Below are 72089 nucleotides of genomic sequence, written 5' to 3' on the forward strand. Positions count from 1 at the left end.
AGCACAGAATCTGTCTTCATGTCATAGCAGAGAATCAGGCTTCACGTCACCCACCACTGGAACAGGCCACTGTCACACATTTAGGCCCCGGCACCCAAGCAGAGGAGAGAGGTCCCGTAACAGAGAATCTGGCCTTATGTCAGCACAGAATCTGTCTTCATGTCATAGCAGAGAATCAGGCTTCACGTCACCCACCACTGGAACAGGCCACTGTCACACATTTAGGCCCCGGCACCCAGGCAGAGGAGAGAGGTCCCGTAACAGAGAATCTGGCCTCATGTCAGCACAGAATCTGTCTTCATGTCATAGCAGAGAATCAGGCTTCACGTCACCCACCACTGGAACAGGCCAATGTCACACATTTAGGCCCAGGCACCCAGACAGAGGAGAGAGGTCCCGTAACAGAGAATCTGGCCTTATGTCAGCACAGAATCAGTCTTCATGTCATAGCAGAGAATCAGGCTTCACGTCACCCACCACTGGAACAGGCCACTGTCACACATTTAGGCCCCGGCACCCAGGCAGAGGAGAGAGGTCCCGTAACAGAGAATCTGGCCTTATGTCAGCGCAGAATCAGTCTTCATGTCATAGCAGAGAATAAGGCTTCACGTCACCCACCACTGGTACAGGCCACTGTCACATATTTAGGCCCAGGCACCCAGGCAGAGGAGAGAGGTCCCGTAACAGAGAATCTGGCCTTATGTCAGCACAGAATCTGTCTTCATGTCATAGCAGAGAATCAGGCTTCACGTCACCCACCACTGGAACAGGCCACTGTCACACATTTAGGCCCCGGCACCCAGGCAGATGAGAGAGGTCCCGTAACAGAGAATCTGGCCTTATGTCAGCACCGAATCTGTCTTCATGTCATAGCAGAGAATCAGGCTTCACGTCACCCACCACTGGAACAGGCCAATGTCACACATTTAGGCCCAGGCACCCAGACAGAGGAGAGAGGTCCCGTAACAGAGAATCTGGCCTTATGTCAGCACAGAATCAGTCTTCATGTCATAGCAGAGAATCAGGCTTAACGTCACCCACCACTGGAACAGGCCACTGTCACACATTTAGGCCCCGGCACCCAGGCAGAGGAGAGAGGTCCCGTAACAGAGAATCTGGCCTTATGTCAGCGCAGAATCAGTCTTCATGTCATAGCAGAGAATAAGGCTTCACGTCACCCACCACTGGTACAGGCCACTGTCACATATTTAGGCCCAGGCACCCAGGCAGAGGAGAGAGGTCCCGTAACAGAGAATCTGGCCTTATGTCAGCACAGAATCAGTCTTCTTGTCATAGCAGAGAATCAGGCTTCACGTCACCCACCACTGGAACAGGCCACTGTCACACATTTAGGCCCAGGCAGAGGAGAGAGGTCCCGTAACAGAGAATCTGGCCTTATGTCAGCACAGAATCTGTCTTCATGTCATAGCAGAGAATCAGGCTTCACGTCACCCACCACTGGAACAGGCCACTGTCACACATTTAGGCCCCGGCACCCAGGCAGAGGAGAGAGGTCCCGTAACAGAGAATCTGGCCTTATGTCAGCACAGAATCTGTCTTCATGTCATAGCAGAGAATCAGGCTTCACGTCACCCACCACTGGAACAGGCCACTGTCACACATTTAGGCCCCGGCACCCAGCAGAGGAGAGAGGTCCCGTAACAGAGAATCTGGCCTTATGTCAGCACAGAATCTGTCTTCATGTCATAGCAGAGAATCAGGCTTCACGTCACCCACCACTGGAACAGGCCACTGTCACACATTTAGGCCCCGGCACCCAGGCAGAGGAGAGAGGTCCCGTAACAGAGAATCTGGCCTTATGTCAGCACAGAATCTGTCTTCATGTCATAGCAGAGAATCAGGCTTCACGTCACCCACCACTGGAACAGGCCACTGTCACACATTTAGGCCCAGGCACCCAGACAGAGGAGAGAGGTCCCGTAACAGAGAATCTGGCCTTATGTCAGCACAGAATCTGTCTTCATGTCATAGCAGAGAATCAGGCTTCACGTCACCCACCACTGGAACAGGCCACTGTCACACATTTAGGCCCCGGCACCCAAGCAGAGGAGAGAGGTCCCGTAACAGAGAATCTGGCCTTATGTCAGCGCAGAATCAGTCTTCATGTCATAGCAGAGAATCCGGCTTCACGTCACCCACCACTGGAACAGGCCACTGTCACATATTTAGGCCAAGGCACCCAGGCAGAGGAGAGAGGTAGCGTAACAGAGAATCTGGCCTTATGTCAGCACAGAATCAGTCTTCATGTCATAGCAGAGAATCAGGCTTCACGTCACCCACCACTGGAACAGGCCACTGTCACACATTTAGGCCCCGGCACCCAGACAGAGGAGAGGTTCATTCAACTTTGGGTTGCCCCGCAATATAATGGTAAAATGAAAATAAAAATAGGATTGAATGAGGAAGTGCCCTGGAGTAGAATAATATATTGTTAAGGGGAGGTAGTTAATATCTAATCTGCACAAGGGATGGACAGGTCCTGTGGGATCCATGCCTGGTTCATTTTTATGAACGTCAGCTTGTCCACATTGGCTGTAGACAGGCGGCTGCGTTTGTCTGTAATGACGCCCCCTGCCGTGCTGAATACACGTTCAGACAAAACGCTGGCCGCCGGGCAGGCCAGCACCTCCAAGGCATAAAAGGCTAGCTCTGGCCACGTGGATAATTTGGAGACCCAGAAGTTGAATGGGGCCGAACCATCAGTCAGTACGTGGAGGGGTGTGCAAAGGTACTGTTCCACCATGTTAGTGAAATGTTGCCTCCTGCTAACACGTTTCGTATCAGGTGGTGGTGCAGTTAGCTGTGGCGTGGTGACAAAACTTTTCCACATCTCTGCCATGCTAACCCTGCCCTCAGAGGAGCTAACCGTGACACAGCTGCGTTGGCGATCTTTTGCTCCTCCTCTGCCTTCGCCTTGGGCTTCCACTGGTTCCCCTGTGACATTTGGGAATGCTCTCAGTAGCGCGTCTACCAACGTGCACTTGTATTCGCGCATCTTCCTATCACGCTCCAGTGTAGGAAGTAAGGTGGGCACATTGTCTTTGTACCGGGGATCCAGCAGGGTGGCAACTCAGTAGTCCGCACACGTTAAAATGTGGTCAACTCTGCTGTCGTTGCGCAGGCACTGCAGCATGTAGTCGCTCATGTGTGCCAGGCTGCCCAGAGGTAAGGACAAGCTGTCCTCTGTGGGAGGCGTATCGTCATCGTCCTGTGTTTCCCCCCAGCCACGCACCAGTGATGGGCCCGAGCTGCTTTGGGTGCCACCCCGCTGTGAACATGCTTCATCCTCATCCTCCTCCTCCTCCACCTCCTCCTCATCCTCGTCGTCCTCCAGTAGTTGGCCCTGTCTGGCCACATTTGTACCTGGCCTCTGGTGTTGCAAAAAAACTCCCTCTGAGTCACTTCGAAGAGACTGGCCTGAAAGTGCTAAAAATGACCCCTCTTCCTCCTCTTCCTCCTGGGCCACTTCCTCTTCCATTATCGCCCTAAGTGTTTTCTCAAGGAGAAAAGTCTGTCCAGCATATGCAAGGTGGAGTTCCACCTGGTGGGTACGTCGCATATGAGGCGGTGAGCGGGAAGGCCGAAGTTACGCTGTAGCGCAGACAGGTGAGCAGCGGCAGGGTGTGAACGCCGGAAGCGCGAACAGACGGCCCGCACTTTATGCAGCAGCTCTGACATGTCGGGGTAGTTGCGAATGAACTTCTGCACCACCAAATTCAGCACATGCACCAGGCAAGGGATGTGCGTCAAACCGGCTAGTCCCAGAGCTGCAACGAGATTTCGCCCATTATCGCACACCACCAGGCCGGGCTTGAGGCTCACCGGCAGCAACCACTCGTCGGTCTGTTGTTCTATACCCCGCCACAACTCCTGTGCGGTGTGGGGCCTGTCCCCCAAACATATGAGTTTCAGAATGGCCTGCTGTCGTTTACCCCGGGCTGTGCTGAAGTTGGTGGTGAAGGTGTGTGGCTGACTGGATGAGCAGGTGGAAGAAGAGGAGGAGGAAGCTGAGTAGGAGGAGGAGGAGACAGGAGGCAAAGAATGTTGCCCTGCGATCCTTGGCGGCGGAAGGACGTGCGCCAAACAGCTCTCCGCCTGGGGCCCAGCCGCCACTACATTTACCCAGTGTGCAGTTAGGGAGATATAGCGTCCCTGGCCGTGCTTACTGGTCCACATATCTGTGGTTAGGTGGACCTTGCCACAGATGGCGTTGCGCAGTGCACACTTGATTTTATCGGACACTTGTTTGTGCAGGGAAGGCACGGCTCTCTTGGAGAAGTAGTGCCGGCTGGGAACAACATACTGTGGGACAGCAAGTGACATGAGCTGTTTGAAGCTGTGTGTGTCCACCAGCCTAAATGACAGCATTTCATAGGCCAGTAGTTTAGAAATGCTGGCATTCAGGGCCAGGGATCGATGGTGGCTAGGTGGGAATTTACGCTTTCTCTCAAATGTTTGTGAGATGGAGAGCTGAACGCTGCCGTGTGACATGGTTGAGATGCTTGGTGACGCAGGTGGTGGTGTTGGTGGTACATCCCATGTTTGCTGGGCGGCAGGTGCCAACGTTCCTCCAGAGGCAGAGGAAGAGGCCGAGGCGGCGGCAGCAGCAGAAGAAGAGGCCGAGGCGGCGGCAGCAGCAGAAGAGGCCGAGGCGGCAGCAGCAGAAGAGGTAGCAGGGGGAGCCTGAGTGACTTCCTTGTTTTTAAGGTGTTTACTCCACTGCAGTTCATGCTTTGCATGCTGGTGCCTGGTCATGCAGGTTGTGCTAAGGTTCAGAACGTTAATGCCTCGCTTCAGGCTCTGATGGCACAGCGTGCAAACCACTCGGGTCTTGTCGTCAGCACATTGTTTGAAAAAGTGCCATGCCAGGGAACTCCTTGAAGCTGTCTTTGGGGTGCTCGGTCCCAGATGGCGGCGGTCAGTAGCAGGCGGAGTCTCTTGGCGGCGGGTGTTCTGATTTTGCCCACTGCTCCCTCTTTTTCTACGCTGTTGGCTCGATCTCACCACTGCCTCTTCCTCCGAACTCTGAAAGTCAGTGGCACGACCTTCATTCCATGTGGGGTCTAGGACCTGATCGTCCCCTGCATCGTCTTCCACCCAGTCTTGACCCCTGACCTCCTGTTCAGTCTGCACACTGCAGAAAGACGCAGCAGTTGGCACCTGTGTTTCGTCATCATCAGAGACGTGCTGAGGTGGTATTCCCATGTCCTCATCATCAGGAAAAATAAGTGGTTGTGCGTTAGTGCATTCTATCTCTTCCACCCCTGGGGAAGGGCTAGGTGGATGCCCCTGGGAAACCCTGGCAGCAGAGTCTTCAAACAGCATAAGAGACTGCTGCATAACTTGAGGCTCAGACAGTTTCCCTGATATGCATGGGGGTGATGTGACAGACTGATGGGCTTGGTTTTCAGGCGCCATCTGTGCGCTTTCTGCAGAAGACTGGGTGGGAGATAATGTGAACGTGCTGGATCCACTGTCGGCCACCCAATTGACTAATGCCTGTACCTGCTCAGGCCTTACCATCCTTAGAACGGCATTGGGCCCCACAAAATATCGCTGTAAATACTGCTGGCTACTGGGACCTGAGGTAGTTGGTTTACTAGGACGTGTGGCTGTGGCACAACGGCCACGTCCTCTCCCAGCACCAGAGGGTTCACTAACACCACCACGACCATGTCCACGTCCGCGTCCGCGTCCCTTATTAGATGTTTTCCTCATTGTTCCCGTTCACCACAATTTTGAGAATGGCAAATTTGGGAATAGTTTTTCAACCCAGAACAAAAAGTGTGCTTTTACGGTCACTACAAATAACTTGACCAGCTAAAACAGTACAGATTTGGTTGAATAGAAATGTGAGGCCTGTTTTTTTTAGCGCTGTGTGACAGGTAAAGGTTTAATCACAGAATCAGACTTCTATCTGCACGGTAGCGTGTGTCTTAGGTTTTTCTGAATGACACTATCAGCACCTTCAATGTAAGATTTCCTTTTTGGGATAGATTTCAAGTAGGTCTCATATAGCAGAAACTAGTTATTTTGAAAATGGCAAATTTGGGAATAGTTTTTCAACCCAGAACAAAAAATGTGCTTTTACGGTCACTACAAATAACTTGACCAGCTAAAACAGTACAGATTTGGTTGAAAAGAAATGTCAAGTCTATTTTTTAGGCGCTGGGTGACAGGCTCAACTTGCCCCTGATGTAGTATATGGCCAAAAAATAACCACACTATTGATGGTTAAATGCACTTGGGTGACACAGGCTCAGCCTGCACCAGATGTAGTATATGGCCAAAAAATAACCAGACAGTTGATGGTTAAATGCACTTCGGTGACACAGGCTCAGCCTGCAGCTGATGTAGGATATAGCACAAAATAACCACACTATTTATGGTTAAATACACTTGGTGATAGCTTGTGCTGGCGCACCACAAGTCACAAAATGGCCACCGATCACCCCAGAAAAAAGTGATCTAAAAACGCTCTGGGCAGCCTCAAAAAAGTGAGCAAGTCGATATTAGCACTTCAATGATCCACAGCTGCAGATCGATCACAGAATGAAGTCTTTTGGAGGAGTTAATCTGCCTAATCTCGCCCTAACGTCGCAGCTGCAACCTCTCCCTATGCTTGAATCAGCAGAGTGACGTGCAGCGCTACGTGACCCAAGCTTATATAGAGGCTGGGTCACATGCTGCACTGGCCAATCACAGCCATGCCAATAGTAGGCAAGGCTGTGATGGCCTCTTGGGGCAAGTAGTATGATGCTTGTTGATTGGCTGCTTTGCAGCCTTTCAAAAAGCGCCAAGAAAGCGCCGAACACCGAACCCGAACCCAGACTTTTACGAAAATGTTCGGGTTCGGGTCCGTGTCACGGACACCCCAAAACTCGGTACGAAACCGAACTATACAGTTCGGGTTCGCTCATCCCTATCCACAAGGCATTGTTGCCCACAGGACTGCCGCATACTGGATGTTTTTCCCTTTTCACACCATTCTTTGTAAACCCTAGAAATGGTTGTGCGTGAAAATCCCAGTAACTGAGTAGATTTTGAAATACTCAGACCGACCCGTCTGGCACCAACAACCATGGCACGCTCAAAATTGCTTAAATCACCTTTCTTTCGCATTCTGACATTCAGTTTGGAGTTCAGGAGATTGTCTTGACCAGGACCACACCCCTAAATGCATTGAAGCAACTGCCTTGTGATTTGTTGACTAGATAATTGCATTAATGAGAAATAGAACAGGTGTTCCTAATAATTGTTTAGGTGAGTGTATATATATATATATATATATATATATATAGAGCAGTGTATTAATGTGAGACATACAAGGTATAATACCGTAGATGCATTGTTTATAGAAATATGTGGTCAGTTATGCATTATGGTCACTGTGTGTGTGAGGTACATGAGGTAGCGGTCACTGTAACTGTCAGAAGTATTATACATAAATGAGCAATCAGTAAAAACAAGCCATGTGTGTGGGGGGGGGGGGGGGGGGAAAAGACAAGAAGTGGAGGATCTCCTCTTACTACTCCATTCCAGTCTGTATGGGGGTTAAAGGACCTGTCATGTCATCATAGGTCCAAGCAGATGCACCTTTCAAACCTAGGAACTACTACACCATTTTTGTTTCAGTTCCTTTGCTAGATCCTGTAGGACCTGTGATGTTAAAGATGATCTCGCTGCCTTCCAAGGACTCCAGCCTTTAAGTGTAGAAATGGATGGTAACAGCTATTTTCCTGCAGCCCCAACACAGAACTCAAACAAAAAAGAAGATCTCCACCACGGATATTCCTTCTGCGGATTAAAAGGTTTCGGGGCACATAGTTAAGCTCCACCAGTGTACGTATAAATTTTTTCTTTTATTATACTCACAAGGGGAATAAAATAACAGGCATTGAATACAAATGTCTGCAAATGTCTGCAACAACGCCCGACCCGGGTTTCGCCAAACAGGCTTCGTCAGTGGGCGAATACTCCACCCTTCCTTGGGCGTCTTCTTATACAGATAATAAAACAAGAGAAAAAAACAGAAGGCACACCTCTCCCTCCTTGCCTCTAGATCAATTTCAAATGACTCTTCTCCACATATTTTTACTTATAAAAGATTTCTCATATGTACTAAAATCTACAATATATAGTATAATATAAAATATAAATATCCCATATAAAGCCTTGTTTAATTGAATATAAAGGGAGAAAGTAGTGTTTTATGTACTGTGCGGTTTTAAGTATACAAAAAAACTTTCTCTGGTTCAGAAAGGTTAGTGGGAAAACTGTGTCTCTATATATGATATATGGTGAAAGGTACTGGATGAAACAAATGGAAGGATTTTAGAGGTCCATTACGGATTGCGATATATGAAGGATATGTGAAGTTTTATGTGGGATATTTATATTCTATATTTTATATTATACTATATATTGTAGATTTTAGTACATATGAGAAATCATTTATAAGTAAAAATATGTGGAGAAGAGTCGTTTGAAATGAAACTAGAGGCAAGGAGGGAGGGGTGTGCCGTCAGTTTTTTTCTCTTGTTTTTTATCTGTATAAGAAGACGTCCAAGGAAGGGTGGAGTATTCGCCCCTGCCGAAGCTTGTTTGACAAAACCCAGGTTGGGCAGTGTTATTTTTTTCCCCTTGTGAGAGTAATAAAAGAAAAAAAAATTATGCGTACACTGGTGGAGCTTCACTATGTGCCCCAAAACCTTTTAATCCGCAGAAGGAATATCCGTGGTGATCTTTTTTGTTGGAGTTCTGTGTTGGGGCTTCAGGAAAAGAGCTGTTACCATCCGTTTCCACACTTAAAGGCTGGAGTCCGTGGAAAGCAGCGTGATCACCTTTTAAATGGATTGTGATCACTTTGCACGGTTGATCTACATACACAGTGGTGACTTTTATACAAATTATTTATTTTAGTTTGTATATATTTCTATTTACTTATGTTGAAGATGATGTCATCACAGGTCCTGGCAGATGTACTGTTCTTACCTGGCAGATGTACTGTTCTTTTATTCCCCTAAAGTGAGGAAAATTGGCTTCTACCTCACAGGGTTTTTTTTTTGCCTTCCTCTGGATCAACCTGCAGGATGACAGGTCGAACTGGATGGACAAATGTCTTTTTTCGGCCTTATGTACTAGGTTGCTTATGTTACCTGGGAACTACACTTTACACTGTGCAGTTCCCTTACAGGACCTGTGATGACATCATCAAAGGTCCTTTAGCTTTTGAAAGATAGACAGGAGCAACTAGGGGGTGGGGCCTCTCCTCCACTGCGGGACCCTCTTCCTCACGGGCCTCATAGCAGCTGCGTGGTCTGCCTATATGGTTGGTATGCCACTGCATCTCAGCATTCCTCATGGTATACAGTATGTTTCCACATTATTATAGACTTTTCACGATGCATTGAATAAAGAAAATGAAGATGATTCACCCCTGGTTCGTGAGTATGAAATTAATTTCTCACTTGAAAATACATGATACATTGTAAGTAGGGATGAGCGAACCCGAACTGTATAGTTCGGGTTCGTACCGAATTTTGGGGTGTCCGTGACACGGACCAGAACCCGAACATTTTCGTAAAAGTCTGGGTTCGGGTTCGGTGTTCGGCGCTTTCTTGGCGCTTTTTGAAAGGCTGCAAAGCAGCCAATCAACAAGCGTCATACTACTTGCCCCAAGAGGCCATCACAGCTATGCCTACTATTGGCATGGCTGTGATTGGCCAGTGCAGCATGTGACCCAGCCTCTATATAAGCTTGGGTCACGTAGCGCTGCACGTCACTCTGCTGTTACAAGTGTAGGGAGAGGTTGCAGCTGCGACGTTAGGGCGAGATTAGGCAGTTATTAACTCCTCTAAAAGACTTCCTTCAGTGATCGATCTACAGCTCTGGATCATTGAACTGCTTCTATTCAATTGCTCAGTGTTTTTAGGCTGCCCAGAGCGTTTTTCAGTCACTTTTTTCTGGGGTGATCGGCGGCCATTTTGTGGCGTGCGGTGCGCCAGCACAAGCTACCACCAAGTGCATTTAACCATCAATAGTGTGGTTATTTTTTGCTATATCCAACATCAGGGTCAAGCTTTCATCAAGTGCATTTAACCATCAATAGTGTGGTTATTTTTTGGCCATATACTACATCAGGTGCAGGCTGAGCCTGTGTCACCCAAGTGCATTTAACATAGTAACATAGTAACATAGTACATAAGGCCGAAAAAAGACATTTGTCCATCCAGTTCGGCCTGTCATCCTACAAGTTGATCCAGAGGAAGGCAAAAAAAAACCCTGTGAGGTAGAAGCCAATTTTCCTCACTTTAGGGGAATAAAAATTCCTTCCCGACTCCAATCAGGCAATCAGAATAACTCCCTGGATCAACGACCCCTCTCTAGTAGCTATAGCCTGTAATATTATTACACTCCAGAAATACATCCAGGCCCCTCTTGAATTCCTTTATTGTACTCACCATCACCACCTCCTCAGGCAGAGAGTTCCATAGTCTCACTGCTCTTACCGTAAAGAACCCTTTTCTATGTTTGTGTACAAACCTTCTTTCCTCCAAACGCAGAGGATGTCCCCTCGTCACAGTCACAGTCCTGGGGATAAATAGATGATGGGATAGATCTCTGTACTGCCCCCTGATATATTTATACATAGTAATTAGATCTCCCCTCAGTCGTCTTTTTTCTAACGTGAATAACCCTAATTTTGATAATCTTTCAGGGTACTGTAGTTGCCCCATTCCAGTTATTACTTTAGTTGCCCTCCTCTGGACCCTCTCCAGCTCTGCTATGTCTGCCTTGTTTACAGGAGCCCAGAACTGTACACAGTACTCCATGTGTGGTCTGACCAGTGATTTGTAAAGTAGTAGGAATATGTTCTCATCACGGGCATCTATGCCCCTTTTGATGCAACCCATTATCTTGTTGGCCTTGGCAGCAGCTGCCTGACACTGTTTTTTGCAGCTTAGTTTGCTGTTTATTAAAATTCCTAGATCCTTTTCCATGTCAGTGTTACCGAGTGTTTTACCATTTAGTATGTACGGGTGACTTGCATTATTCCTTCCCATGTGCATAACTTTACATTTGTCAGTGTTAAACCTCATCTGCCACTTATCTGCCCAAGCCTCCAATCTATCCAGATCCCTCTGTAGTAGTATACTGTCCTCTTCAGTGTTAATTACTTTACACAGTTTAGTGTCATCTGCGAAAATTGATATTTTACTATGCAAGCCTTCTACAAGATCATTAATAAATATATTGAAGAGAATAGGGCCCAATACTGACCCCTGAGGTACTCCACTAGTGACAGTGACCCAATCTGAGTATGTACCGTTAATAACCACCCTCTGTTTTCTATCATTGAGCCAGTTACTTACCCACTTACAGACGTTTTCTCCGAGTCCGAGCATTCTCATTTTATATACTAACCTTTTATGAGGTACAGTGTCAAATGCTTTGGAGAAGTCCAGATACACGACATCCATTGATTCGCCGCTGTCAAGTCTAGTACTTACCTCCTCATAGAAACTGATTAAATTAGTTTGACATGACCGATCTCTCACGAAGCCATGCTGATATGGCGTTATTTGCTTATTTCCGTTAAGATGCTCTAACATAGCATCTCTCAGAAAACCTTCAAACAGTTTACCCACAACAGATGTTAAACTTACCGGCCTATAGTTTCCAGGCTCTGTTTTTGGACCCTTTTTGAATATTGGCACCACATTTGCCATGCGCCAATCCTGTGGGACATTCCCTGTCAGTACAGAGTCCGCAAATATCAGAAATAAGGGTCTGGCTATGACATTACTTAATTCCCTTAGGATACGGGGGTGTATGCCATCCGGTCCTGGCGATTTGTCTATTTTGATATTTTTAAGTCGCTGTTGTACTTCTTCCTGGGTCAGACAGGACACTTTTAATGGCAAATTTATTTCAGCATTCAGCATTTCATCTGACAGTTTATTTTCCTCAGTGAATACATTGGAGAAAAAAATATTTAACAGCTTTGCTTTCTCCTCGTCGCTCTCTGCGACTCCCCCCTCATTACTCTTTAAAGGGCCGACACCTTCAGATTTATACTTTTTAACATTTATATAATTGAAGAACATTTTATGGTTAGTTTTACTCTCTTTGGCAATTAATCTCTCGGTCTCTAGTTTGGCCGCTTTTATTTGTTTTTTACATGTTCTGTTTTTTTCCTTATAGTTTTTCAGTGCTTCCGTGCTACCCTCCTGTTTTAGTGTTTTATATGCTTTCTTTTTGTCATTTATTGCTTTCTTTACAGTTCTATTTATCCACATTGGTTTCTTTTTGTTCCTTAACCTTTTATTCCCATACGGTATGTACCTCTCACAATGAGATTTTAGGATGTTTTTAAAGATATCCCATTTTTTGGCTGTATTTTTATTTTTGAGGACTTTGTCCCAGTTAGTTAGGCCTATGGCCTCTCTTAGTTGGCTAAATTTAGCTTTTTTGAAGTTTGGTATTTTTGTTCCTCCCTGTAGAAACGCTCTTTTGAATGATAATTGGAAGGTTATTACTTTATGGTCACTATTTCCCAGGTGTCCCCCAACCTGCACGTTTGTTGTTCTGTCAGGTCTATTGGTTAATATTAAGTCCAGTATGGCCGTCCCTCTAGTCGGGTCCTGAACCAGTTGGGAGAGGTAATTGTCTTTGGTTATTGCCAAGAATCTGTTTCCTTTATGAGATATACAAGTTTCAGTTTCCCAGTCTATATCTGGGTAGTTGAAGTCCCCCATAATAACCACCTCATTATGATTTGCCGCCTTGTCTATCTCGTTTAGTAGTAGATTTTCTGTGGACTCTGGTATATTAGGTGGTTTATAGTAGACTCCTATTAGTAATTTATTGTTGTTTTTAGCTCCATGTATCTCTACCCATAGTGACTCCACATGTTCATGTCCCTCACTTATATCTTCACGGAGTGTGGGCTTTAGACAGGACTTTACATAAAGGCAGACCCCTCCACCTCTCCGGTTTTGACGATCCTTTCTGAACAGACTGTAACCTTGTACATTAACTGCCCAGTCATAGCTATCATCCAGCCATGTCTCAGTTATTCCCACTATGTCATAGTCCTCCTCACACATCACTAATTCCAGTTCACCAGTTTTATTAGTCAGGCTTCTGGCATTAGTATACATACATATGAGAGGTTTATGTATATTTTTTACCCTACACCTTTCCTTCTGAACTGTTCTTGTCCCTCCTTCCATTTCTCCCCCAGTCCCACTACCTTGCCCCCGGTCTCTATCTGCACTATCTTCCCCTTCTATAGTGTAATGACCCTCCCCCCCAGTCCCTAGTTTAAACACTCCTCCAACCTTCTAGCCATCTTCTTCCCCAACACAGCTGCCCCTTCCCCATTGAGGTGCAGCCCGTCTCTACGATAGAGCCTGTAGCCGACAGTGAAGTCGGCCCAGTTCTCCAGGAACCCAAACCCCTCCATCCTACACCAGTTCTTGAGCCACTTGTTAATTTCCCTAATCTCCCGCTGCCTTTCTTGTGTGGCCCGTGGTACCGGTAGTATTTCGGAAAATACTACCTTTGAGGTCCTTGCCCTAAGCTTTTGCCCTAAATCCCTGAAATCATTTTTAAGGACTCTCCACCTACCCCTAACTTTGTCATTGGTTCCGATATGGACCATGACCGCTGGATCTTCTCCAGCCCCTCCCAGTAATCTGTCAACCCGATCCGCGATATGTCGAACTCTAGCGCCAGGAAGACAGCACACTGTTCGGCGATCACGGTCTTTGTGACAGATTTCCCTATCTGTTCCCCTAATAATTGAGTCTCCCACTACCAGCACCTGTCTGGCCTGCCCTGCTCTCCTGGTCCCCTGCTTACCGGAGCTGACATTCCCCTGACTGGCAGAGGAAGTGTCCGGCTGCGGCAGTACCGTCCCTGGACTGATATCCCCCTCATCTGCCAAACGTGCAAACTTGTTGGGGTGTGTCAGATCAGGGCTAGCCTCCCTGGCACTCTTCCCTCTACCCCGCTTTCTAACTATTACCCAGCTAGCTACCTCACTTTCCTCAGCCTCCTCTCTGTCACCCTCTCCCTCATCTACCCCAAAGAGTGCTTGCTCGGTGAGAAGCAAACTTTTTTGCAAATTGTCAATGCCTCTCAGTGTTGCAACTTGCCCATTTAGAGACTCGATTAGCGATTCCAAATGGGTAATTTGCTCACATCTTGAACAAAGAAATTCACCCTGGAACGGCTGTTCCAGGACTGCATACATCATGCAAGATGTGCACTGGACTGCGTTGTCAATTGTGCAACACATACTAAATGGGGATTACACCACAAAAGCAAAAAATACAATACAATGTAGTAATAAGAAACTGGCTAATTGCAGTCCCCCACTGAAGTCCCTGAATCTAAAGTCACTTGATCTTAAGTCACACACTTACACAACCACACTTAATCAACCACGCGTCGCGGTCAAACTCGCGTTATATATCTGCTTATATTAATATAAATGCAGCTCACTGCACCAGCCTGGTTTGCCTCCCCTCTGGAATCAAAAAGGCTGTGCTGTTCTTACTGCTGAGTTTTTAAAGTCTCCTAATTAGACAGCCACACCCTAATTAAACAGCCACACCCTAATTGCTCACCTGTGCAACCCCTGGAGAAAGAAAAAAAAAAGTGTTATCACAGCACAAAATACAGTCAAACACAGCCACTTATCAATGTCCACAAATAATTTAGCTCTCAGATACTCCCTCACTTAATCTTAAGTCACACACTTAATCAACCACACTTAATCAACCACGCGTCGCGGTCAAACTCGCGTTATATATCTGCTTATATTAATATAAATGCAGCTCACTGCACCAGCCTGGTTTGCTTCCCCTCTGGAATCAAAAAGGAATCAAATTATGATTCTTTTATTTCATGTATTAAAAACCCACCCATACAACTTAAAAAAAAAAAATTATCCAGCCGATCGCTTTTGGTCTGATCATAATGAAGCAACGGCCTTATCATCTGGGGTGTGGCAACATTGCCAACACACTCATAGAGGTGATGATCGCTTCATTGTGATACGCAAGCCCCTTAACCACAACAAGGTAACGATCACGAAGTGGAATTGACACTTGTTAGTGCCTTTTTTTTGTTTTGTTTTTGCAGCCACAGTGCAGCACCAGAGGCCAGAAAAATTAGGCATGTACACATGCCTGAAAAATAATGTTATGTTGCAGCCGCTGTTGTAGCAGCGGCCGGAAAAATTTATGTTTTCAAGGCAGAAAAGTGACTAAAACATTGCGGTTTGAACCCTAGTTGGTGGCGGAAAATCCACGAAAGTCATCCGGTATGCAGACATTAAATACAGAAGCGTTGGGACCATTTTGAGGCCAAGGCATGTCATCAGGCCTTTTGTTAGTCAAACGTATCCCCCACTGTCAGTCCCTTCGGGATCCATGCCTCATTCATCTTAATGAAGGTGAGATAATCAACACTTTTTTGACCGAGGCGACTTCTTTTGTCAGTGACAATGCCTGCTGCTGCACTGAAGGTCCTTTCTGATAGGACACTTGAAGCGGGGCAGGCCAGAAGTTCTATCGCAAACTGGGATAGCTCAGGCCACAGGTCAAGCCTGCACACCCAGTAGTCAAGGGGTTCATCGCTCTTCAGAGTGTCGATATCTGCAGTTAAGGCGAGGTAGTCTGCTACCTGTTGGTCGAGTCGTTCTCTAAGGCTGGATCCCGAAGGGCTGTGGCGATGTGAAGGACTGGAAAAACTCTGCATGTCCTCCATCAACAACACATCTGTAAAGCGTCCTGTCCTTGCCGCCGTGGTCGTGGTAGGAATTGGATTACTTTCACCTCTTCCCCTGTTAGATACCCGTTGTGCTGTGACATCCCCCTTATAAGCTGTGTAAAGCATATTTTTTAGTTTTGTTTTGAACTGCTGCATCCTTTCTGACTTTCGGTAAGTTGGTAACATTTCTGCCACTTTCTGCTTATACCTGGGGTCTAGTAGCGTGGCCACCCAGTATAGGTCGTTCTCCTTCACCCTTTTTATACGAGGGTCCCTCAACAGACATGACAGCATGAAAGACCCCATTTGCACAAGGTTGGATGCCGAGCTACTCATTTCCCGTTCCTCGTCCTCACTGATGTCATTGACGGTCTGTTCTTCACCCCAGCCACGTACAACACCACGGGTCCCAGATAGGTGACAACAACGAGCACCCTGGGATGCCTGCTGTGGTTGGTCTTCCTCCTCCTCAAAGCCACATTCCTCCTCTGACTCCTCTTCCTCATACTCCTCTTGCAGCGTTGCGGAGGTCCGGCAAGCGATGATGACAAGGCTGTTTCTGGTGGTGATGGTGACCACAACTCTTCCTCTTCCTCTTCACGCTCATCTACAGCCTGATCCAGCACTCTTCGCAGGGCACGCTCCAGGAAGAAAACAAATGGGATGAGGTCGCTGATGGTGCCTTCGGTGCGACTGACTAAGTTTGTCACCTCCTCAAAAGGACGCATGAGCCTACAGGCATTGCACATGAGCGTCCAGTAACGTGGCAAAAAAATTCCCAGCTCCGCAGAGGCTGTCCTAGCACCCTGGTCATACAAATACTCATTGACAGCTTTTTCTTGTTGGAGCAGGCGGTCGAACATTAGGAGTGTTAAATTCCAACGTGTCGGGCAGTCGCAAATCAAGAACATGACTGGCAATGTTGTTTCGGCGCTGAATGTCTGAAAGTGCGCCATGGCCGTGTAGGAACGCCTGAAATGGCCACACACCTTCCTGGCCTACTTGAGGATGTCCTGTAAGCCTGGGTACTTAGACACAAAGCGTTGTACGATGAGATTCAACACATGTGCCATGCACGGATCATGTGACAACTTGCCCAAATTCAATGCTGCCAACAAATTGCTTCCATTGTCACACACCACTTTGCCGATCTCTAGTTAGTGCGGGGTCAGCCACTGATCCACATGTGCGTTCAGGGCGGACAGGGGTGCTGGTCCGGTGTGGCTCTCTGCTTTCAGGCAAGTCAACCCCAAGACAGCGTGACACTGTCGTATCCGGGATGTGGAATAGCCCCTGGGGAGCTGGGGGGATTCAGTTGATGTGCATGCAGCCAGACACCGCAGCAGAAGAGGACTCAGTCGAGGAGGTTATGGAAGAGGATGGAGTAGGAGGCGTAGAGGAGGTGGCAGTAGGCCTGCCTGCAAGTCGTGGCCGTGTCACCAACTCCGCTGCAGAGCCACACGCATTCCATGCTTGTCAGCTGTCAGCAGGTTGACCCAATGCTCAGTGTAGGTGATATACCTGCCCTGACCGTGCTTTGCAGACCAGGTATCAGTGGTCAGATGGACCCTTGCCCCAACACTGTATGCCAGAGATGCCATGACTTCCTTTTCAATCACTGAGTAGAGGTTTGGGATTGCATTTTTTGAAGAAAAAATTTGTCCGGGTACCTTCCACTGTGATGTCCCAATAGCGACAAAATTTTTGAAGGTCTCAGGCTCCACCAGCTGGTATGGTAAAAGCTGGCGGGCTAAGAGTTCCGTCAAGCCAGCTGTCAGACGCCGGGCAAGGGGGTGACTCTGTGACATTGGCTTCCTACGCTCAAACATTTCCTTTACAGACACCTGACTGTGGGCAGATCTAATGGAACTGTTGAAGAGGCGGAGTGGCGGGTGGTTGAGAGGGGGCAAGGAGGACAGCAGTGGTTGACGTGGCTGAAGATGCTGGACCAGGAGGAGGATGGTGGCTTTGAGCTTGTGTGCTGCTTCTACTCGTCATCATGTGTTGATCCCATAGGCGTTTGTGATGTGCGATCATGTGCCTTCGCAAAGCAGTTGTACCTAGGTGGGTGTTGGATTTCCCACGACTCAGTTTCTTTTGGCACAGGTTGCAAATGGCATCGATGTTGTCAGAGGCAGACACACAAAAAAATGCCACACTGCAAAGCTTTGCAATGATGGCATTCTGGTGGTGGCAACAGCATGCGTTGATTGGCGTGCTGTCTGGCTGACCCCGGGTGCCGATGCATGCTGTCTGACTGCCACTAGCTCCTTGCGACGACCTCCCCCTGCTTCCAACTCGTCTCCTCCTCCTCTCTGTCTCCCCATCTGAACTTTCCCCCTCTTCTTCTTCTCTTCGAGCGGGCACCCACGTGACATCCACAGACACATCGTCATCATCAACCACTTCACTTGTATCTGACACCTCAGCAAAGGAAGCAGCCTCGGGTACAACATCAACATCATCATCATCATCATACTGTGCGTCCATGTGTGTATGGCTGCCTGACTGAGACATATCCCTGTTATCTCCATCCTCTGGCAATAATGGTTGTGCATCACTAATTTCATCCAATTGATGTGTAAATAACTCCTCTGAGGGATCAAGTGAAGCGGCTGTGGTGGTGGTGGCGGCGGCGGCGGGCGGGAGAGTGGTAACTTGAGAGCAGGTGACCAAAGCTGAGTTGGAGGAGGATGGTGCATCAAGGTTCTTAGCGGAAGCTGTTGAAGATTGGGTTTCCTGTGTAAGCCAGTCAACTATTTTCTCCTAATTTTTTGGGTTCAGGGTACGTGGCCTCTGAACACTGGGCATTATTCCAGGGCCAGTGGAAATCACAGCACCACGAACACGACGGGCCCTGCGGCGTGGCCTGCCTCTGCCTGTCATTTTTTATTAGATAAGTGTTACTATGCGTGCAAGGTACTGTACCACCCTATATAAGTGGGCACAGTACAGTCTGTGTGGGCCTGGCACACACTGGCTTGCAACTGTGATTATATCACAGAAAAATATTGAATAGAATTTTTTTTTATCTGCGAGGTATTTGTGAGTGAGTGACACCCTGTAATGGTATAAGTGGAGGCCTAGCCACTAGCCAGTGGGCACAATACAGTCTGTGTGGGCCTGACACACACGGGCTTACAAATGTGATTAGATCACAGAAAAATATTAAATATATTTTTTTTTATCTGAAAGGTATTTGAGTGAGTGACACCCTGTAACGGTATAAGTGGAGGCCTAGCCAGTGGCCACAATACAGTCTGTGTGGGCCTGACACACACTGGCTTGCAACTGTGATTATATCACAGAAAAATAATAAATAGAATTTTATTTTTTATCTGCGAGGTATTTGTGAGTGAGTGACACCCTGTAACGGTATAAGTGGTGGGCTAGCCACTAGCCAGTGGCACAATACAGTCTGTGTGGGCCTGATGTGGGCCTGACACACACTGGCTTGCAACTGTGATTAGATCACAGAAAAAGATTAAATATATATTTTTTTTATCTGCGAGGTATTTTCTGTCACACCCTGTATGAATGGTGTGCACACAGTACTGTCTGTGACTGGGCCTGCAGCCTCTCACACACGGGCAGGCAACTTCAATATTTATATATATATAAAAAAAAAAAAAAAAAAAAAAAAGCAGACTGATGTACCAGCCCTGAAAAGGGCTTTTTGGGGTGCTGTCAGGACGCTGTCCTTACAGCAGATTAGTCTGTGGACACAGAACACTGCCCTAGCTAACGCTTTCCCTATTGAATCAGCAGCACTGTCCCTCCTCTCACTGAGAATGCAGATTCCAAATAAATCTAAAATGGATGCTGTCCAGGAGGTGGGAGGGTCTGGGAGGGAGGGTCTGCTGCTGATTGGCTGGAATGTGTCTGCTGACTGTGAGGTACAGGGTCAAAGTTTACGCAATGATGATCTATAGGGGGCGGACCGAACATCGCATATGTTCGCCCGCCGCGTCGAACGCGAACAAGCTATGTTCGCCGGGAACTATTCGCCGGCGAACTATTCGGACCATCACTACCGATAAATAGCCCCATTTTAGAAACTACACCCCTCAAGGTATTCAAAATTGATTTTACAAACTTTCTTAACCCTTAGTTGTTCCACAAGAATTAAAGGAAAATGTAGATGGAATTTCAGATTTTTACTTCTTTGGTAGATTTTCCATTTTAATCCATTTTTTCCAGTAATAAAGCAAGTGTTAACAGCCAAACAAAACTCAATATTTATTACCCTAATTCTGTGGTTTACAAAAACACCCCATATGTGGTTGTAAACTGCTGTATGGGCACATGGCAGAGCGCAGAAGAAAGGAACGCCATATGGTTTTTGAAAGGCAGATTTCACTGGGATAATTTTTAGTTGCCATGTCACATTTGAAGACCCTCCGATGCACCCCTAGAGTAGAAACTCCAAAAAAGTGACCCCATTTTGGAAACGACAGCCCTCAAGGTATTCAAACTGATTTTACAAAATTTGTTTACCCTTTAGGTGTTCCACAAGAATTCAAGGAAAATGTAGATGACATTTCAGAATTTCACTTTTTTGACAGATTTTCCATTTTAATCCATTTTTTTCCAGTACCAAAGCAAGGGTTAACAGCCAAACAAAACTCAATATTTATTGCCCTGACTCTGTAGTTTACAGAAACACCCCATATGTGGTTGTAAATTGCTGTACGGGCATACGGCAGGGCACAGAAGGAAAGGAATGCCATATAGTTTTTGGAGGGCAGATTTCACTGGGATAATTTTAAGTTGCCATGTCACATTTGAAGACCCCCTAATGCACCCCTAGAGTGGAAACAAAAAAAAAATTATCACATTTTGAAAACTACAGGATAAGGTGGCAGTTTTGTTGGTACTATTTTAGGGTACATATGATTTTTGGTTGCTCTATATTACACTTTTTGTGAGGCAAGGTAACAAAAAATAGCTGTTTTGGAACCATTTTCATTGTTATTTACAATGTTTATCTGAAAGGTGCTATTTTTATAGAGCAGGTTGTTACGGACGCAACAATACCAAATATAACAACTTTTTTTAGTTGTTTGTTTCAGTTTTACATATTAAAGCATATTAAAGCATTTTTTTTATTTTTTTTTATTTTTAGTGTCTCTATATTCTGAAAGCCATAGTTTCTTTTGGGCGACTGTCTTATGTAAGGACTCATTATGACGGTTTAATTGGTACTATTTTAGGGTGCATATGACTTTTTGATTGCTTGGTATTACACTTTTTGTTATGTAAGGTGACAAAAAATGTCTTTGACACTTTTTATAGTATTTTTTTTTACAGTGTTCATCTGAGGGTTTAGGTCATGTGATATTTTTATACAGCAGGTTCTTATGGACGCAGCAATATCTAATATGTTTACTTTTTTTTATTTATTTAAGTTTTACACAATAACAGCATTTTTTAAACAATAAAAATCATGTTTTAGTGTCTCCATATTCTGCAAACCATAGTATTTTTTTTTTTGTGTGATTGTCCTAGCTAGGGTCTAATTGTTTGATTGGTATGATTTTGGGGTGCTTGGTATTACACTTTTTGTGACGTAAGGTGACCAAAAAATGGCTTTTTTGCCATTGTCTTTATTTTAAAAAAAATACGGGGTTAGGTCATGTGACATTTTTATAGAGCAGGTCGTTACAGACGTGGCAATACCCAATATGTCTACTTTAATTTATTTATTTTACAATTAAAAACGATAAAAGCATTTTTGAAACAAAAAAAATCATGTTTTAGTGTCTCCATAGTCTAGGAGCCATAGTTTTTTTAAATAATTTTTGGCCGATTGTCTTAGGGCGCAATTTTTTGCGGGATGAGGTGGCGGTTAGATTGGTACTATTTTTGAGGGAATACGCCTTTTTGATCGCTTGGTGTTGCACTTTTATTGATGTCGGGTGACAAAAATATGTTTTCTTAGCACAGTTTTTATTTTATTTTTTCGACAGTGTTCACCTGAGGGGTTAGGTCATGTTTTTTTAATACAGCCCATCTCTACGGACCGATGCCGGCGCATACATCAGGAGTCCGGCTATCAGTGACTGCCGGACCCCTGCCGCTGATCGATCAATATGACGTACATGCCCGTGAGGGGCATAGATGCCCGTGATGAGAACATAGTCCTGCCACTTTACAAATCTCTAGTCAGACCACACGTGGAGTACTGTGTACAGTTCTGAGCTTCTATGAAAAAGACAGACATAGCAGAGCTAGAGAGGGTTCAGAGGAGGGCAATAAAAGTAATAACTGGAAAGAGCGCACCACAGTTCCCTGAAAGATTATCAAAATTAGGGTTATTCACTTTAGACAAAAGACAACTGAGGGGAGATCTAATAACTATGTATAAATATATCACAGGTCAGTACAGAGATCTCTCCCATTATCTATTTATCCCCAGGACTGTGATTGTGACAAGGGGACATCATCTGTGTCTGGAGGAAAGAAGGTTTGTAAGCAAACATAGAAGAGGATTCTTTAAGAGAAGTGAGACTATGGAACTCTATGCCTGAGGAGGTAATGATGGCAAGTTCACTAAAAGAGTTCAAGAGGGGCTGGATGTATTTCTGGAGTGTAATAATATTACAGGTTATAGCTACAAGAGAGGGGTCGTTGATCCAGGGAGTTATTCTGATTGCCTGATTGGAGTTGGGAGGGAATTTTTTTCCCCTTAAGTGGGGAAAATTGGCTTCTACCTCACAGGATTTTTTTTTTGCCTTCCTCTGGATCAACAGGATAACAGGCTGAACAGATGTCTTTTTTCGGCCTTATAAACTTTAAGTCCCGGCCAGATATGACGTACATGTACGTCATGGGTCCTTAAGGGGTTAAAGGATGAAAGGGGCTTTAAACCCAGAAGCACTGTATATGAGGCAACTTCCTTACTACTGAGAAATAGGCTTGCCTAATGTTAGCTTGAGATTTTTTTCATCTATGTGATTTAGCATACAAAAATACAGTAAACCTATGTCAGTCATTGTGACGCTGACTAGTCAGGAAAGTCAGACATCAGAGTCACACATGACTTGAATTGTGTCTCTTATCTATTGTTTAAAAACATTAACTTGTTGTTTTAAGGTTGCTAATGGTGTTTGAACCCAAAAACTCCAGTATACAAACCAATAACCTAACCACTGAGCTATGCACTCATACAACACTGTAACATGTCAGCTTACAGCATTTCAGACACATAGCCAGAAGCTAAGCTATAGACTTTCTTTGGCTGTGTGATTTAGCATAGAAATACATATACACAGTATATCTATAACTCATTCTGACTTTGACCCTGACCTATGAAGAACATAAGTCAAACTCAGATGTCAGAGTCAAATATCAAAGTTGGGGTCAGGGGTCAGGTATCAGGGTGAGTATTTTGCCTCACACTGACATTATTCTGATATGTTACTATTATATCTGACCATGTCCTAAAATGAAGACTGTAGGGATCCCTTCATTGAAAAGGAACTGTCAGTTGTGCTTGTATTAGAAGGAGCAACCAGGTTCTTCTGCGCTACAAAGAGCAGGCAGATTAGCCCGGCCGTCTCCTTTACAGAGCAGTTCTGAATGAACTGCGCAGTCTCGGCCACTGCAGTGTAACTGCTGTGGTGGCCGTAACCATAGGAAACGGACAGGTAAAGATAGGGGGGGAAATAAATCTATATCAATTAAAATAAGCATTTTTTTTAAATACATGTATTTCTAGATCTTTTATCTTTTATTTATTTATGGGGTATACTTTCTTTTTAAATAAATTTATAATGGTGGCAAAACCCTTTTAATTTTCCATAAGGTGTAGCATTAAAGGGGTTATCCGAGTTAATAAAAAAAAAAAAACACTTAAAATCCATCAGGATATACATATAATTTGGTTAAGCTTGATTTCATCAAGTTAAAACCCATATTTGCACCTTTTCATGGTCCTGTCATTGCTTTGTTTACATGCTGAAGTACAAGGTGCGGGGGCGTGTAACAACAAAGCCTGAGCTCTGCCTCATGAATATTTCTGGGCGTGAACAACCTGACCTTCCCCGCCCCCCGCTCTGCACTTTGCATAAAAATAATAAATACACACACAGGGCAGAAGACCTCCCTGTCACATTGCAGCTGCACAGTGTAAGTTATGTTATTTTACATACATTTCTTTCATGTTTGGTTTTGTTTCTAGTCTAAAAATTTTCTTTCTGTTATTACAGTATATCAAGGAGGACGTATTTGCACTAATTCCAAATTCCGTCATCATAGAAAATGAATGGGTCCGCACCCGTTCCGCAAAATTGCAGAACAAATGTGGCCCCATTTGCGGATGTGTGAATGGAGCCTAAGGCTACTTTCACACTAGAGGCAGGATCGATCCAACAGGCTGTTCACCCTGTCGGATCCGGCCAGCCGCTATTTGGCCGTGCCGCTGGACTGCCGCTCTGTCCCCATTGACTATAAAGGGGACGGTGGTGGAGCTATGGCGCAGCACGGCAGTGCACAGCGACCGGCCACTTGACTAAAAGTCCTGGATTTTCGACTTTTTATGGTACTTTTACACTAGCGTTAGTGTGATCCGGCAGGCAGTTCCATCGTCGGAGCTGCCCGCCGGATCCGCCAATCAGTGTGACAACTGACAGCATTTGTAGACGGATCCAGGTGCGGATCCGTCTAGAAATGCATTGCAATAACGGATCCGTCTATCCGCTTGTCATGCGGATGGACGGATCCCTCTTGCAGTCTTTTTCACAGTTTTCATGTTCTGTGCATGCATAGACCGGAAGGACGGATCCGTCTATCCGCTTGTCATGCGGATGGACGGATCCCTCTGTCAGTCTTTTTCACATTTTTCATGTTCTGCGCATGCGCAGACCGGAAGGGCGGATCCGTCCTTCAGTTGTTTTGCAACGCCGGATCCGCACGGCAGCTCCGTCGTCGGAGCTGCGTGCCTGCTGGATCCGCCGATCAGTGTGACAAGTGACAGCATTTGTAGACGGATCCAGGTGCGGATCCGTCTAGAAATGCATTGCAATAACGGATCCGTATATCCGCTTGCCATGTCGATGGACGGATCCCTCTGGCAGTCTTTTTCACAATTTTCATGTTCTGCGCATGCGCAGACCAGAAGGGCGGATCTGTCCTTCAGTTGTTTTGCAACGCCGGATCCGCACGGCAGCTCCGTCGTCGGAGCTGCGTGCCTGCTGGATCCGCCGATCAGTGTGACAAGTGACAGCATTTGTAGACGGATCCAGGTGCGGATCCGTCTAGAAATGAATTGCAATAACGGATCCGTCCAGCGGCACCGTCAAATAGCGGCAGGGCGGATCCGACAGGGTGAACAGCCTGTCGGATACGTCCTGCCGCTAGTGTGAAAATATCATTAGCATTATCTGTATCTAAGCAATATCTATATTATTCAAATATATATTCAATATGGATATTGCTTAGATAAATCCATATATTGGTGGCAGATAAGGATTTTATATAGCTGAATAATGATGATGATGATCATAATAATGATGGCCAATAATTTATTTATATTTCCCAGGGGGTGTTGAATGTGTACTAGTGTGGGGGGGGGGGGGGGGACCCAGGGCTGTAATAACGATCCCCAGATGCAGAGGGGAACGTTTACAAACTGCCACCTCTAGCCCCAGTGAATGCAGGAGGGACAAACATACCCTGTGCTGCTGGAGAAGAGATCACCTCGGCTCTGGTATGTACTGCACATGAGTGATCGCATAGCAGAGCCGAGGCAGTGACAAGAGCTGGAGGGGGGAGGGCACCAGAGGCTCTGACGTCTCGTTTACAGAGCCGGGCCACTCCCTCAAGCAGAGAGAAGCTTGTAAACGAGACATCAGCAGCAGAGCAGAGCCGGGCAGTGTGAGGAGAGCTGGAGGGGGGAGGGGGGAGGACACCAGAGGCTCTGACGTTTCGTTTACACAGCCTGGACACTCCCTCAAGCAGAGAGAAGCTTGTAAACGAAGCAGCAGAGCAGAGCCGGGCAGTGTGAGGAGAGCTGGAGGGGGGAGGGCACCAGAGGCTCTGACGTCTCGTTTGCACAGCCTGGACACTCCCTCAAGCAGGGAAAAGCTTGTAAACGAGACGTCAGTGCCTGAGCAGGCTTACTGACGTCAGGTGTAACATGACCCTGAACTGAACTGGCCAAACAGTGATAGATAGGTGATGAAAGTGATTTTAAGAATCTTTCACTGGTCTACAATAAATGCAATTAGAATAGATTTATTTAAGTCGGATAACCCCTTTAATGTATGTGATTACTGCCTCAATACCAACTTTTTCTCATAGTCTAGGAACTATTGATTGAGGGAAAGTTTCCACACGGATGAAATAATAAAACAAAAGTGTGGGGGGGGGGGAGGGGTGGAGGTTAACATGGTTAAAAAAAAAATTGGGGGGGGAGAGGGTCAGGTCAAATTTCATGAGGTGGCTTATGTGCAGCGTACTCAAGTTGTGCGTAGTAGGTGTTTCTGAGTGTAGTAGTGCAATATACACTAACCTGGTACAGCTGACTCTCTGCAAGGGCAGGTATAGGTAGGGAATAGTTCGTGACGCCAGTGCCAAGTAAACGGTGGCACGCCGTTTGCGGATGCAGGAATAAATTGAGGAAACGTAGTCTTAAACAGAACTTCAACTTTAGTAGTTTGCAGGCAGAGACAATATTGGAAACGCAGTTCCTCAGCATACAGTCGATTTTGCAATTCGGTCGATGCAGGCAATACAGTACAGCAGGGTTATTACAGAGTGTTGAACACAGGATTTGCAGCAAAGGAGCTTGCACTCTAACTCTGTCTGATCCTGGAATGTAGCAATTCTTCACCAAGGCCCATTAACCTAAGTCTGGCTTTATATCCTTGATTTGGGCTTAGATAAGTACCTCCTCTGTCTTTCTTAGTACCTCTGGCTCCTCTGATCTTTGCCTCAGTCTCTCCTAGCTTCTGAATGGTTCCTCAGGCCCTTGGGCTAAGATGTTCCTGCTTCTGCATATGAGTACTCAGGAGGGAATCTTCTCCTGAACAGCAGGCTTCAGGCCTGGACTTGTCTCAGACATTGTCTAATCTCCAACTGTAGCTTACTGAAACTAGACTCCGTCTGCCCTGCACTTCCTGGTCTGGCCTTATATCTACTAGGGCTCCCTAGCTCCCTCTATGGACTAGAAGTAGGAATGACACCCCTAGCAGGCCTGTAAGTGCAAGTTTCAGTGACAGGAAAATACACACATTACATTACATTTTATAAAACTGACATAAAGCAACTTCCCATAATTAGGAGGGACGACAGCACACCAAGTGACCTTTGGTAGTAACGGGTATTACAACTCCCGTATACTACATACCCCACTGCTTTAAGCTGAGTACGACCTCGTACTCCATCATGGGTCTCCCAACTGGAATCTCTACCTGAAATAGAAAATAAAGACATGCCGGCATACATACATGTAATTCATCTGCATTTACATTTACATCAGGTCCAATTGGCAAAAGTGAAGTGTGGTGACAAGGGGCGTCGTTCTCTTCTCTCAGGATAGTGAATGGAACGGGGGCGCTGACCTGGCACAGCGTAACATTAGAACCAGGATAGTCCATGACAATGAATAAGTCCATGATAAAACAGTAGAAAACGGTATAAAAGTTCTTGGAGGCTCAAATAACAAACATGAGTCCGTACCCAGGTTATTTCTTATTAAATCACAGAGGCTCTCATGCGGTGGAGTCCATCTCTGGGCACATTATTTTTAAAAGAGTAAGAATCTCAGAGGCTCAGGTACTTTTGAGTCTGTCTCCGGGCACGGTTCCTTAGTATCAAATTGCACTATAAAAGGACAGCAAGAAAAGTGCTGTAAAACCCCTGATCAACCTGAAGAGGGGGGGTGAAGGGTAAAAGGTGCAACAAAGGAACAGGCACAACTTGGCGTGGGGTAGCAAAAGCAGGCAGGAGGTCCTGGAAACAAACGTGGCCTTGCCGACTTTGTGATTTCAGTGGTCAACACCTACCACTGAGCCGTGGACAAACTGGCAGCTGCAACAAAGGACCAGCAACATAGGACTCCTGTCCTGGAAGGGTTAACATCACCTTCTGAAGAAATAAATCAAAGGCCTAGCAGGCTGATCACAGTGGCATATTGTAGCTGCTTGGCTCTGCTGGCAGGTATCTTCTGTAGTATTCCTCTACAGGAGGATGCGCCCACATAACAGTATCAGGGGGCAGCTGCAGGGTAAAGGGGCCCCTAATAGGTATTGGCCCCATAGGCCTAGGGGTGAACCCTCTGGTGGGCCGTGCCGGCCCTGGCATAATCACTGCAGGGTGTGACATGTTTGGCACCGCCGCAGCAAGCGGTCCGGTGGTCGGGGTGCAGCAATTTACGGCAATCGCGGGTCCGGTCTGGGGCACTGACGGAGCGGTGGCAACAGAAGGCGGTCGGCGGGTGGTGACAGGCACCCTTACCTCATCCTTCCTCGGCGGTGTCTGGATCCTGGCGGTGTAGGTCTTACGCAACTCCCGCAACTTCTCCTCCAGCCGGGCGATCTGCTCACCGATACTTTCTGTGTCGGAGTCGCTGTCCTCTGCTGGCGCCGCCGGCGCAGGTACAGTCACCGATGACGCGGACTCGGCCTCTGCAGGTTCTGGCGATGCGTCTGGTCTCCGTCCCATCCGGATGTTCTGGAAGGTAGCACTAAGTCCTTTTAACTGCTCCAGCTCAGAGATTGTCTTCTCCCGACGAGGCAGCTCGGGGGAAGGATAGGGGCTCACCCATTTCTCCAACACGGTTGGCTGCCAGAAGACATTTGGCCCAATGAAGGAGCTCCGCTCCTGAAAGGCGTGATGGGCCGGCTCTGGAGAGCGTTCCGGTTCTCGCTCGCAGCCAGAGTAGTCTTCTCCTTCTTCTGCCTCCCAATCCTCAGGTCCTCGCTTCGGACGGGTCACAGCAGTCGCATAGGGGCCTCGCAGGCCCTCGGCAGGGGTGTACTCCACTTCCTCTCCCTCGCGGAGGCTGTGCTGGTACGAAGGGAGGTAGTCTCTCTTGACAGACCTTCGATTGACATAGAGGTCTCTGCCAGTCAGATAGTCTTGAATAAACCCGTAGCCACGGGATTTGTCAAACGACAGCACCACTCCCTTTCTCCTTTCCAGGCGGGGTTGGGTGTGCGTATGCTTCTCGTGGATGGTCTTGGTCAATTCCTCATACACGATCTTAGTCTTTATGTTCCGCTTAATAGCGGCCTCTCGAATCTCCGCCATCAGGGAAGACCATTTGAACGATGGCTGAAAAAAGTCCCTCCATGAGCCATAGTAGGGCTCGGGTTCTTTCTCCCTGGTGCGGCAGGCGGGTTGCTCCGGTCCCGGAGCGTAGGCCGGTGGAGCCTCCTCTGGCTCTACACCGGTGTCAGTCATCTTTTCAATCCTTGGTGCGGACGCTGCAGCAACACTCTGCTCACAATCCAACATGCTCGATCCTTCTGAGGAGAGCGATAGGGTCGCGTCAATTAGAGTAGCCAGCTCCTCCCACTGCACTGGGGAGCCGCCCCCCAGGTATTCCAGTATATGGAAGGCGGTGTCCATGCTGCAGACATGCAAATGTCCAGATAAGCCGTGGCGCCTGCCCTTGACCTTCTTCCCGCTTTTTCCTCAGAAAGGCGCCAATTTTTCCCGCCTTTTCGGGATGAAGGTGACGCAGCAGTAAATTCAGCAAGCCCAGCGGCCATCTTTAGGTACAAACGCTGTCTATTCACTGACGGCAAGCAGGAATGTTTAAAGTCCACAAAACCACACTCCAATGCGGCGATTTTCTTCCTCTGTGCAGCGCAATACTGTACAGCGCTTTTTAGAAGTTTTTGATACACTTTGGGTATGATTTTTAATCCACAAAGTCCACTTGTATAAAACAGGAAAATTGTCACTTTGGTCACAGGGCAACGGTATAAGGCACAAAGTTCACGCTTCTTGCACTAGAAAGCGTGCGTATCCTGTTCGTGACGCCAAAAGAGAAGGTGCAGCGTACTCAAGTTGTGCGTAGTAGGTGTTTCTGAGTGTAGTAGTGCAATATACACTAACCTGGTACAGCTGACTCTCTGCAAGGGCAGGTATAGGTAGGGAATAGTTCGTGACGCCAGTGCCAAGTAAACGGTGGCACGCCGTTTGCGGATGCAGGAATAAATTGAGGAAACGTAGTCATAAACAGAACTTCAACTTTAGTAGTTTGCAGGCAGAGACAATATTGGAAACGCAGTTCCTCAGCATACAGTCGATTTTGCAATTCGGTCGATGCAGGCAATACAGTACAGCAGGGTTATTACAGAGTGTTGAACACAGGATTTGCAGCAAAGGAGCTTGCACTCTAACTCTGTCTGATCCTGGAATGTAGCAATTCTTCACCAAGGCCCATTAACCTAAGTCTGGCTTTATATCCTTGATTTGGGCTTAGATAAGTACCTCCTCTGTCTTTCTTAGTACCTCTGGCTCCTCTGATCTTTGCCTCAGTCTCTCCTAGCTTCTGAATGGTTCCTCAGGCCCTTGGGCTAAGATGTTCCTGCTTCTGCATATGAGTACTCAGGAGGGAATCTTCTCCTGAACAGCAGGCTTCAGGCCTGGACTTGTCTCAGACATTGTCTAATCTCCAACTGTAGCTTACTGAAACTAGACTCCGTCTGCCCTGCACTTCCTGGTCTGGCCTTATATCTACTAGGGCTCCCTAGCTCCCTCTATGGACTAGAAGTAGGAATGACACCCCTAGCAGGCCTGTAAGTGCAAGTTTCAGTGACAGGAAAATACACACATTACATTACATTTTATAAAACTGACATAAAGCAACTTCCCATAATTAGGAGGGACGACAGCACACCAAGTGACCTTTGGTAGTAACGGGTATTACAACTCCCGTATACTACATATGTACATGACTACTCTATCAATACAGAAATTTTTTCATGCTCCAGGCAGGCTGAATGCGATCTCCTTGCTGCTGGTGACCCATCTTGCAACTCTTGCTGTCTGCCTGTCAGCCTATCTTCACGTTGTGTATGCCTGCTGCATGCTACGGCCTGCATCCTGCCACTTATGCCACTTTCTAACCATCACATTCCCCAAAGATAGTTCACAATTTTTATTTTATTTTAACATCATATGTGTTTAAGCTGTAGGATCCCAGCACCGTACTTGCAGGAAGTAACTTAAGTCCCAGATCAGGTGGGTGCAGAAACTGTGCCCACTTCATCAGCAGTAGGTGTCTAGCTGTTCCTGTTCAATGAACACCTTTGACCCCATGCTGGGTATAATGACCTCTGACCCCATGCTGGGTATAATTACCAGATGTTGATTCAGTTACATATTTATTCCCAGAGAATTCTTGTACAGTCACTCAGAATTGAGAAAGCTCGTTGGAAGAATGAGTGAAACGTTTTGAAGAAATCTACAGTAAGTCCAGTTGCCTTGATTTATTCGTTACAGATATAATATTGAGTTTTTTTTGGCTGTTAACCCTTGCTATATTAAAAGGGAAAAAATTATTAAATGGAAAATCTGACAAAAAGAGTGAAATTTTGAAATTTCACCTCCATATTCTTTAATTCTTGTGGAACACCTACAGGGTTAACAAAGTTTGTAAAGTCAGTTTTGAAAAACTTGAGAAGTGTAGTTTCTAAAATGTCATTCTAAGGGTCATTTATGGGAGGTTTCTACTATATAAGCCCCAAGAAGGGACTTCATAACTAAACTAGTCCTTAAAAAAGTGGGTTTTGGAAATTATCTTAATTTTAATAATTATTTCTAAAATTGTAAGCTTTCTAATGTTCAAAAATAAATAATGTTATCTACAAAATGATCCAAACAAAGTTGATGTCACAAACCAGCGGGTGAGAACCCACTGTGCGACGTGTCCTTCCTCTTCTAAGGGCGTTGTCTAAGTGAACCCCTGGATCTTCACAGTACCTCTGATGGTGGGATAGACTTTCCAGATGGGAACACCAGGTCTCTACCTCTTGAGGAGGATAGGCACACGAGGCAGCTGGTCCAGGCAGACCAGGAGGTACTTGAGAAAGGTACCAGAGGTGCAGGACCGAAGGATGAGCCAGAGGCATAGTCAGACAGGCAAAAGGTCAGCGCGCAGGAGGCACAGATACAGGTCAGGAAATCCGGATCAGCAACAGGAGAGTCAATACAAGCAGTTAGGCCTCATGCACACAACAGTGTTTTTTCACTGTCAGTGATTTGGCTTCAGTGGTCCGTGTCCGATTTTGCTTCAGTTGTGTTTCCTTGTGACTTCCTTTTTTTTTGTCTGACAGGGCAAAAAAAGGAAGGTTAATGAAAAGTGTAATTTTATTGCACCAAGGTCTTGTAGAAAAAAACAGACACGGAGGCGGACATGGATGACATACCAGTTGTGCATCCGTTTTTTTTGATGGACCCATTGACTTGAATGGGTCCGTCCTCTGTTTTCCACTGACAAGAATAGGACAGGTTATATTTTTTTGACGTACTGGAATCACGGATCACGGACACGGAGAAAAAACTGAGGACTATCAGTTTTTTTTCACAGCTCCATAGAAATGAATGGGACCTCCGCTAAACTGTGAAAAATGAAAGAACGGACGTGGATGCACACAACGGTCGTGTGCATGAGGCCTTAGGCTCAGTTCAGACCTGAGCGTTCTGAAAGGAGCGCTCTGTATGCCCGATTGTACGGGCGTTTACAATCGCGCATACAGAGACAAGTGTACACACAGTGTCGCGCGTTCCCGAAAGTCTATGTACGGGAACGCGCGACAAGCGCCCAAAAAAACGCTCCTGTGCTTGTTTGAGCGTCGGGCGTTTTACAGCGCGATCGTACGCGCTGTAAAACGCCCAGGTGAGAACCATTCCCATAGGGAAGCATTGGTTTCTCCTTGTTGAGCGTTTTACAGTGCGTAGGAACGCGCTGTAAAACGCTCAGGTCTGAACTGAGCCTTAGTGATATAACAGTAGCTGCTGTTACAGTTGACACATGCAAAATATAAAGAAAAATAATTATTTTATGAGGTATCATTATCTGCCTTAAAAGCATAGAAATTCAAATTTAGAAAATAATTTATTTAAAAAAAAATCCAAAAATTAGGAAAAATTCACAAAGGTAAAACATATTGACTCAAAGTTATGACTTACATGGAGTACAATGTGTCACGAGACAATCTCAGAAGGGCTTGGATAAATAAAAGCATTCCAGAGTTATTACTGCATAAAATAACACATGCCAGATGTGGCCTGGGATTTAAGGTGAGAAATGGCACTGTACGGAAGGGGTTAAACATCATCTGACCCCAATAAGGGACAATTTTTGAAAGCTTTGGAATAATATTAAGCATAACAAATGTTCTGGCGCGGTGTCTTTTTAAACACATTGTATGATTATACCGTCAAGTGTGCTTTTACCCATAGCTGTGTATGTCAGTGTCTCTCAGACATCATTTACTATTGCTGTCATTGTGTTCCAAAGCTTGGGGAGAGGGAATGTTGGAGGGGGGAAAAATTTATAAAAAAACAAACGAGATAAAAAGTTTTCCTAAAAAATGAATCCTAGGAGGCTAAAGGAAGTTGTATACCAACTTTCAGAGCAACTGAAACAACTAAGGCCTCTTTCACACTTGCGTTGTTGGGATCCGGCATGCACTTCCGTTGCCGGAGGTGCCCGCCGGATCCGGAAAAACGCAAGTGTACTGAAAGCATTTGAAGACGGAACCGTCTTCCAAATGCTTTCAGTGTTACTATGGCACCCAGGACGCTATTAAAGTCCTGGTTGCCATAGTAGGAGCGGGGAGCGGGGGAGCGGTATACTTACAGTCCGTGCGGCTCCCGGGGCGCTCCAGAATGACGTCAGAGCGCCCCATGCGCATGGATGAGGTGATCCATGCGCTTGGAGCGCCCTGACGTCACTCTGGAGCGCCCGGGGAGCCGCAGGGACGGTAAGTATACTGCTCCCCGCTCCCCACTGCACTTTACCATGGCTGCCAGGACTTTAGCGTCCCGGCAGCCATGGTAACCATTCAGAAAAAGCTAAATGTCGGCTCCGGCAATGCGCCGAAACGACGTTTAGCTTAAGGCCGGATCCGGATCAATGCCTTCCAATGGGATTCCGGATCTAATTCCGGATCCGGCCTTGCGGCAAGTGTTCCGGATTTTTGGCCGGAGCAAAAAGCGCAGCATGCTGCGGTATTTTCTCCGGCCAAAAAACGTTCCCTTCCGGAACTGAAGACATCCTGATGCATCCTGAACGGATTTCTCTCCATTCAGAATGCATTAGGATAATCCTGATCAGGATTCTTCCGGCATAGAGCCCCGACGACGGAACTCTATGCCGGAAGACAATAACGCAGGTGTGAAAGAGCCCTTAGGTTTGACTTTTTCGCTCATCTCTAATCTCGAGCTCTTGTCTGTTTTTCTGGGTAGGCAGCAACTCCTTAAGGGCTGTTTCACACGAGCGGATGCTGTGCGTGACATCCGCTGCGTGAATGACAGCCAAGACCCAATGCGGACAGCAGAAGCACGGAGCAGTAACATGATTGATAATGCTCCGTGCCTCTCTGTGATCTCTTTACTACGAAATCACAGTGAGATAAAGTTGTCACTGTGATTTCGTAGTAAAGAGATCACAGAGAGGCACAGAGCATTATCAGTCATGTTAATGCTCCGTGCTTCTGCTGTCCGCATCGGGTCTTGGCTGTCATTCACGCAGCAGATGTCACGCACGGCATCCGCTCGTGTGAAACCGCTCTAAATGTGACAGACATGCAACTGCATATCCCAAGAGTGCATATCAGTCAGCTTTTGTTAAACCCTTATTCGTCTGCATATAAAATGACACCCAAAATTCCCCAAGTAAAACAGTAGTATTCTTTGTAAAGCCCCACCTCCATTGTTTAGAAAGAGAGACACTATAGCAATAGTCTATGAGTTCAGAAATAGGGACAAATTAATGAAAGTGTTTAGGCCACTTCAGTGGCTTCTGTATGATATCACCAAGAAGGCACAGAGAGGAGGGAGAAAGCAGCGAAACCACTTAGCATGTCTGTCCACCATAAAATTTTGGAAAATGTGGGCCAGAATTTCAGCCACAGGAGAGGCACTGCCAGAGAAGAAAATGTAATGTACATACAAAACCTAGCAATATTTTTATTTAATGCACATTGCAATAATGATTTGAAATGCCCTAGTTATTGCCTAGTAATACTTTTCATGGGATAAACCCTTCAACCCCTTAGTGACCAGCCTGTTTTTGGCCTTACTGGCCAAGCATTTTTCTTGTTTTTTTCATCGTCACGTTCCAAGAGTTATAACTTTTTTTTATTTTTCCGTCTATATAGCTTTATGAGGGCTTGTTTTTTGTGGAACAAGTTGTAGTTTTTTAATGGAGCCATTTTGGGTACACATAACTTTCCTATTTAACTTTTATTAACAATTTCTGGGAGGGAGATGGGAAAAATAGCAATACTGCCGCTGTTATAAATTTGATGGCGTTCATTTTCCAGTATAAATAACATAATATCTTTATTCTCTAGGTCACTACGATTACAGTGATACCAAACACATATAGTTGTTTTACCGTTTTACTACTTTTTTGCAATAAACACCCTTTTTTTTTAAATAAAAAAATGTTTTTGCATTGCCGTTTCCCAAGACCAATAACTTTTTAATTTTTATTTCTATGGAGTTGTGTGATGACTTGTATTTTTCATTGGTATCATTTTGGAGTAAATGGCAGATTGTCCAGATCATTTTGAACACGGCAATACAAAACATATTTTTTCTTTGCAATTTTTTTATTGAAAAGCGTATTTTCAATCGAAAAAGCGTATTTTTTTTATTTGATTTTTTTTGTGAATAAAGGTGTTTTTTTTAAACATTTTTTAACCACTTAATAGACTGTAACAGACAACATTCTGATTGATTTTAAAATGCAATGCATTATCCCTATAGTGCATTGCATTTTAATATCAGTGCGATTCTGACATTGACCATCAGGCTGCTCCAGAGAAGCAGCCTGCTGGAAATTACTCAAGGCTGCTCTTGGTCCTACACAAGACCCCAGCCAGCCTTCACACACATCGGCACACTGCAATCGCATTTTACATGCGGCGGACGACAGTGCCCTCATCATGTAAAGTGCTAAACAGCCCAGATCGGCACTCATGTGAGAGATGGGCCCCCGCTGCATGGGGGACCCATGCAGCACTTAGACGGGGACGCCGTAAAAAAGCGACATCCCAGTCTAAGGCCCCTTAGTGACCGCTGTAAAAAGGCGTATGGGTGGTCACTAAGAGGCAAAGGGATATTCCGGTTACCATAAATATAACTTATGCTTTAGGCTAATTCATCATCAATAATTACCTAATATAATCGTTAATTTATAACGATAATTTGTTTTCCCTTAGTCCTAACAGCAGCACAGATGGGGTTAACCACCACCCATGGACTGGTAGGACCGGCGGAATTTTAATAAGCCCAAGTAATAATTAAACACTTAACCCTCCCCTATAAAGGAGGGAATCACCTCCAGCCCATTGTGTTATAGCAAGAAAAAACTAGTCTTACTAGGGTGGGAAATTTGTGTGCTGCTGTTAGGACTAAGGGAAAACAAATTATCGTTAGAAATTAACAATTCCCTTACGTCCTACCAGCAGCACAGATGGGGAGATAGCAATAAGAACCCCTAGGGAGGGCCATCATGCCTGGCAGAACTAAGAATAGTCTGCCCAAAGGCCGAGTACTCAGCTAATCTGGCATCTAGTCTATAATGGGAGATGAATGTTGATTCAGAGCTCCAGGAGGCAGATTTGCAAATAATGTCGAGCGGAAGAAGACTCCTCTCGGCAAAAGAAGTGGCTACAGCCCTCGTAGAATGGGCTTTACAAACCCCGGAGGGTCTAGAGATTGGGAAACGAAGGATTCCCTATTAGCCTCCTTAATCCATCGACTGATGGATGGTTTAGACGCCTTACGGCCTTTAAACTTACCGGCAAACAGGATTAGAAGATTTACATCTTTCCTGAACTCCTTGATCTATCCACATAGATCCAGAGGCATCTCGAGACATCCAAAGGATGTATAGCAGGTTCCTCGGAGGAGGTAGAAGGTCTAGAAATAACCGGGAGGGATATCACCTGGTTGATATTCTGGAAAGAAGGAACCTTAGGCCTAAAGTACGGAAGAAATCTTAAAAGGACCCGGTCTTGCAAAAAAATGGTATAGGGCTCGTGCGCTGATAGAGCTTGAAGCTCAGAGACCCTCTTGGCCGAAGTCACAGCAAGGAGAAAAACAATTTTCCATGTGACAAACTTGAAATCTACCTCCTCCAAAGGCTCAAAAGGGGGAGATGCTAACCCCTTGAGAACTACTGATAAATCCCATTGAGGGATGGGTTTCAGTACTGTAGGCTTTAATCTTTCAGCTCCTTTAAGGAACCATTTGATGAGCGGGTCCTGCGAAAAAGACTTGTTGAAACAAGCTGAAATGGCTGAAACTTGAACCCTCAAGGTAGATGGAGCAAGGCCTTTGTCACGGCCATCTTGCAGAAACTGAAGGATGATGGGGAGGGGCGGATCTGCAGACGCCACCTCCTTTGAGGAACACCAAGAAGAGAATATCCTCATAATCTGTGAGTAGGCTCTCTTATTAGAGTCTGTTCTTGAATGAGACTGCGTTCTCAGGACCGACTCTGAAAGCCCTTCTATTCTGGGAAGGGACTGATCAACCTCCAGGCTGTCAGGTTGAACCTGTGCAGATCTGGGCAGAGGTGAGTGTCCCATGACACCAGGGTCTGCCGTGGGGGGAGCCTCCAATAATGTCCCCGACTCATCTGAATGAGCTGGGTAAACCAGGATCTCTTGGGCCAAAACGGTATGATGGCCTCACGTTCGACTTCTGCCAGTTGATGATCCACCTTAGGCGGAACAGAAAGGAAATCGCTACATGAAGATGGTGGGTCAGGACCACAAAGGAAGAGGCTTTTAAAAGCAAATTGTCCATATAAGGAATGATGGTCAGTCCTTGGAGTCTTAAAGCCGCCACCACAGAAACTACCACCTTGGTGAAAGTGTGAGGGGCAGAAGAAATGCCGAAGGGAAGGGCAACGAACTGAAGGTGTCTGGTGACACCTGACACCTGGACCGCGATCCTGAGATATTTCCTGGAAGCAGGATGAATCGGGATGTGCAAATATGCATCCTTGAGGTCCAGGGTTGCCATCACATCTCCAGGATTGAGAACGTGAACCACTGACCTGATGGTTTCCATACGGAACCTTACTTTCCTTACGTATCGATTGAAGAATCTCAAAATCGATAATCATCCGGAGATCCCCTGACGCCTTGGGAACCAGAAACACTGGTGAGTAAATCCCTAAGCCCCGTTCCCCTGCCGGAACCTCCTCCAGAGCCCCCTTGTGGATGTAATCCTGAATGTAAGCCTCCAGAACCGACTGCCTTGCGGCCTGTGGAAGTTTGGTTCTGATAAACCTGTCTGGAGGCAGAGAAAGAAGATTGATTGAGTACCCCTCTGAGATGACATTCAGGACCCAGGGATCCGAAATCTCTCGGATCCAGATGTCCTTGAAGTGGGAGAGTTGACCTCCTATGGGAAGATGAGGCAGGGGAGTGGGGAAGTCTTCTGGCAGGATGGCAGGAGTAACGGGAGTCATCCAAGAGCCTTGAGGAGGTCCGTAGTCAGGAGGTGGATTTTTTATCCTTGGATCCTTCACGAGAGCACCTCGAACCTCTTCGCTGCGCTCCCCAGTCCCTCCGGGCTCTTGACTGCTGGTCAGACCTACCACCACGGTTTTGTCTGCCCCACCCCGGAAAGGACTGTTGGGGAAGACTCTTCCCCTTTTTATCTGACAGGTCTTCCATAATCTTATCCAACTCTGAGTTGAACAAACGGTTGGGCTCAAAAGGAAGGCTACATAAATTATATTTAGAGGAATTGTAAGCGACCCAAGGCTTAAGCCACAAAGGCCTGCGGGCCGCTGACACCAGGGTCATGGTTTTAGCCGCCAACTTCAGCTGTTGTTGCGCTGTATCAGACAGTAAATCCATCGCCAGGTTGACAGTCTTGAAAGCCGCCAGAATGTCGTCCCGAGACACCTTCTGATCCACATGCATCTGGATCTGGTTTAATCGAGACCGGAGGAAGGTAGAAACTTCTGTAGCAGCGATGGCCGTAGACGCGGAAGCTGCAGCTGCTGTATAACCTCTCCTTAGGTGTGCACTCTGCTCTCCTGTCAAGGGGATTCTGCAGACTCGACCCATCGTCCGCAGGAACCAGAGTGCGCTTGGACAGTTTGGAAATCGCCATGTCCACCTTGGGAATGGAACCCCACGATTCCACCAAGGGTTTAGCCATCGGAAACATGGTTCTGAATCTTTAGTTAGAATCGGACCTTTTTCGGGTTTCTTCCACTCTGTGCGCATGACAGAGAGGAGGGTCTCATCCGCTTTAAAGACACGAAGTGCCCGACTAGCAGGATCAGAGGGTTTCCCCAGGTCAACATCATGGTCCCCCGACCTGATGGACTTAAGTAACTTTTGCGTCTTATCAGGAGGAAAGAAGCATGAAGTAAGCTCCTCCTCATCCGAGGAGGAGGAACTCAAGGAGACTACAGAAGGTCTCTCTACTGGAGCCGAAGACTCCATAGGAGTCTGAGTAGGAAGCCTCTCATCCAGCAGGCTTATAACCTGTGCAAATTTTGATTGTTTTTCAGCAGTAAAAGATCTGCATATATTCGCCCGCTCATTGTTGTTAAAAAAATGGCATTATAAGGAGGATGTGAGTGGGGTGTTATCTACTCCTGAAGAGATGCAGGCAGTCAAAATTCTGGAAGAACTGGCAGGAGAAAATGAACTAGGAGGAAAAGAATCTCGGAGAATTGAGGAGATCCCGGCTTCCATTAAATGTAAGTCTCAAAAATTTCCCCCCCTATCACTATGTCCAGCAGTAGACCTGTTCGTCAAGCTTGTCTCCCGACAATTTGAGAACATGTCAATGTTCGCCCCAAAGGATAATCTATCAAGGGTTCAATTGAGAGAGGCAGCATGTTACAAGAAGCTCACGTTCAACCCCCTACAGGCATTTGAGAAGAACTTGAGTGCAATTTTAGGGAGAGCATTGGACAATAATGTAATATCCAAGGCATTATTTGATGCCTTGATTGTAAAAGAACCAGCGGTACCCACCCTGTATTTACTGCCCAAAATTCATAAGAACCCGAAAGTTCCACCTGGAAGGCCAATTATTTCTGGCCGGGGCAGTTTCACTGAGAAGATAGGACGATACCTAGATTCTCAGTTGAAAGACATGGTGGCTAGTCTGCCGTCCCACATTAAGGATACGACCGACTTTCTACAAGAAAATCTGGAGGCCAACCGTAGAGTGTTTCTCCTGGAGCTCCTCTCTTTTGTGCTTACGCATAACTTCTTCTCCTTTGGAGGGTCCTTCTACCTGCAGCTCCAGGGAACTGCGATGGGGGCGCCCTGCGCGCCTTCGTACGCAAATTTGTTCCTGGGGCTGTGGGAGAGGGACCTTTTCCTGTCAGATCAGTACGTGTCGATGGACCGCGCCATTTTTTGGGCGCGGTACATCGACGATGTATTTATGATCTGGCAGGGAAGCACCAGGGAGTTGGAAGAATTTTTTATGGCATTAAATAAGAATGCCAAGAACATCAAATTAACGTATAAGTACAGTAAGGAACATATTGAGTTTTTGGATGTACATCTAGAGAGAGGTGCTGATGGAGGGATAGTGACGAATGTGTTTAGAAAACCCACAGCAGTAAACTCATATTTACATGCGTCTTCGTCACACCCTCCACAGATGATCAATTCAATCCCGATTGGACAATACCTACGGGCTCGGAGAATCTGCTCTACGGAGGATATGTTTGAACAACAGGCAAAAATTTTAAAGGAAAGATTCACGAGCCGCGGATACAGCCAACGCGCAATCAAGAAAGCCTATAGGAGAGCAAGGACATGCTCCAGGCAGGATCTACTCTTCTCTGAAACCCAAAAGAACAAGGATAACAAGACACGATACATCACGGGGTATCATGGAAGGTGGATAGAGATGAAGGGCATTTTGGAAAAATCATGGCCGATTTTATTGACCGATCCCATTCTGACAAAATTTATAGCACCTTACCCCATGATAACGGCGAGACGTTCAAAAAATTTGAGGGATCACCTTGTACGAAGTTTGTATGTAAAACATAAACAACCTTTGTTCCCAGGACTGGGGAAGCCAAAGTGGGGTTTTGTCCCATGTGGGAAATGTATAGCATGCCCAAATATGGAGAGGGCTACCTCTTTCAATGACACAGCCGATACAAAAACTTTTAAAATCACACAATGCCTCACATGCACTAGCACGGCAGTCGTGTATTATGCTAAATGTTCTTGCCCCAAAATTTATGTGGGTTTAACTACGAGAGAATTGAAGGTGAGAGTGCGAGAGCACGTTAGAGATATAATGGCAGCGGCAGAGGAAGAAAATCTATGTAATCTAAAACCAGTTGCAAGACATTTTAAGACATATCACGACTGCAATCCTGTGCATTTGAAGGTACGGGCGATTGACTGTGTCATGAAAGACATCAGAGGAGGGAACATCACCAAAAGATTGGGACAGCTCGAGTGCAAGTGGATTTGGAAACTAAATACACTGCACCCGGGCGGTTTGAATGAATCCACCGGCTTCTCCACTTTCCTGTAGACATCTTGGTTCATACGGGTCTCCACACCCAAATAGGGGCTTAATGTATGTTTTTAATTTTGTTTTAATCACTTTTTCTTCCCCTGGCCTTTTAGGGTCATCGCTGAGTGGACTCTGTGTCTCCGCCTTGCATTCCCCGGTCCACATGGTTATGTGTGCCGGAGAATGTGATGCGGTGACCATTGTATGGATCAACTATGCAGTCGTCTGGCAGACTGATTAAGTGTTTGTTGGTTTTGAGGTGTGTCCCCGCCTTGCATTTCCCATTGTGCCCCTTGGTGGGACACTTCGGGGAATGTGATGCGGTGACCGACTTTTGAAGCGAACAATGGAATAATGTGACTGATATAAATTTTTATACAGCACGTACAGCATATGGGGCTGATAGGGTGCCACCAATAATTATATGGTTGATGCATCTAGCTTCTGCCTTTTGTCTTACATCAACCTCTCTCCTTTATTCCTTCTTGGTCTTCTTTTCTCCCTCTTTTCTTTTTTCCCCCCATCTTTCCCCCTTGTTTCTTTTCTTTTTTGCTTTTAGCCCCTTTCCTCCCCCCCCCTCCCCTCTTCCCTCTCCCCTCTTCCCCTTTTCTCCCCTCCCCCTCTTTTTTTCTTTTTCCTCCTTTCCCTTTTTTTCTTTTTTGTTGTTCCGTCACAGCACTAGTGGGTTCTTTTTAACACATTATATAATTTATATATTTAAGTTTATACATAATTATATGCACTTACTTTTTATAAGTCACTGGTTCATACAGTGAAGGTACACAACAAATTACACATGAGGTGTTTTGTTCCTTATATAATATGGATTCTTCATATATTTTTATTTACACTTATTTATAATATATATATATTTTTTCACCTGATATATGAATTACCAGAGGTATTACTATACCAAGGGTCACGCATATAATAAACATGCACACTTTTTGTTATATACTGGGATATATTTTCCCATTTATGCACTTTGCACTTTATTGGTATTACTGCTAATATTGGTGACCTATAGATGTAAAGGTCAGGTACCAACTTACAGGACTGATGTACATCTGTCACCTGAATAATGAGAGAGAGGATGCCTGAATCACTGGTTAAATGGTATGTTTGTGGAGTAAGCTGTCATATGATGCATGTATGTAGTGAATAATCTTGTATATTAATTTTTATATTTACATGAATTTGATTTTCATCTATGTATGTCCATATTAAACAACTGATGTATATGTCTTTCCAGTACAATTTGACTGCATATGTATGTTCTTTCGGCCTGCTAAACATGCGGACATCTCTGTATGATGGATCCGAACCATATAGGAAAGTTGGGATGACGCTACTGAGCTGCGCCTAGTATGTGCGCGCTCAAGTGACGTCATTCGGATCACGTGACCACAAGCGGATCATATGTTTCCGGCTGGTCACGTGGTCCCCTAGATGCCGGCATCCAGGAAGTTCAGTCGAGTAAATCCGGTGCAGTCCGGTGACGTAGGAATAATGACTACCGGTATGTGGATTGGCTGATGCTTATATTTAAACCATGTCCTCCAGTGATGACGCTACCCCCAGACGAAGGTACGCCGAAACGCGCGTTGGGGTTGGCGCCATCCTGGAGGAGACTCTTTGCACGGGTAAATGTCCCTTTTCCTATCATGTTTGATTCTTTATATGCATGACTATGTCCTCTGTACATATTTTCATGATAGGGACTCCGTTTCATGCATGTCTCCTCCAGTGATGTTTGCTTTTATCTCCTGCACTGTTTCTTTTAACCATGTTTGTCGTATAATGTGATTTACAATAAAGGATTTAATTCAGTACCAGCGGTCTGGCATTTTCTATGTAGGTGGTCTAATTATATTTGTTGCCATAGGCTAGGTTAGCACTTTAATGTGTATTAAATTGATGGTTACGATATCTATTTCGGTAGTGTAGGCTTATAACCCCTTCGACATCACTGCGGGAAAAAAAGGATAAGTAAAACATTTGTAAACAACCAATAAATGTTTCAGGAGAAAGGTAAAAGAAAGGCAGACCGGCGGAAGCTGAAAATGAGGACCAGAAATAAGGCACCAATAAGTGGAGGAACACCAGCTTATAGGACTCTGGGAGCTAGTTTAAGAACGACCTGGTTCGTGCAGCCAGAGAACGACCTGGTTCACAATGTTTCCTTAAATAGGGGAGGGAGAGGCTCAGAACCGAGTCCCCGCCCCCAGAGGAGAAAAACACATATCAGTAAATAAAAAGGTTTCCCCCCAGGAAGGAATACAATAAAACCTCCAACCGGAGGAAAAATTGCGAATTATATACAAAAAAAAAATCGCAATAATGACGCGAAATCGTGTCGCAAGGAAAAATTCCGAAAGTGACGTCAGATTCCAACATCACTTCCGGAAGATGGCGGCGCCCAGCGGCCGCAAGGAAAAGGACCGAGGACGCCGAAAAACGCACCGCAGCGAAGCACCGCTGCGCAGCGCCGGCAGCAGGTAAGCTGCCGGACAAGCCATCTAGTAAAAGCGGAGGCAAAGCCCGCAGATAAAATGAAAAAAAGATTCCCCCCTAAGAGAGGGGGAATTACTGCCTAGCCGACCTGTCCGGAGGACAGAAAAAAACACAATGGGCTGGAGGTGATTCCCTCCTTTATAGGGGAGGGTTAAGTGTTTAATTATTACTTGGGCTCATTAAAATTCCGCCGGTCCTACCAGTCCATGGGGGGTGATTAACCCCATCTGTGCTGCTGGTAGGACGTAAGGGAATGTAAATTTCACATGTTTCCTCATAAATTACCATGGCATCGACCTGTAGTTCTGAGCCTTTCCTAGGTCGAGCATGCTCAGTGTGTTGCTATAAGTTCTGTAACTAAATGTCTTGTGAAACAAAGGGAGTGTTAGTGTGCTGGTGATTACTGAGTATAGGGGGCGTGACTGGATTCTATATCAGGCAGCCAATCAGTAAACATCAACACTCACAGCAGGAAATCTAGGGCTTGTAGTATTTGAAGTTTTGTGAGGGAATATCAGGCTCACACAGGAGCTGTACAAATGTATTGCAAGGTAAATTGAAGCTCTGGTTATACAGGTGAAACTCGAAAAATTTGAATATCGTGCAAAAGTCAATTTATTTCAGTAATGCAAATTAAAAGGATTTGTATTAATGCAGTTTAAAATTAGAATTTTGTGAAAAGGTTTAATATTCTAGGCTCAAAGTGTCACACTCTAGTCAGCTAATTAATCCATACCTCCTGACCAAAGGGTACCTCAAAATTGTGACTTTTGGGTTTCATAAGCTATAAGCCATAATCATCCAAATTATAACAAATAAAGGCTGGAAATATCTCGCTTTGCATGTAATGAGTCTATCTCATATGTTATCTTCACCTTTTAAGTTGCATTACTGAAATAAATAAACTTTGCACGATATTCTAATTTTTCGAGTTTCACCTGTATGTATAGGTAATGAGTTCTGGTTGGGTCACAGCTTGCAGCCTTAGTGCAGTTTTTAAAAACTTAAGTTACTTTACCCTTAAGGGCTCATCCACACGACCATATGTATTTTGTGGTCAGGAAAAAACAGATCCGCCAAAAATACGGATTACATCTGTGTGCATTCCGTATTTTGCAGAATGGAACAGTTGGTTCCTAATAGAACAGTTCTCCTTGTCAGTAATGCAGACAATAATAGGACATGTTCTATTTTTTTGCGTAACGGAAATACGGACATACGGAAACAGAATGCACACGTAAGTAACTTCAGTTTTTTTTGCTGACCCATTGAAATGAATGGTTCCGCATACAGTCCGCAAAAAAAACGGAACGACACAGAAATAAATTACGTTTGTGTGCATGAGCCCTAAGTCATAGATTAATTTCTGCCACAGATTATTTCACCGTTTGTACAGCAGCAAATGCAGAGTTTACTGTGGACTTCAGCAGTGATGTTGCTGAAGAGTCTCCCTTGATATGCTTTTGACACTTTTTATTTTAGTTTACATAGAAAATACAAATGTATAATTTAATATCTGTAACCTTATACAAGTAAGTTACCTGACAAAGTTAGCAAAAAAATGCAATAATTTCTCTACACCTCAAAATATATTTTTATGCACTTTGATATTATTTTCTATTGCAAATTGTGGTCCGCAATGCACGGGCACCGACCGTGGGCCAGCCGCATGTGTATCATGGACCCATTCACTTCAATGGGGTCCACGATCCGTTCGTTACGCAAAAAGATAGGACAAGTTCTATCTTTTTGCGGAATGGAAGCACGGAACGGAACCCCATGAAAGCACTTCCTAGTGCTTCCGTTCCGTGGTTCCGTTCGGCACCCCATCTCTGGATTTACGGATCCATTTAAGTGAATGGGTCCACATCTATGAAGCGGAATGGACACGGCCGGTGTCTCGTGCATTACGAACCCACCGTATGCGGGCCGCAATACGGCCATGGGCAGCACACGTTTGTAATATAGTTATACTGACTCTCAAAGTCAAAATATCTTTTGACCAAAAAAGCTGGGTATACACTGAGTCAGAGACGAAAAATTGAAATATTTTATAGATAATATTTCTTTAATAAAAATTGGTAAGCTTGAAAGATAGAGAATACTCTGTAATACAAAAATCTTTGATGTAAGCTCATCTTTACATCATAGAAGGAGCTCAAAGGGTTAATTAAAATTTAATGATTTAGCCAACACTTTGAAAAAGTTATAAACTTAGATGAGATCAATCACTTTCTTGGACTGCCTGACTTCAAAGTAGACATTATGCAAAAAAAAAAAAAAAAGGGGGAAATCCATTCTGTACTGAATACATAAGTAAATATTTTCTCATTAGTCCACAGCACACAGTCTGAAAGCTCTTAGCTCAGTTAGTGCACTAGGAAAGTGGTTAAATGCATTAACTACATCATGTTTCCATATAAATCTATGCATAAATTCTAAACTATTAATCTAAACAAATGTTTTCCTAGTTTGACCAGATTTTGAGTACAGACCAGCTAATATTTGTTCAAAATATACAATAAAAGGGTATTCCTATAATGTGTTATTGCATAGCCATAGTCTCCCAAGTTGACAGACAGAATCAGTTTTGCCCTGATCATTATGCCTGGCACCTCATAGGCAAGGGCCCAGCTGTTCCTGACTAGTGATGAGCAGCATAGGCAATATTAGATTTCGCAATATTTCACAAATTTTTCGCATAACAAATTACATAGTGTTGATTGAAGAAATACAGAAAATCATGTAGGCAGGCCCACATGATTTTCTGTATTTCCTCTACACGTACACTTTCTCAATACCTCCTCAGGTGTAGTCCACTATTTTTATCTGATGTATCATGTCTCTTTTTTATCTATGTAATTTGTATTTACAATAAAATATATATTTATTGATGTAAAACCTGTTTAGTCTCAGTTTATTTTGGTATAGGTGATTGGTGCACTAAGTATTGTTGTGACATCACAGCACTATGTCTGTAGCATGAATGTATGGACAGCAGAGAAACTGTAATTCCTATCACACTACCTAACACCCTGCACTGGCACCTATCAGCTACACCAGGGGTGTCAAACTCAAATTCATCGGGGGCAGCATCAGCAGTTTGGTCACCCTCAAAGGTTTGGTCACCCTCAAAGGGCCGGAAAACTTAGTTACTTGGCTTGGCCCTTGGGGATCTCGGACGCCACTTCCACACTTTGGCCGGGGGCTCGGTGGAGCTGATGAGGTGTTTTATCCTAATGAGAAAGATTTCATAATAAGTATTTGGAGATAATAGCAGCCCCCGCCAGTAATAACAGCCCCCTTTGCCAGTAATAACAGTCCCCCCCTTTGCCAGTAATAACAGCCCCCCTTTGCCAGTAATAGCAGCCCCCAGTAATAACAGCCCCTCTGTGCCAGTAATAACAGCCCCCAGTAATAACAGCCCCTCTGTGCCAGTAATAATAGCCCCCAGTAATAACAGCCCCTCTGTGTCAGTAATAACAGCCCCCAGTAATAAGAGCCCCTCTGTGTCAGTAATAACAGCCCCTCTGTGCCAGTAATAACAGCCCCTCTGTGCCAGTAATAACAGCCCCCAGTAATAACAGCCCCTCTGTGCCAGTAATAACAGCCCCCAGTAAAAACAGCCCCTCTGTGCCAGTAATAACAGCCCCCAGTAATAACAGCCCCTCTGTGCCAGTAATAACAGCCCCCAGTAATAAGAGCCCCTCTGTGTCAGTAATAACAGCCCCTCTGTGCCAGTAATAACAGCCCCCAGTAATAACAGCCCCTCTGTGCCAGTAATAACAGCTCCCAGTAATAAGAGCCCCTCTGTGTCAGTAATAACAGCCCCCAGTAATAAGAGCCCCTCTGTGTCAGTAATAACAGCCCCTCTGTGCCAGTAAAAACAGTCCCCAGTAATAACAGCCCCCAGTAATAACAGCCCCTCTGTGCCAGTAATAACAGCCCCAGTAATAAGAGCCCCTCTGTGTCAGTAATAACAGCCCCTCTGTCCAAGTAATAACAGCCCCCGCCAGTAATAACAGCCCCCTTTGCCAGTAATAACAGCCCCCCCTTTGCCAGTAATAACAAACAGCCCCCCCTTTGCCAGTAAAAACAGCCCCCGCCAGTAATAACAGCCCCCCCTTTGCCAGTAATAACAGCCCCCGCCAGTAATAACAGCCCCCGCCAGTAATAATAGCCCCCCCTTTGCCAGTAATAACAAACAGCCCCCCCTTTGCCAGTAATAACAGCCCCCGCCAGTAATAACAGCCCCCCCTTTGCCAGTAATAACAGCCCCCCCTTTGCTAGTAATAACAGCCCCCGCCAGTAATAACAGCCCCCCCTTTGCCAGTAATAACAAACAGCCCCCCCTTTGCCAGTAATAACAGCCCCCGCCAGTAAAGGTATTGTACATAATAAAAATAATTTAAAAAACCACATACTTACCTCCATGTCAGTGATACGATGCAGGCCTCTTCTGGCCTGTGTCCCACGCTGTATGGCTCAGGCAGCGCGATGACGTCATCGCGCCGCCCTCTGATAGGCTGCAGGCACTAGGCCGGCAGCCTATCAGAGGAAGGGAAAGGGACATGCCTCTCCCTCCCCTACCGCAGCACAGGCAGGCATCTGTATCGCTGTCCTGAGGACGGCGATACAGATGACTGGAGATGAGCGCTTCCACAATGGAAGCGCTCATCTCCCTGTGCCAAGCCGCCGCCGCCAGCTCGCTCGCCTGCCGCATATCGGCGGCGGCTGCTCGGGCCACATGACGAGGTCTGGCGGGCCGGATTCGGCCCGCGGGCCTTGTGTTTGACACCCATGAGCTACACTATCTAACCTACTCTGACAATCTTCCACTAACTATCTGTATTATATATATGAGTTGACTATTTAATATAATTGGATAAGGAATAGGATCCAGATGAAAGCACAGAGCACAGCAATGTCACTGCTCTCTCTCTCTCTCAGAACTGCAAAAAAACAGCAGAACATAGCTGCTGGGGAGTTTCTTATATAGTAAAGGGGTAGGCAACGTTCCTATTGGTTGCTAGGGATGTTGCTAAACTCTGACAAAGATATTGCAGCCTTCTCATTGGCCCACAAGCAAGAAGGGAGGATACTGATGAAAAAAAAAAATCTAGAATATTCGCAATTACGAATATATAGCACTATATTCTACATCTTCACAAATTATCAAAGTGAAAATATTCGAGATAAAAATTAGCGATTTGAATATTCGCGATCAACACTATTCCTGACAGCTGAGCCCATGCTGCATCGCTGAAAGCACAGATGCCGATGCATTAACCCTGTGTATGCCTCAGTCAAAGCCGATGGTGGCATACACTGGGTTTGCGGAGGGAGGGCTCCCTCTCCAACCCCATCAGGTCCCTGCTGTGCGCTTGGCCGAGCACCCGAGTATAATGGAAGTCAATGGGAGGCGATCAGGCACCCCTTGCTCGGATGAGGGGAGGGTGCCTGGTTCATAGGAAAAGGTCTGAAAGTGATGGAAACACCTCTGATATCGATCTGGAACAGCAGGGGGACCATGTCTGGATGCATCTTGGACACCAATGTTCCTGCTGGGAACTATGTTGTCCGAGTTGTACAGTCGTGGCCAAAAGTTTTGAGAATGACACAAATATTAGTTTTTACAAAGTTTGCTGCTAAACTGCTTTTAGTACTTTGTTTCAGTTGTTTCTGTGATGTAGTGAAATATAATTACACGCACTTCATACGTTTCAAAGGCTTTTATCGACAATTACATGACATTTATGCAAAGAGTCAGTATTTGCCTCTGCAATTCGACTGGGCATGCTCTCAATCAACTTCTGGGCCAATTCCTGACTGATAGCAACCCATTCTTTCATAATCACTTCTTGGAGTTTGTCAGAATTAGTGGGTTTTTGTTTGTCCACCCGCCTCTTGAGGATTGACCACAAGTTCTCAATGGGATTAAGATCTGGCGAGTTTCCAGGCCATGGACCCAAAATGTCAACGTTTTGGTCCCCGAGCCACTTAGTTATCACTTTTGCCTTATGGCACGGTGCTCCATCGTGCTGGAAAATGCATTGTTCTTCACCAAACTGTTGTTGGATTGTTGGAAGAAGTTGCTGTTGGAGGGTGTTTTGGTACCATTCTTTATTCATGGCTGTGTTTTTGGGCAAAATTGTGAGTGAGCCCACTCCCTTGGATGAGAAGCAACCCCACACATGAATGGTCTCAGGATGCTTTACTGTTGGCATGACACAGGACTGATGGTAGCGCTCACCTTTTCTTCTCCGGACAAGCCTTTTTCCAGATGCCCCAAACAATCGGAAAGAGGCTTCATCGGAGAATATGACTTTGCCCCAGTACTCAGCAGTCCATTCACCATACTTTCTGCTGAAGATCAATCTGTCCCTGATGTTTTTTTTGGAGAGAAGTGGCTTCTTTGCTGCCGTTCTTGACACCAGGCTATCTTCCAAAAGTCTTCGCCTCACTGTGCGTGCAGATGCGCTCACACCTGCCTGCTGCCATTCCTGAGCAAGCTCTGCACTGGTGGCACTTTGATCCCACAGCTGAATCCTCTTAATCTAACGATCCTGGCGCTTGCTGGACTTTCTTGGACGCCCTGAAGCCTTCTTTTTTTTTTTTTTTTTTTATCAAATATCTGTTTTATTGATTTTTCAGAATGAAAATAAAAGTACATTACACTGTCATACAAGATAATGCAAAGTTACAAATTCACTTCTTACATACTTGCAAATATTGACAGAGCATAGGGTTAACATATTCATATCAAAGCTTTCGGTTAAGGCAATGTTTAGAAATGCGGTATACATTTCTCTGGATGCTTTGTCTAGTCTTGCATCATCTCAAGTGTTGCAATTAACTTCGAATGATGGTTGACAGGCATTGACAGGTGTTTAACATCAAAAAACTGAAAATTATAAGTACCCCACAGAGGGTTAGGAAGTCCTCCAAGTGATACAAAAACAAAACACACAAATATAAATAAGTAACATAAGTAACATAGGTTGTTCTCAGTGCAGCTCGTCATATTTTACTAAAATGTGTTTTTTTATGTTTGAAGGTTAAAGGTTAAAGGCATCTCCATCAACTTTATATTCATTTAAGTTTTCTTATATTTAATCCAGGGTTTCCATAGGTCTAGACATTTAGAATGGGATCTATTAGCCCAACTACTGAGTTCTTCCATGAGATATAATTGGTCTACTTTTAATTCCCATTGGTGAACGGAAGGAGGGGTTGGGTCAAGCCAATGCAGTGCGGATAAGGGACCTAGCTGCTTGAACAAACCAAGTGGGAAGGTCAAAAGGTTTAGGAGACCAGCTCTTGGATGGTAGCCATAATAGAACTGAGGTAGGGGTGAGTTGGAGGGAGGTTCCACATATTTGGTTTATTTTGGTTTCAATAGAGGACCAGAAATTGGTTATCGATGGGCAGAACCAGAATATGTGGCCTAGGGTGCCTGTATCTCTGTTGCATCGCCAACATGTATTTGTTATTGATAAGCCCATTATATGGAGTTTACTGGGATCGTTGTACCATCTGACCATCGTTTTGTAGGAATGTTCTTGTATTTTTACGCATCTAGAGAATCCATGGGATCTTAAATGAATCTGGTCAATTTCCGCTGCATTGAATGTTGTCCCCAGTTCCTTCTCCCATTGAAGGATATATGCAGGTTTACTAACTTTCTGTAAACTCAACAAGTTCTTATAAATATTAGACACCGCACGTTTAGTTGTAGTTTGTCCTTGAATAAGTTTTTCGAACCAGGTACTTTCTTTATTTGTTCTATATTTATCTTGTAGTTTTAAACATGTGTCTTTGAATATCTTTAAGTCAGGGAAACTGGCTTGATTTAAGCGGAGAGCACAAAATGTGTCTAATGCTAAATTTGTATCCGTCTGAGACAGTAGTTCCTCTGTATTTAGGTCTTTGAATGCATTCCAAAAGTCAGGGGGATTGGGGATGTTGGGGTAGATCAAATACGGGCATAATGTCGAAGGTAATAATTTTGGGGGATCAGAGAGTAAGTGCGCACTTTTGGATAGGGTGTTAAACACCGAAAAAGTCCCTCTGGCTAGTCCTTCTATTGGGGGTGTAGGCTTCCCAATGCCCCATAAGCCCGTTAGTTGCTGATTAGATAGAGTGAGTAGCTCAATGTCTGAGCCTAATATTCTAAATTGTGGGATGCATAGTTGTAGCCATCTTCTCAGTTGGATCGCTCTATAATAGGTTTGTGCATCTGGGAGGCCCATACCACCATGTGGACGGGCTCTAATTAATTTATCATATGCTAATCGTGACTTTTTCCCTTTCCAGAGGAAGGATGAAAATGTAGAGCGTATATTCTTAAAAAAGGATTGCGGAAGGTAGATGGGTATCATTTGGAGAAGGTATAATAGTTTTGGCATGATATATGTTTGCAGGAGGTTCTTTCTACCTAGCCAAGATATATATGGGAGGGATAGTGAGTTTAGTTGGTCTCTGATTTTCTTCAGCAGGGCAATGTAGTATATGGGATATAGGTTAGCTAGTGTGTTTGTTAAGAAAATGCCTAGGTATTTAATTTTTTCCTGTTGCCATGTGAAGGGGTAGGAAGCTTTTAGGTTTTGGATTTGTGTCGTTGGGACCGAGATGTTGAGCGCTTCAGATTTTGAGTAATTGATTTTAAAATTTGATAAAGAGCCGAATTGTTCGAATAATGACATTAACGGTGGGAAAGCCTGGATTGGATTTGTGATCAGGAGTAAAAGATCGTCCGCAAAAGCGGCGCATTTATGCTCAGTTAGGTTAGTTTTTATCCCCTTTATCAGTGGTTCATCTCTTATCGCTTGTAACAGAGTTTCCATGGTGATGATGAAAAGGGTGGGGGATAATGGACAACACTGACGAGTGCCATTACTTATGTTGAAGGGATTAGATAATATGCCATTAACCCTTACTCTAGCACTTGGAAGTTGATAAAGGGTCATAACCGCACCGATGAAGGAGGGTGGAATTCCAAACCTATGCAGAGCTCTTTGCATATATAACCAATTCACACGATCGAACGCCTTTTCTGCGTCTGTACTGAGGAGAATGAGAGGGCGTTTTTTTTCTTTAGCTAATTTGATCGCGTGAATAACTCTGCAGGAGTGAAAGTTGCCTTCTCTACCTGTCACAAATCCAGCTTGGTCTGGGTGGATTATTTTTGGGACAATTTTATTCAGTCTGTTCGCTAAAATCTTTGCCCAAATCTTTACGTCAAGGTTAAGGAGAGAAATGGGTCTGTAACTACCACATTCTGTTACGTTTTTTCCCTCTTTCGCTATTATTGTAATATTAGCTTCTAGGGTTTGTTTCGGGGGGGGGGGGGGGGGCACCCAACATCAAGGCCCCACACCAGTTTGTAATGTGAGGGAGTAGAACTGGCAAAAGTTTTTTATAGTATCCTGCGGGAAGCCCATCTGGTCCTGGTGCTTTCCCATTTGGAAGGGATCTTATGATGACTGAGATTTCATCTGTCGTTATAGGAGCTAATAAGGATAGGCTATCTGCTTCAGGGATAGTAGGTAAGTTAAGTTTAGAGAGGAATTCATCAATTTTCTTTTGATTTGTGTTTGTTTGTGGGTCTGAAGGGAGGTTATATAATTGGCTATAGAAATAGCTAAACTCAGTAGCAATGTCTTTTGTGTCATTAGTTAATATGCCAGAATGGGTTTTAATGCTTTTAATAAATTGGGCCTCTTTTCTCTTATTAATTAAGTGGGATGTCAACTTACTACCTCTGTCTCCATGCGCATAGTATTTGAATTGTGCATACTGATATGCTTTAGCACATCTGATATTGAGTAAGTCCTTTAATTTGTGTCGTAGCGCAGTTAAGTCATCTTGCATAATTCTCGCTTTTGAATGTTTTTGGATAGTTTCTAGAGCAGCTATTTGTGTTAGTATTGAGTTTAACATCTTCTGTCTGTCTTTCTTAACTTTTGTACCTAATGCTATGAGCTCCCCTCTAATGAAGGCTTTATGTGCTTCCCAGACTATGGTCTGGGAGGTGTCAGAAGGTTTATTGTCTTGAAAGTACAAAGCTAGTTTTTTTAGAAATATCAGCTAGAGAACTATCTGAGTCAAGCAAGGTCTCATTTAGCCTCAAAGTCCATTCTCTCACTGGAAGAGAGGGGAAGGACATGTATGCAGAGACTGGTGCGTGATCTGAAATAGTTATGGATCCTATATCAGCTTTCTTAAGGGAGTTTAGGTATTTATCTGAAATGAAAATGTAGTCTATTCTTTGGAAAGAATGGTGAACTAGTGAGAAGTAGGTGTAATCTTTTGTGGAGGGATTAAGAGTTCTCCATGTGTCTATTAGATGATTTTTAGTTAATAGTTTTTGAATATTTCCTAATGTTTTTTGTGATATCGCTGAAATTCCTTTGGAAGTGTCCATGGTTGGATTCAAGGATATATTCAAATCACCTCCTATTAGCATCAAACCTTCAGCAAAGGTCTGAAATTTGTTAAGTGTATCTTTAAGCCATGAGTATTGTTTTTTGTTCGGAGCATAGATGCTTGCTAGGGATACTAGGGTATGGCCGATTTTACCTTTAGCAAAAATGTATCTTCCCTCTGTATCAGAGAGTGTCAATATGGGTTCAAAGGGGATGTGTTTAGCTATCGCTATGCTAACTCCTCTCGCTGCTTTTGTGTATGTGGAGTGAAACCATTTGTTATAATACGTATGAGGTAAGGAAGGGATCCTGCCAGATTTTAAGTGGGTCTCCTGAAGGAAGCAAATGTCTGATTTGCCTTTCCTCAGAAGAGAGAGTACCTGAGATCTCTTTTGAGGTGAGTTGAAGCCTCTAACGTTGAAGGAGGATGTAGTTACGTTTGCCATGATGTTGGCAGTTGGGAATGTAAATAATCTTTTGAGCTAGGTCTCCTGAGAACAACCTGGTGAAAAATATGAACAAAAACAAAAAGAACAGCAAAAGGGTCAGTTAATTCTGACATAACAACAATTGTAGGTCTTATAAAATATAGACTTAAATCAGATTTTAGAATGGACCTTATTTTTCTACACATAAGAAGGCGTCCAAAAGGATGGTCGTCCTTCTCATGTAGAAGAGATACACGGGGACAGAGAATCACAAGTGATTCCCAATCTGGCTCCGTAGACCCGTGTTGACGGGAGAGAGGCATGTAAACTAAATGCTTTCATTAGAGCATATGTATTTAAGCTTTATAAATCTCACCATTAGAGGTTTACAGAAACTTGAGTGGGGGGGGGAGGGGGGAGGGGAAAAGCAGGGGAGGAGTAGTTGGGAGGGGGGGATGGGGAGGGGGGGGATGGGGTAAGAAGGGTGGATGAGTGGAAGGGGATAGGTAAGAGGAATGGGATGGATGACATCTTAATGGTGATACAGTAGTTACCTGATAAAATGACCTATTTGGTAATCAATCAAGTTGCTGATCTGTAAGCGGTCATGGTATTTCTTAAATCCAATGCTCTTTTACACATGCCCTTTATTTACAGCTATAAGAATATATATAGAGACACCGATGGTATCTTTGCCAATGATTTTAATACATACTGCAACCAGCAGACGCAATCAGGGTCCACCGGGTGCAGACATACCAATCAGATAGCAAATTGTTGTTGAAAATGAGTCATTTTCATATCATAATATGAAAAGTTAATAGAGGATGACAGTAAAAGGTATTGAAAAAGAAAATGGGTAATAGATAGTAATCTATAATACTCAATCCAGATCAAAGATCATGGATCAAAGAGGAGAAAGATATACAGATAAAACAAAACAAAAGAAAGAATAATTAGAAGAGAGGAGAGAAGAGTGCGAAAAAAAGGCTAAGATGCAGGAGTACTTAGACTTATGGCTCTTTGATGGAGCAGGAAGGTCAGATCATGAAAATGAGAATGTCTTCCTAGGATAGAAGTCGCATATCAAAAATTTGATAGCATTCTTGGTGGATGAATGTTCCTTTTGGTGACCGGATCATCCCTCATCTTCTGTTAGATCTGGAATTCTTGCTTCTAGTAGGGGTCGACCACGGTTCCAAACGTGGGAGTGGAGGAAGCTTTTTAGTGGAGCTATCCAAGGGCATCCAGGAGTCCACTGGAATTGGATCTATGTTCAGGTGGTCCCAAGCTTCAGGCAAGTCCGATGGGGATCGGATTGTGCAGCGTCTTCCATCCTTGCTGAACGTGAGTCCGAAAGGGAATAGCCACCTGTATAGAATTTTCTGGTCTCGTAGATAATCGGTTAAGGGCTTCAGGATTCTCCTTTTAAAGAGTGTGGACGGAGCAATGTCCTGGTATAATGATATTTTTACCCCTTCATAACTTAGCTCCTTTTTTTCCCGCATCGCTTGGAGTAGGGCTGCGGTGCTTCTAAAACTTAGTAGGCCGCAAATGACATCACGCGGCGGTTCTCCCTTCTTTAGGACAGGGCGTAAGGATCTGTGAATTCTTTCAATAGTTATGCCCTGAGCTTTATCTGCCCCCAATATATCGATAAAAAGCTGTTCTGCAGTGGTCTGCAGATCCGCAGTTTCTACTGTTTCTGGGAGTCCTTTGAATCGAATATTTTTTCTTCTGCTCCGATTCTCCTGGTCTTCTAACAGCAATAAAGCATTGTTAATCGATTTAGATTGAGCGTCCAGGAGATCGGAGACAGCTGATGCCCTATTAGTTAACAGGCCCTGGTTCCCTTACAGGGATTCGACCCTGTGACCTAGGGATTTCACGTCTTCTCTCATGTCCCTCACCTCCTGTAGCAGCGGCGCCATTGCCTGCGCCAGTGGGTCTTTAAGAAAAGATCTTGTTAGGAGGGTGTTGTTATCCTCAGGCTGTCTGGCATCAGTCTCCTCTCTTCCTCCCACGGCTCCCTCACAATCTTCTCCATCCTCTTCCTCCGATTCCGGCAACGAGGGTTGCGGTGCCATTTTGTTCAAACGCGCTGGTGAAAGCGCCAGCTTCTTTCTTATGAAGCGATCCATCTCCGTTTGCCCCTTTTTGCTTTTAGGGGTTGCCAGATGGTCTCTGGGTTTATCTCTCCCGATTTTGACCATAATTAAACGCTTTTGGGTGTCTCTATGTTGCTTAGCACGGATCTAGACGGCAGGAGCTCTGTCTCAGACCTCCATCACGCTCAGCGGTCAGGCTGCGCCTCCCCCCGGAAGCCTTCTTAACAAGAATTGAACCTCTTTCTTTGAAGTTCTTGATGATCCTATAAATTGTTGATTGAGGTGCAATCTTACTAGCCACAATATCCTTGTCTGTGAAGCCATTTTTATGCAACGCAATGATGGCTGCACGCGTTTCTTTGCAGGTCACCATGGTTAACAATGGAAGAACAATGATTTCAAGCATCACCCTCCTCCATGTCGAGTCTGCCATTTTAACCCAATCAGCCTGACATAATGATCTCCAGCCTTGTGCTCGTCAACATTCTCACCTGAGTTAACAAGACGATTACTGAAATGATCTCAACAGGTCCTTTAATGACAGCAATGAAATGCAGTGGAAAGGTTTTTTTTGGGATTAAGTTAATTTTCATGGCAAAGAAGGACTATGCAATTCATCTGATCACTCTTCATAACATTCTGGAGTATATGCAAATTGCTATTATAAAAACTTAAGCAGCAACTTTTCCAATATCCAATATTTATGTAATTCTCAAAACTTTTGGCCACGACTGTACGCCATTTTTACAGACTGAAAAAAAAAAAAAAAAAGCCCAAAACCCCGCCCCCACAAAAAAAATTGTTAGGAAACATTCTTTCCTGTAGATTCAATTGTATATACAGTGTAAGTGCTGCTAAAAATTACAAGGAAGAAGAGATACAGCCTGTATATCACATAAAGGAGAGCCTCATTCACATGGTGCTACAATTATTCAGGTAAAACACCAAAAAAGGACGGGGCTAGCACAATTAATATTTATAGAACTGCTATTTCCATTTATTGTATCATATACATTTTATATACATTTCTTATATGTACTACACTTGCTGGTGTTTGGTTCTACTTTATCAGCTTTTCTGTTTACCATATATAGTTGTACTAATTATACTTTCCCAATATGGATTGTTTCACAATTTTTCACCTATCTCCACCGTCATTGTACCTCATTTTGTTCATCTTCATCATAGTTTGTGTATATATATATGTTCAGGCACAGACCTGTATTCACTGCTTTATAGGATCACTTCTTTTATTTGTCCCCTAGCGCAGTTTTGTGTGGGCGCTACTTATATTCACTTATATTATACTATTTATTTATACATATATCCTTCATGGTTTCACATATTCTGTATTCCTATTTTAATGTTGTACCTATAGCACTGCACTTCTCTGGGCGTCCGGCTATCTGCGTTCCACATTGTCATGTGATCGTCTTTTGCATTCCATGCCTGTGGAACGCATTTCCGCTTTGTCCAATTCCCCTATTATATATAGGTTATAGCATTGGCATATTATTCTGTTATAACGATGTAGGCACTTATCATGACATCATTCTGTTTATTTCTTACATGTTATTTATGTCCCCAGTTTGTGATGTTTCTCCTCTCCATTTCCCTGCACCAGAAGTGACGCCTTGCGTTCCATGACGCAGGGCGCTCCTTCTGATGACCGGAAGTGATGCGATGCGTTCCACGGTGGAACGCACTCGCTTCTCTTCCATGTGTGGCCACACATGTCTTTCTCAGCTGTTCATGGTTTTATCAAATTACCTGGCTATAAAAGCTATCCTATTAGCTCCCCCTACATACACACCCACCACCCCCTCCCTGAAGAAGCTTACGCGAAACGTGCGTTGGGGTTCTCCCGTTCACCACTCAGGTACTTGCTCTATAGTGGACAGTTCAGCATGTTAGATCCATGTATTTTGTATTTTTGCATTTTGCACTTTATACATTTATGTACTGTATTGGATTTTTATTCCGTCCTGATAGCCTTGGCTGGTTACATGTACTAAAACCCGTTCCGGGTTACGTGTATACTATGTTGTATTTATATGATTGTACCAGCCTGGATATGATGATGTACTAGTGGTGTCCTATCTTTTCCTGTGTGTTCTCCATTTACCATTGTATTGTCCTTTATTTGTATTTTATTGCATTCTGTTTCGTGTGGAGACTATAATAAAGTTTATATCTATTATTATTTGTGCTAGCCCCGTCCTTTTTTGGTGTTTTACTCTGCGTGCAGGCTTGGCACGGGTACTCACTTTTGTGAGTCATTTATTGGTGTGTATATATATAATTATTCAGGTAGTGGGACTTCTACACTCATAAAGCCTATGCACTAAGTGAAAGGGCTGCCAAATATTGCAAGGAACTCCCTCTACAATGCACCCTTTATTACACATAAAGGAGGGCATCATACACACCCTTTAAAAATTACCATTGATGGCCTGCTGGTGACCCTCAAAAACATTAGGAGCAAGGGCCTGCTGATCTAAACACCTAAGAAGTTAATTGACCCGGTCAGCACAGGCTACCAAGGAAGAATGACCAATTTCTAATTGTAATGTTCCTTTGGGTTCCAGAGAACGTCTCATAGCAGAGTTAGCGCAGGGAATGGCGGTCAGTACAGGCTACCAAGAAAGAATGACCAATTTCTAATTTTAATGTTCCTTTGGGTTCCAGAGAGCGTCACATAGCAGAGTTAGCGCAGGGAATGGTCAGCATTTGTTGCCTCTTTACATTATGGAACTGTACCACAATTACAAGCTGCAATCTGACCATCTTGGAATTCTATTGTATACCCCAAAAAAAGATCTAGGGAAAGTGGCACATACAATGAAAAAAAAGGAATACAATTGTAATTCCTCCAGGCCCCAAATGTGAAAGGGTCTAATATCTCCTGAAAAGGAATCTGCAAAGGAGAGGAGAAAATGGAGTAAAAAAAAAAAAACATTGACATTTTTAACCCTTGTGCCACTATATAAAAACCAGAAACCTGTAAAAAACACATGCGTGAAAGATTCACCACTGAATAAAACCAAATTATGTTTCCTTCCAAGTCTGAAACATAGAAAATAATATACCATGACCGCTGACCCCCCCAAAAAATTGTAGGTGAGGGCCTGCAGGTGAGCAGACCATATGAAACATTGGAGGTGAGGGCCTACAGCTGAGCAAACCCCATAAAACATTGTAGTGAGGGCCTACAGCTGAACAGACGTATGAAACATTGGAGGTGAGGGCCTACAGCTGAGCAGACGTATGAAACATTGGAGGCGAGTGCCTACAGCTGAGCAAACCATATGAATCATTGGAGGTGAGTGCCTACAGCTTAGCAGACCATATGAAACATTGGAGGTGAGGGCCTACAGGTGAGTGAACCCCATCAAACATTGTAGTGAGGGCCTACAGCTGAGCAGACGTATAAAACATTGGAGGTGAGGGCCTACAGCTGAGCAGACCGTATGAAACATTGAAGGTGAGGGCCTGAAGGTGAGCGAACCCCATGAAACATTGTATTGAGGGCCTACAGCTGAGCAGACATATGAGACATTGGAGGTAAGGGGGCTACAGGTGAGCGAACCCCATAAACATTGTAGTGAGGGCCTACAGCTAAGCAGACCGTATGAAACATTGGAGGTGAGGGCCTGAAGGTGAGCAAACCCCATAAATCATTGTAGTGAGGGCCTAAAGCTGAGCAGAACGTATGAAACATTGGAGGTGAGGGCCTGAAGGTGAGCAAACCCCATAAAACATTGTAGTGAGGGCCTACAGGTGAGCGAACCCCATCAAACATTGTAGTGAGGCCCTACAGCTGAGCAGACCATATGAAACATTGGAGGTGAGGGCCTATAGCTGAGCAAACCCCATAAAACATTGTATTAAGGGCCTACAGCTGAGCAGACCGTATGAAACATTGTACTGAGGGCATATATACAGTATGGAACAAGAGGAGGAGGAGGATGAGTAAACAAGATTCAAACATATACCCTTTTTTGGAGGTGAAAAGAGTGAATCTTGTGGATTGAGTACATTGTAAAGCATACGTTTCAATTGCGTGTTTGTTCCTCATTAGCTCAGCATTCCTCTGGTGGAGTGGAGAAGTCAGCGGCAATTCAGGCCTTATTCATTTTTATCTGAGTCAACCTGTCAGCATTGCCAGTGGACAAGCGCATACACTTATCTGTTATGATGCCACCAGCAGCATTAAATACACGCTCAGACAAAACGCTGGCCAACACCTCCAAGGTGTAGAGCGCAAGTTTGTGCCACATGTCCAGCCTGCACACCCAGTAGTTGTAAGGCACTGAGGAATCATTTAGGACGCTGACACGGTCTGCTATGTATTCCTTCACCATTTTCCAAAACTTTTCCCTCCTTGTACCACTAGGCCGCACTTCAGGGAGAGGTTGCTGGCGGGGAGTCATGAAAGTGTCCCATGCCTTGGAGAGTGTTGCCCTGCCTTTGTTGGAACTGCTGTGTGTTCCCATTGTCTCCCTTCCCCGGTTGCCTAAGGAAGTACTGACTCTGCCTTCAGCGTTGTCAGATGGAAAATTCCGGAGCAATCTCTCAACAAGTAACTTCTGGTATTGCACTATTTTACTCCTCCTCTCCACCACAGGAATGAGAGATGAGAAGTTTTATTTGTAGCGGGGGTCGAGAAGGGTAAGGCATCCGTGTTATCTAAAATGCGTATAACGCGAGGGTCGCGGGTAAGGCAGCCTAACATGAATTCAACCATGTATGCCAGATACCAACAGACAAGATGTCGACATCAGGATGACTCTCCATCTCCTCTTCCTCCTCCTCTTCGGCCCATCAACGCTGAACAGATGGAATTAAAGTTACATGGGTACTAGCCTCAGTAGCAGAGGGAACAGTCTCCATCTCCTCCTCCTCCTCCTCCTCTTCACGGTCCAATTCGTTCTGAGAAGACGAACTGTGGGTGGTCTGGGTATCACCCCGTGAGATGTCTTCCCCCAGTTCCTCGTCTGCCACATTCATAGCGCCTTCCTTAATTGTGAGCAGCAATCGTTTGAGTAGATACAGCAGTGGGATGGTTACGCTGATAATAGCGTTATCACCACTAACCATCTGTGTGGATTCTTCAAAGTTTTTTAAAATCTCACATAGGTCTGACATCAATGCCCACTCCTCGCTTGTGAATAGTGTCAGTTGACTTGAAAGGCGACGACCATGTTGCAGCTGGTATTCCACAACTGCCCTCTGCTGCTCACAAAGCCTGGCCAGTATATACAACGTAGCGTTTCAGCACGTGCTCACTTCGCACAACAGTCGGTGAGCTGGAAGCCGCAAGCGCTCCTGCATCGTTGACAGGCCAGCTGAAGCTGTGGACGACTTGCGAAAATGGGCACACACGCGGCGTGCCTTCACTAGTAGCTCTGGAAAATTGTGGTATGTTTTGATAAACCGCTGATCCACTAAGTTTAAGATGTGGGCTAGGCATGGGATGTGTGTCAGGTTGCCAAGCTCCAAAGCCGCCACTAAGTTACGGCCATTGTCAGACACAACCATGCCTGGTTGTAGGTTGAGTGGAGAGAGCCACAGCTCGGTCTGTTTCCTTATACCCTGCCAAAGCTCTGCGGCGGTGTGCTATTTGTCCCCTAAGCAGATCAGCTTCAGCACGGCCTGTTGACGCTTACCCACAGCAGTGCTACACTGCTTCCAGCTAGCGACTGATGGCTGACTGCTACTGGAGGTGCAAGTGGAGGAGGATGAGGCAGAAGAGGAGGAGAAGTTGGGTTTGGAGCTAGTAGCATAGCTGCTTGCGGAGACTCTGATGGACGTAGGGCCCACAATCCTGGGCGTGGGTAGCACCTGTGCCATAGCAGGGTACGACTCACTCCTGGCCTCCACCAAATTCACCCAGTATGCGGTCAGGGAAATGTAGCATCCCTGGCCACCAGCACTTGTCCATGTGTCCGTGGTTAAGTGGACCTTCCCAGTAACTGCTTTTGACAGGGCATGGGTGATGTTCTAGGACACATGCTGGTTTAAGGCGGGCACGGCACACCGTGAAAAATAGTGGCAGCTGAGGACTGTGTACCTAGGGACCGCGGCCTATATGGCAACATTTTAAGGGCCAGTAATTTTGAAAGTTTGCAATTAAGTGCTATGGCCTGTGAGTGGGTGGGTATTTGCACTTGCGTTCAAATGACTGTGCTATGGACATTTGGACGCTGCACTGGGACAGGGAAGTGGATGTTGTTGCTGCTGGTTCATTAGAAGGTCCAGGTGCAGGACAAGAGGCATCCGGGCCTGCGTCTTGGACAGGGGATTGGATAGCACGTAACACAGGGGAAGAGGAGGCAGTGGTGTGACCTGCAGACCCAGATTGTGGACCCAGGCGTTCGGCCCACTTAGTAGGGTGCTTGGATGCCATGTGGCGGATCATGCAATGCGCTGTGATAAGCTGTTTCTAGCTCAGACAGGAAAACTGTGTGCAGATTCAGTGAAATTTGTATATACTGTATATTGATTTTTGCTTTTTCCAAATATATGGGATTGAAGCACTCAGACGGTATAGAAATGCAATGCGCTGTGATAAACGGTTTCCTGTTTTCACTTATATTCTTCCTTGTCTATGCCCCTGATACACAGAAGGTATTGCACAGATGTCTGAAGTCACTGCAGACACCTTCTATTAAGATAGCCAATAATTATTATTATTATTTTTTTGTAAATTAAAACAAAACAAAAAAGTGCAAATCTGACTTTTGGGTCTTTGAAACGTCTTAAGAAAGAAAGTAATTTGTGATCCCAATCTACCTACACTGTCTGTCCCTTCCTAACAGCAGCTCTCCCTGACTCGCAATGAGCTGAACCCGCGTGACCGGGTGCTATATAGCACCCGATGACGTGTTCCGGCCAGCCAATCACTGTAATGCCAGTAGAAAACATGGGTAATGACATTACAGTGATGGCAATACTTACCAGCATATTTAGTGGCTGCTTAGAAGGCGCCAAACGTGCGGGGAGGAGACTCTAGCACATGTGGTACTCAGCCGAGCGCTCGGATCTGCCGGTACTTGGCCGAGCATGCTTGCTCATCACTATAGTAAACACCAAAACTGCTTTTCCCAATAGGGTAACATTAACCCATATATAGGTATAATTAATAGCAAGACCAATACAGATATATAAGGTTAGAGAGTAAAAAAATATATTATTAAATTTTATTAACAAAATATTACTCAACATGATTAGCAAGCACAATAATTAAAATATTATTAAAAATGGGGGGCGGAGCCTGCACTGAGCGTAGATGGTGGTGTGAAGCGCTGCTCTGTGACCAGACTATCCCTCTTAGCATATTATTAACAGCTTTCCGGATCAAAAAATTGTCAAAATTGGTGGACAGAAGCCCACTGACTCCTCCGGACCTGCCAAATCGATGATAAACTCAGGCGACATGGATAAATTCATCAAAAAGGCAGTCGCTGCATGCGTAGCAAAGGAAACTAAGATGGCGCCCGGAACACCGAAATCCTCCGGCTACAGACAACAAGCCCCAAACGGTGCCGATGGAGGTAGGGATGATTCCCCAGGCCCTGATGCCTTGCCAATATCTAGAGGTTTCCTGAAAGAAAAGCTAGCTGAAGCTCTTGAACCCCTGAGTTCAGAAATGGCAGCTATCAGAAGCGATATACGCCATATTGGCACGAGAGTAGAATCGCTAGAAGAAAATCAAGCCAAACTCATCACTCACCAGAAAGGAATGTCTTTGAACATGGCGGAATACCATGCACATATTAACATGCTGCACACAGCCGTGGAAGACCAAGAAAATAGGGGACGAAGAAACAATTTTCGCTTCAGAGGAATCCCCGAATCTGTTGCTCCAAGTGACATACCAGAGACGGTGATGCAGATTTGCCTACATCTCCTGGGCCCAGATACCGCCCACGAAGTCACCATTGAAAGAGCACATAGAGCCCTAAGGCCTAAGCCTCAGCCCAATGAGCCACCTCGGGACATTATATGTAAGTTTCTATACTTCCCAGTTAAGGAAGCAATTCTTACAAGTGCCAGGAACAACCCGTCCCTGAATTGGGAAGGCAATGATATCTCCATCTTTCAGGATTTGGCGCAATCGACACTTAAAAAATGTAAAGCTTTAAAACCGCTTACCGACTGGCTGCGAGCTCACAAGATCCTGTATAGATGGACATTTCCTTTTGGCCTCTCCTTCTCCCAAGACGGACGTCGCCTTTTCTTATCCTCATTCAAAGACCTGGAGAAGATCTACGATCACCTTGGGATCCAGCCACTTCCTATCAAGAATTGGGATGTGTTCCAGGGGATGTCAGCCTTTCCTGAGCTTCCTAATATCCTGCCCTGGGAGATTCCTCGTACCCCCAAGCCGCAAAGAGCAAGAAGAGAAAACGTCTCCACCCCAAGAAGACTTCCACTATCGGAGGACTGAATGTTTGGGACTTCAACAACTCAGATAATAATTTTACTTATATCTGACTTTGCTGTTATTAGAGTTCTTCTCTTTTCACAAGTTAGATATATAACTTAAAACAAGAGAGAGAGTGAGCACTCACAACATCTGCGTCATATGGAAATGATTTTACTTAGACCTAATTGGTCAGATAGGGTTAAAACAATACACCATTCACATTAAAATACAATGAACATAAAAATATCTAAAAATGCTATAATATGGTACCATTTAATTTCCACAATTACTGTCGGGGTAAGAATTCGTGACCGCACTACGTGACAATTGTTGTAGCAATGTCACTATCTGTTAGTACAATGGATGGAAGCGTCCTGAAAGTTCCTCATATGGGGCACTTTAACGGCTTGTCTCCAATGCAAGCAGACGCCGTGCAGAGTAATTCCTCCAGGAAAGTTCACTCAAGCCAGAACGGTAATGACAGAGTCCCAAACTTATAATTTTTCAGTTCCTACCTGGTTCCTGGTAATGTATCTCGCTATGTGGCGTCTCACGCTCCCTCCTCGAGGCGGGCGGTGCCGGCTGTCCGAGCGTCTTGCGCCGCACGTCTCAGGCGGGTGACGTCACAATATCGCGGGATCCGACAGGTAGGATTCTGATCAGCAATATTCGCTGAAGGCTGTGTCTGTAGTTGTTTGCTGAAGATTTATTCATGCATGGCCATGCAATCCATAAGAAGGTCCGGTATATTAGGTGGGCGCTTTTCCTTCTCTTTCACCAGACGCGTTTCAGGGCGTCTACACCCCTTCCTCAGTGGTCAAAGCGCCATAAATCGTTATCCACCTTTTATAGTCTGTATGGTAATCCACAAAAACAGGAATCCGGATCATCTGGACATAATAACTTCCAGTGCGGTTTTTAGTGCGGTATTTGTGCGGTTTCTCAACATCCATTGCGTTTTTTATTACAATTCCATCTAGCACACTATAATATTCTGCCCGACACAATATTTAAGATAAAAAATAATAATTTAATACTTTAATATAAATACTAAAATTAAAATGGTTAAAAACGATAAATACACATCCATGCTAACCCTTTCTATAAACACATTAATAAACATCAGCTGATATATCTATCGGGGACATTATTATATAAATATATGAAAATATAAAATACAAGAGGGGGGAGGTTATAGGAGAATTTCTGCCAATGAGATAAATGTAGAAAGTGAGGTTCAGAAGTCATGGATGCTGATCTCCGCTCCGCTTAGCTTCTTACTACTTTTGGGATCGGGCACCCAATTCTGAGTTAGCAGCACCCACCGTAGTTACTAGGTGAGAGCCACCCGCCTATATATATACAATTAGATATATAACTTGTTCGTAATCACCTATTCGATCTCCTCACTTTACATCCAAGTCGGTTTGATGCTTAATTCGCTACCCAGGAAAGCATGTTTCTCTTTGTGTAACTGATATCTCCGCACTGTCTATATCTCTCATTGCTCGCTTGCAATAAATTCGGAGATCGTTGCAATTTTAGCTTGCGCTTACACATACGTTCTCCTGATTTTAGTAAAGTCGCAGGAGACCTGTTGTTCAACCATGTTAATATGCCCTTGCAATTCCAACCATACTTAATCGCAACTCAGTAGGGCATGTCTCGGTCTGTGCAAACGGTTTCTCTGCAATGATCACTTCTCCATGTATTCGATTGTATAAAGTTTAGAAACCGAAGAGATTTATACTACTCTTAGGCGCACAATCTTCTGAATTTTATAACATAACGTTAGTTGATCCCATGCCTAAAGCGAATAAACTTCGTAATAGTTCTTGTTGCCCAAGTATGCTAATACGCCCTTGTAATTCCAGCTATGCTTAATCGTAATTTAGAAAGGCATATCTCTGTTTGTACCAATGATTTTCTTCGCACTGTTCTTCTCTCCCAAGATCCGATTGTAATATAATCGGAAACCAAAGCGACTTAATCTACGCTTATGCGAATGTTTTTCAGAATTTAACAGAGACACAGGGGAGTTAGCTGACCTTTTGCTCAAATCGAGATTGCATGTTTTAGATTCTATTGCCCAGTTATGCAAATTTCCCCTTATAGTTCCAGTGCGAATCAACGCGCTTGAGTATACTCTCTTGTATAAGTTTTTATTTGTCCTACAATGGCGTATAGGAAACATTTATTTCTTTGCATTACGACCATTACACGATCTGGTCCATGATGATCCATAGAGGGATAGGTTTGAGGAACCTATAAATTCCCCCCTTGCAAGCTTGTAGAGCTTTTATGCAGAGCGCTGGATTAGTGATTACCTTGTTCTTGTTTTGTATTATTTTATGTTCTTATTTTTTTCCTTTGCTGTTTTACTCTCAGGTACTGTAACACCCATACATGTTCTACAATCCACGCGTGGACTACAAGGATGCCCTGCTGCTTCGCCCGGGGAGGCTGAGTGTTATTTGATATTTTTCTATATCTTTTTATCCTGCTCACAACCAGTACATTGCTTTTTCACTACACCCTTTACGTTGATCTATGGCTAACATTTGTATGGCTTCCTTCAACGTAAAGGGTTTTAATTCCCCCTCTAAGCGTAGTCAAGTTTTCTCTTACCTGAAAAAAGAAAAATGCTCAATCATTTTCCTCCAAGAAACCCACTTTAAATTCGATAGATACCCGAATCTCCCGAGATCTTTGTTTTCTAATTGGTTCCATTGTGGAGCAGGATCCTCAGCCTCCAAAGGCGTAAGCATAGGGATACGGAAAGACCTTCCATTCTCCTATCTCCACCATATCCAAGATGTTGAGGGAAGGTATATTATGCTTAAAGGTTCCATTGCTAACCAGGTGTATACCTTTATCAATCTTTATGCACCCAATACTGGCCAGGTTACTTGGATAACAGAAGTCCTTTCATTATTAGAACCACATAAAGAAGGTATAGTGATTTTGGGCGGAGATTTTAATGTTGTGATTGAACCAGAACTTGACTCCACCTCCAAAAAATCTGCTATATCCGCCAAGGCTCTCAGATATCTCAAGAAATACCTCCATAATTAGTCTATTTGTGATGTCTGGAGACTCTTTAATCCGAATACACGTGACTATTCTTTCTTTTCACCAGTTCATGGGTCCTACCATAGAATTGACTACTTATTTATATCAAAAGAACATCTCCAATTTTGTAACCTGGCCAGTATAGGTTTGATGTATTTATCGGATCATTCCCCTGTGTTCTTCACACTAGATTCGCCCACCTCTGACGCTCGCCCACAAACACAAAAAGTATTAAAATATTTTTTTCTCCTTGAATTCTGACTCGGTATCCTCCCAACAAGTGCTTTGGGATGCTCATAAAGCCTACATGAAAGGCCATTTCATATCCATGGGAGCTAGGGTTAAAAAAGCTAGAAGACTTCAGATAGATAACTTGTTAACTAAAATTCAACAACTTGAGTCCCTACACAAAAAGTCCCAGTCAGAAGCTCTATATACAGAGTTAATTGACTCACGCGAAGCCCTAAAAAAACTATTAAACGCCGCCTCAGCCAAATACTATCTCCAAGCACAATTCAAATACTATACTCATGGGGATAGAGCATCTAAATTTATGATGCAACGTATTAAACAGAGGCAGTCCCTTAATTACATTCATAAAATTAAATCAGCAAATGGTGAAACGGTCTTCACTAACTCATCTATAGCTGCTAAATTTAGAGAATTCTACCACTCGCTATACAATCTAAAAGATTCGGAATCTGACGCCCAAAAGGGTCCCACCCCACTTGAACATATGTCTACTTTTTTGGGCTCACTTTCCCTCCCTGCCCTCTCCGAACAGCAGGCTCTAGCATTACAAACACCCTTTACCTTGAAGGAACTAGAAACCACTATTAAACAGCTCCCTAGAGGGAAATGCCCAGGCCCTGATGGCCTCCCAGCCTTAAATTATCGATCGTTGTCAGATACCTTAGGACCTCATCTGCTCAAAGTCTGTAACAACTCTTTGTTGGGTACCCCGATGTCAATAGATATGACCAGAGCTCATATTTCTTTGATTCCTAAAGAGGGGAAGGACAGCTCCAACTGCGCGAATTATCGTCCAATTTCCCTGCTAAACTTAGATCTAAAGATTCTTGCAAAGATGCTCGCGACACGCCTCTCAGTATTACTCCCCACATTGGTCAATAAAGATCAAGTAGGCTTCGTGAAGGGCAGGGAGGGTAAGGAGAAAATCTGTAAAAAATGGCCGGTGAAATCTGAAAGGTGCTCTTTGGAATGTGGGCCCCTTTGCCCACCTAGGCTGCAAAAAAGTGTCACACATGTGGTATCCTCGTACTCAGGAGAAGTTGGGCAATGTGTTTTGGGGTGTCATTTTACATATACCCATGCTGGGCGAGATAAATATCTTGGTCAAATGCCAACTTTGTATAAAAAAATGGGAAAAGTTGTCTTTTGCCAAGATATTTCTCTCACCCAGCATGGGTATGTGTAAAATGACACCCCAAAAAACATTGCCCAACTTCTCCTGAGTACGGTGATACCACATGTGTGACACTTTTTTGCAGCCTAGGTGGGCAAAGGGGCCCACATTCCAAAGAGCACCTTTCGGATTTCATGACCTGTGAAATCCTAAAGGTGCTCTTTGGAATGTGGGCCCCTTTGCCCACCTAGGCTGCAAAAAAGTGTCACACATGTTGTATCTCCGTACTCAGGAGAAGTTGGACAATGTGTTTTGGGGTGTTATTTTACATATACCCATGCTGGGTGAGAGAAATATCTTGGCAAAAGACAACTTTTCCCATTTTTTTATACAAAGTTGGCATTTGACCAAGATATTTCTCTCACCCAGCATGGGTATATGTAAAATTACACCCCAAAACACATTGCCCAACTTCTCTTGAGTACGGTGATACCACATGTGTGACACTTTTTTGCAGCCTAGATGCGCAAAGGGGCCCACATTCCTTTTAGGAGGGCATTTTTAGACATTTGGATACCAGGCTTCTTCTCACGCTTTGGGGCCCCTAAAATGCCAGGGCAGTATAAATACCCCACATGTGACCCCATTTTGGAAAGAAGACACCCCAAGGTATTCAATGAGGGGCATGGCGAGTTCATAGAAATTTTTATTTTTTGGCACAAGTTAGCGGAAATTTTTTTTTGTTCGTTTTTTCTCACAAAGTCTCCCTTTCCGCTAACTTGGGACAACAATTTCAATCTTTCATGGACTCAATATGCCCCTCAGTGAATACCTTGGGGTGTCTTCTTTCCAAAATGGGGTCATTTGTGGGGTGTTTGTACTGCCCTGGCATTTGAGGGTCTCTGCAATCATTACATGTATGGCCAGCATTAGGAGTTTCTGCTATTCTCCTTATATTGAGCATACGGGTAATGAGATTTTTTTTTTTCGTTCAGCCTCAGGGCTGAAAGAAAAAATGAACGGCACAGATTTCTTCATTCGCATCGATCAATGTGGATGAAAAAATCTCTGCCAAAAAAAAGAAGGGGAAAGGCGTCTGCCAGGACATAGGAGCTCCGCCCAACATCCATACCCACTTAGCCCGTATGCCCTGGCAAACCAGATTTCTCCATTCACATCAATCGATGTGAATGAATAAATCATTGCCGGGATTTTTTATTTATTTTTTTATATACAAAGTGTTTGCCAAAGTATATGAACACCGCCGCCTCCTCAGCTCATATGCCTCGGCAAACGTATCTTTTACTGCAGAGGAGAAATCTCGTCTTGCAGCGCCGCATACACCGACTTTTGTGTAATCTGACAGCAGCGCAATGCTTCTGTCAGAATGCACATCAGTGCTGCAGCTAGTTGATCGGTTGGTCCACCTGGAAGGTAAAAAAAAAAAAAAAAGAAAAAGCCAGGCGCAACGCAAAAAATTTATTAACTTTATAATAACTTTTGAACATAACATTTAAACTTTATTGAACTGAACGTTAACTTTTTTTCTTACCGGTGTTTTTTTTTTTATTTTTTTTTACCTTTTATAGGACAAACCTCTCCTTCCCCATGGGACAATGTGCAAAGCGCAAATCGCCCAAAGATGTGGCGAAGTACATTATGCACTTTATCCCAGGTGAAAGGAGAGGTTTGCAGCAGCTGTGAGAGAAAGGGCCCTAATAGCCCTGCGTGCCTGTCCTGTGAGATGCAATCCCTATGCTAAGTGTACCTGTGTGTGGTACTTCCAGAAACACTCCCCTAAGCATAGGGCAGGGTGGTCAGGGCAGTCAGGACAGAAATAGCGGGTGTCACGCCTTATTCCACTCCTGCTACAGACACAACATTTTTTTCGGGGTGATGGTTGGGTTGAGGTACCAGCAACGACATTGGGGAAATGTCGCTCGTGTAGACGGCTCACTACACTGGTGGTTGGGGCCACGGAACCTCCTGGATACAGGAGGTTCTTGATGATCTCTTCCTGAAATTTGAGGAAGGATCCTGTTCTCCCAGCCTTACTGTAGAGAACAAAACTATTATAGGCAGCCAATTGAATTAAATATACAGACACCTTCTTATACCAGCGTCTGGTGCGTCGGGAAACTAAATAGGGAGCCAACATCTGGTCATTGAAGTCCACTCCTCCCATGAGCGCATTATAGTCGTGGACTGAGA

The sequence above is a fragment of the Bufo bufo genome, chromosome 1 (genome assembly GCF_905171765.1).
Source record: "Bufo bufo chromosome 1, aBufBuf1.1, whole genome shotgun sequence".
Lineage (NCBI taxonomy): Eukaryota > Metazoa > Chordata > Amphibia > Anura > Bufonidae > Bufo > Bufo bufo.